Here is a 72,089-nt window from a genome sequence, read left to right on the forward strand (position 1 = left end):
GAGAGATAGAGAGAGAGAGAGAGAATGGGGTAGGTCTGGTCAGGGAACTCTGAATTGACAGACAGGTACATGTTGGAAGGAGTGAAGCAACATGACTGTGAGAGGCAATTAATTTGACTCTGGCAGATAGAGGGCAATTAGGCTCAGAGTCCTCTCGTTAATATTTCCTTCTGGGAGTGTGTGTGAGTGTGTTTGTGTGTGCGCGTGCATGTGTGTGCGTGCACATCCGGGTGTGTGTGCGTACACCAGTATTTGTGTGTCAGTGTGCGTGCATGTGCGTGCCCGGGGTTGTAAAGGTCAGACTGTATCTGGCAGGATACTCTGCTTACCTGTCCAACTCTATTCCAGTTTCCCTAGGGGGTTGCTTTACAAGGACACACCTGTCCTTACACCTGCCATTACTGAACCTCTAAAGTGATGTGACTTTATAGCCGTCGTTGTATTGTGTTTCAGATAGGACCATGACTGGGGAACTGAGGCCAAGTCGCCCAAAGGCAGGAACCAAGAGAGCCAGCAGTGAGGCCTTCGGGTGAGTCCAGATTCAGCCTCATTAAGGTCATGAACCACTCAACTACAAATATAGGATGTTAATTTGAGTCACTTTTCTACAGAAAGAAAACAATTATGCAGCAATAGTAAATGTGAATTGTATTATAATTAATGGACATTTGCAGTCTGACCTTTTACAACCCCGGGCACGCACATGCACGCACACTGACACTAAAACTGGTAGTGCATTTGAGGTTCCCCTTTTACATTTCTGACTTGATTATCCCTTACAAAAAATTTACAAACCCCTACAAAAATGTCTGTTAATTATAATCCACATAATAATTCACATTTTCTGTTGCTGCAGGATTGTTTTCCTGCTGTAGCAAACTGGCTGAAATTAAGATCCTACATCTGTAGCAGTTTGTTGTTAAAGCATTATAGTTACCACGGTGTTGTTGTTGTTGTTGTTGTAGTATTCACTGTTACTTCACTACGTGTTTGGCCTTGCTGAATGTGGCTCCATAATCTGTCTAAAAGCTCAGGGACTAGGAGCAGCTGCTGCAGAGGAATGCCTTTGTCAGACTGATTCAATACAAGGTATCCCAGCCTAGCCCACAGCTGTCCCAAACCTTAAGCCTGGTTTATACTAGGTCTAACAACATGTTTTAAAGTGACAATCCCAAAGTTTGAATGTAAACACAGCTAGCCAACTCCCCCATATCCTGCAGTTATGCTTCCCTAGACAGATTACAGAGGACTAGCTGACATCAGAGCTTCAGCACTGGTCTGATGGTCTTATTAATGGACAGACAACAGGGATGCCAGCCCACCAGCCCAATATCTCAGGGGTCCATCCAGTCAGTCTGAGCCCATAGACACATCCCAGTCCCATTTCTTTGTAGGGTTAACACTCAGTGGGTCACTGGGGTGGCCTCTATCCCTCTATCCCTCTATCCCTGAGACCTGCTGCTACTGTTGATGGTGCTGTGGCAGCTTGAAAAACCAACACACATCAAATGTATTGTCACTGCATGCAGACAGACAGGATTAGGGTGTTTTTGAAAATGTGATTAAACTTTGAAACTGTTATGGTGTGTGACCTATGCAGACCTAATTCCATCCCCATGATAGAAGCCTCTACTCTTTCAACGGAAATGTCATCCGTCACATCCTTTCGGGATGTTTTGTTGGTCTTTAAGGCCAATTTAAAACAGCCATGCTACTGTGTAACTGTATTTTTTGGTGCAATGTCTCCACATTTACATTCTTGGTTCTTGTAATGGGGCATACTTAGTTTTCATTAGAGAGAAGGAGAGACAACAGGCAGAGAAGAGTAGGTTGAGGGAGGCATGGACGCCCATACAGCTGCTGGGCGATGCAGTACAATACACCCACAGACACTCACAGCTTCTCATGAGCTGCAGTCCCTCAATACATATTGATTGCAAACAAGATTGTGACGGGAGACAGTTCTCATAGTCATGTCAGTGACCTGAATATTCCCCATAGCCCATTATTGTATATGGAGTTAGTGGACATCAAATCAAATCAAATCCAATCTTATTTGTCACATGCGCCTAATACAACAGGTTTAGACCTTACCGTGAAATGCTTACACGCCCTTAACCAACAATGCAGATAAAAAAGTATGATATAAACTAAAGTAAGAACAATAACAAGGCTATATACAGGGGGTACCGGTACCGAGTCAAAGTGCGGGGGTACAGGTTAGTCGAGGTAATTGAGGTAATATGTACATGTAGGTTGGGGTAAAGTGACTATTCATGGGTAATAGACAGCGAGTAGCAGCAGCGTAAAAATGGGGGTACATGCAAATAGTCCGGGTAGCCATTTGATTAACTGTTTAGCAGTCTTATGGCTTGGGGGTAGAAGCTGTTAAGGAGCCTTTTGGACCTAGACTTGGCGCTCCGGTACCGCTTGCCATGTAGTAGCAGAGAGAACAGTTTATGACAAGGGTGGCTGGAGTCTTTGACAATTTTTAGGGCCTTCCTCTGACACCGCCTGGTATAGAGGTTCTGGATGGCAGGAAGCTTGGCCCCAGTGATGTATTGGGCCGTACGCACTGTAGTGCCTTGCGGCCGGATGCCGAGAAGTTGCCATACCAAGCAGTGATGCAACCAGTCAAGATACTCTCGATGGTGCAGCTGTATAACTCTTTTGAGGATCTGAGGACCCATGCCAAATCTTTTCAGTCTCCTGAGGAGGAATAGGCATTGTCGTGGCCTCTTCAAGACTCTCTTGGTGTGTTTGGACCAATATAGTTTGTTAATGATTTGAACACCAAGGAACTTGAAGCTCTCGACCCACTCCACTACAGCCCCATCGATGTGAATGGGGGTGTGTTCGGCCATCCTTTTCCTGTAGTCCACGATCAGCTCTTTTGTCTTACGTTGAGGGAGAGGTTGTTGTCCTGGCACCACACTGCCATGTCTCTGACCTCCTCCCTATAGGCTATCTCTACGTTGTGTCGTCAGCAAACTTAATGATGGTGGTGGAGTCATGCGTGGCCATGCAGTCAGGGGTGAACAGGGATTACAGAAGGGGACTAAGCATGCACCCCTAAGGGGCCCACATGTTGAGGATCAGCGTGGCAGATGTGTTGTTGCCTACCCTTACCACCTGGGGGCAGCCCGTCAGGAAGTCCAGGATCCAGTTGCAGAGGGAGGTGTTTAGTCCCAGGGTCCTTAGCTTAGTGATGAGCTGTAGTCAACGAACAGCATTCTCACGTAGGTGTTCCTTTTGTCCAGGTGTGAAAGGGCAGTGTGGAGTGCAATAGAGATTACATCATCTGTGGATCTGGGTGGTATGCAAGTTGTAGTGGGTCTAGGGTTTCTGGGATGATGGTGTTGATGTGAGCCATGACCACTTCATGGCTACAGACGTGCATGCTACAGGTTACCTTGGCGTTCTTGGGCACAGGGACTATGGTGTTCTGCTTGAAACATGTTGGTATTACAGACTCTGTCAGGGAGTGGTTGAAAATGTCAGTGAAGACACTTGCCAGATGGTCAGCGCATGATCTGAGTACGCGTCCTGGTAATCCGTCTGGTCCTGCGGCCTTGTAAATGTTGACCTGTTTAAATGTCTTGCTCACATCGGCTACGGAGAGCATGATCACACAGTCGTCCGGAACAGCTGATGCTCTCATGCATGGTTCAGTGTTGCTTGCCTCGAAGCGAGCATAGAAGGCATTTAGCTTGTCTGGTAGGCTTGCGTCACTGGGCAGTCCTGTAGATTAGCATCTGCTTTGTACGCGTCTCTGTGAGTGGAGTAAAGGTGATCTAGAGTTTTTTTCCTCTGGTTGCACATGTGACATGCTGGTAAAATTTGGTGAAACGGATGTAAGTTTTCCTGCATTAACTATAATGTTTTAGGTAGAGTCAAATAAAGATTCAATTAAAGTCACATTTTTAAGTGCATCATCACAGTCTCAATACACTTTACATAGAGACTTTTAAACTCCATGATCTGTTCCATCCATCTCTCCATTCCTCTCTCCCTGTTTATCTGCACCTTGGCTCCCCTCTCCTCCTCCCCCCTCTCCCTTCCTCCTCCTCCTCCTCCTCCTCTCCCCTCCTCCTCCCCTCCTCCTACATACCTGCACTTCTACCACAGGCTGCCACGCTCAAAAAAGAGCACTTACCTCCGTGAGGACCTGACCAACCTGCAGATAAACAAACAAACACATAAACACACACACACACAAACACACACACATGCAAGTGCTTAAATAAACTCACTCTTTCCAGCGGCATTTACATTTTAGTGAAGTAGAACAAACATATTTAGCTATTTTAATTTAATTTTTTTACCATCTCAGGTTGTTATAATAGGGGCCTGTCATAACTGTTTTTTGCCCAGCAACAGTCTGGTCTCACACCTCATCTCTTCTGTTCCTAAGATAAACTCATCAGAGAGTAAACAGTCTGGTCTCACACCTCATCTCTTCTGTTCCTAAGATAAACTCATCAGAGAGTAAACAGTCTGGTCTCACACCTCATCTCTTCTGTTCCTAAGATAAACTCATCAGAGAGTAAACAGTCTGGTCTCACACCTCATCTCTTCTGTTCCTAAGATAAACTCATCAGAGAGTAAGCAGTCTGGTCTCACACCTCATCTCTTCTGTTCCTAAGATAAACTCATCAGAGAGTAAACAGTCTGGTCTCACACCTCATCTCTTCTGTTCCTAAGATAAACTCATCAGAGAGTAAACAGTCTGGTCTCACACCTCATCTCTTCTGTTCCTAAGATAAACTCATCAGAGAGTAAACAGTCTGGTCTCACACCTCATCTCTTCTGTTCCTAAGATAAACTCATCAGAGAGTAAAATTGCAACATCTGACTTCAAAGTATTTTTCTGTCTAGACAGACAGCAATTTCGGATACTCCATGATATATTCTGATCAACCGGCTTGTTCTTGTGTCAGGTAACTAAATACCACATTAATCAGATAATATACTGTACCTGTCCATTACAACAGATCAAAGATTGTTGACCAAGTTCGTAGTTACTGCGTTTTGCCTTTGTAGGGCAGAGTTGTTCTATGGACTTTCTGTCTACATTTTAAATTGCCTCTCACTGGACTATCTTTCATATTTTACATAAAGCCTTTTAAAAAAGACAGTTTGCATCCATATGCATTAGTTTGACACTTCAGTTCAGAAGCAAAGATGAGAAGACTTGGTCTCCCAAGTGGCTCTACTGTGAGGGTTGTTTTTTGCTGTGTGTGTGTGTGTGTGTGTTAGGTGTGTGTGTGTGTGTGTGTGTGTGTGTTAGGTGTGTGTGCGTGTGTGTTAGGTGTGTGTGCGTCAGTGTAAGATTGCACATAGCCCAAGGCTTTTTGGCTCAGTCATATTGTCTATATCATGTACTATATAATGCTAGTTGTGATACACACATATTCTCTTTTTCAATGACCTTGGCAAGCTCAGTTTCTACCTCTTTGCATCCAACAACCCCACTCTATGCAGGGCCGGACTACTGCATTTGGGGCCCCGGGGCACCGATCTCCGGGGGCCCGCCCCCCAAAACAATATATTAGTTCATCTCGTGCTTTTGTTCACATGAGGACGAGAGAAAATCTAGCAGTTTTAAAGCGAATTTCCAGCTATTTTACACATTTTGCTATCATATGCTATCTGGGGGCTCCAGGGGGACCTCAACCCCCCCTGGAGGTCGGGGGCCCTGGGGCACGTGCCCTGTGTGCCCGTTTGGTAATCCGGACCTGAGTCTATGCTACCAAATATTCCACTCAGTCTCTCCTCTAAGTGTATTATTCTTGGAACCAACCTCCCCAGACATCAGGTAACCAGATCATCAAATGTGAAGTGACAGCCATGAACCATGGCATGTTATCAGTGTAGGAGATAACACTCAGTACAGCAGAACACCCAGTAGGCTGAGTGTGTTATGCCTCTCAGTACGGCGTTGGTCTCCATGCCTCAGAGAACCTCCATCTTATCCCAGTTATAACATCCATAACACCCAACCACTCTCAGGAGGGTCACTAGACTAGAGCACAACAGCACTAACCCATTCCTCTTTATAGTCTCCCTCCCTGCATTCTAGTGAGTGCATTAAAAACATAATTCCAATTCCCCTCCTTTGCCTTGGCTCTCGTTTCCTCCATAATGCCCCTCCATTCACAATCACGTAGCGCCAGATTTCATCCCATCGTTTCCCCCATAAACACTGACTGCAAATCAAAAGGCAAGCATCCGGGAAACTGATACATATTTCATAGGAACTCCTCATGAGGCCGGAAGAATGGAGAGCAATAGGAGCAATCCACGTACAGAGTAGTTCTACAGATGTCGGATCTTAATTTGATCACCCTGTTAAAACATATAGTTTATTTGATGTTTAAAAAGGCTTCTGAGGTTTGTAATTTCCACTTAGAAAATATACCAATCCCTACAAAAATGTCCACATAATAATTCACATTTCCTGTTGCTGCAGGATTACTTTCCTGCTTTAGCAAACTGGCTCAAATTAATATCCTACATATGTATTGCTGCAAATGTTGAATACTGATCATTATATCTGTAATGACTTGTGAGTACTTTCTCTCTCTCAGGGTTTAGTGGATGGAGAAGAAAAGGCACTGACAGTTATCTGAGTTGTACACTATACAGCACTCTACCCAATAGTCATGTGTTGTGTTTGTCTGAGCTAGGGGGGAACAGTGCTGTATACTCCATAAGAGTGCTGATTTGGTACCAAGGAAGCTATCTGCTGTCTGTGGATTGTGCAGCTTCAGGGTTTGCCACAGAAATTAGGCCAATTTGCTCTCCTCCCCTGCTAAAATAACTCACTCTAGCTGGGCAATCTACTGTCTCCTCCTTCAGCTTGGCTTTGGGGCGTCTTGGAAGGTTGAATGATAGTACTGTAATGGATTCAATACACTTACTTCAGCAATTGCCATGCAGGGTGAAGTTGCTATTTTTATTTTATGATATGAGAGACATTGCTTTTTTTGTGGGGGTCCTGAGTGACGCGGTCAAAAGCACTGCATCGCAGTGCTGAGGCGCCACTACAGCCTGGTGTAGTGCAGCCTGTGTCACGGCCGGCCGTGACTGGGAGACCCATAGGAATGGTGCACAATTGGCACAGCTCCGTCCGGGGTAGGGGAGGATTTGGCCGGGGGAGCTTTCCTTGGCTCATCGCGCTCTAGTGACTCCTTGTGGCAGGGCCGGGCGCCTGCAAGCTAACTTCAGTCGTCAGTCGAACAGTGTTTCCTCTGACACATTGGTGTGGGAAGTAGCGAGGCCAGGCGGGCCATGTTTCGGAGGACGCATAACTCGACATTCGCCTCTCCCGAGCCCATTGGGGAGTTGCACCGATGAGCCAAGGTCGTAATTCGGGGAGAAAATGATACTGATAATAATAATCCAAGACCTCATCACCGTGGTTACCAAACTGAAAGACACAAAAAGAGGCAGTTGTCATTTGTCTGTATAACTTGTTTCCAATGAACAAAATGTCACACAATATCTCTTTGCTCTGCTCATATCCCCATCCATCACAGTTGAATCTCTTTTGGAAGTTTGTGTACTGTCCCATTCTGTCTCTGCCTCATCTGTCTATGTGATGCAGTGCTCTCCAAACCCCTTGTCTTACTCTGGAGCCATCTGACTAAAGAGCTGTTCCGATGGGGAGCCCAAACATGTCATATGTCATCTGCAATGGATCTCTTCCCCTCCATCCTCTGGAGTCACACACAATTAGTCTGTCATAATGCAATCACCCTAAAGGGCTTCTGCTTCCTACTTCCTGCTTCCTGCTTCCTGCCACTGTTAAATTAATCTGGCAGAGGAGCCATGTTAGCCTGGAGAACAAGTGCTTCTTCTTCGTCTTCTTTGTCTTCTTCATTGTGCCTGTACCTTCACAAAAAACACACACGCAAGTGCGTGCACGTAGACTTGCAGTAAACATGCCACACGCACACACACGCACACACACACACACACACACACACACACACACACACACACACACACACAGTAACCTTCTGTTAATCCATTGCCAGGTGTTTAGCCTGCCCGGCTCAGTCCCAGTGCAGAAGTAAGAGGCAGGCCACGACCTCGCACATAATTAGTCTGTGGTAGCATTGCAGTGGGATCATATATCAGCCTAGCAATGCCACTTAGAAAAAGACTAGACAACAGGTGTGAGTCATGGCTTTGTTTTACTACTAGACTGAAACAGGTTTCCCTCAAGAATTTCCCTGTATTTAGCGCCATCCATCATTCCTTCAATTCTGACCAGTTTCCCAGTCCCTGCTGATGAAAAACATCCCCACAGCATGACGCTGCCACCACCATGCTTCACTGTGGGGATGGTGTTCTCAGGGTGATGAGAGGTGTTGGGTTTGCGCCAGACATAGCGTTTTCCTTGATGGCCAAAAAGCTCAATTTTAGTCTCATCTGACCAGAGTACGTTCTTCCATATGTTTGGGGAGTCTCCCACATACCTTTTGGTGAACACCAAACGTGTTTGCTTATTTTTTTCTATAAGCAATGGCTTTTTTTCTGGTCACTCTTTCGTAAAGCCCAGCTCTGTGGAGTGTACGGCTTAAAGTGGTCCTATGGACAAATACTCCAATCTCTGCTGTGGAGCTTTGCAGCTCCTTCAGGGTTTCTTTGGTCTCTTTGTTGCCTCTCTGAATAATGCCCTTGCATGGTCCGTGAATTTTGGTGGGCGGCCCTCTCTTGGCAGGTTTGTTTTGGTGCCATATTCTTTCCGTTTTTTATAATGGATTTAATGGTGGTCTGTGGGATGTTCAAAGTTTCTGAATATTTTTTTATAACCCAACCCTGATCTGTACTTCTCCACAACTGTGTCCCTGACCTGTTTGGAGAGCTCCTTGGTCTTCATGGTGCCGCTTGCTTGGTGGTGCCCCTTGCTTAGTGGTGTTGCAGACTCTGGGGCCTTTCAGAACAGGTGTATATATACTGAGATCATGTGACAGATCATGTGACACTTAGATTGCACACAGGTGGACTTTATTTAACTAATTATGTGACTTCTGAAGGTAATTGGTTGCACCAGATCTTATTTAGGGGCTTCATAGCAAAGGGGGTGAATACATACAGTGGGGGAAAAAAGTATTTAGTCAGCCACCAATTGTGCAAGTTCTCCCACTTAAAAAGATGAGCGAGGCCTGTAATTTTCATCATAGGTACACGTCAACTATGACAGACAAAATGAGAGAAAAAAATCCAGAAAATCACATTGTAGGATTTTTTATGAATTTATTTGCAAATTATGGTGGAAAATAAGTATTTGGTCAATAACAAAAGTTTCTCAATACTTTGTTATATACCCTTTGTTGGCAATGACACAGGTCAAACGTTTTCTGTAAGTCTTCACAAGGTTTTAACACACTGTTGCTGGTATTTTGGCCCATTCCTCCATGCAGATCTCCTCTAGAGCAGTGATGTTTTGGGGCTGTCGCTGGACAACACAGACTTTCAACTCCCTCCAAAGATTTTCTATGGGGTTGAGATCTGGAGACTGGCTAGGCCACTCCAGGACCTTGAAATGCTTCTTACGAAGCCACTCCTTCGTTGCCCGGGCGGTGTGTTTGGGATCATTGTCATGCTGAAAGACCCAGCCACGTTTCATCTTCAATGCCCTTGCTGATGGAAGGAGGTTTTCACTCAAAATCTCACGATACATGGCCCCATTCATTCTTTCCTTTACACGGATCAGTCGTCCTGGTCCCTTTGCAGAAAAACAGCCCCAAAGCATGATGTTTTCACCCCCATGCTTCACAGTAGGTATGGTGTTCTTTGGATGCAACTCAGCATTCTTTGTCCTCCAAACACGACGAGTTGAGTTTTTACCAAAAAGTTCTATTTTGGTTTCATCTGACCATATGACATTTTCCCAATCCTCTTCTGGATGCACTCTAGCAAACTTCAGACGGGCCTGGACATGTACTGGCTTAAGCAGGGGACACGTCTAGCACTGCAGGATTTGAGTCCCTGGCGGCGTAATGTGTTACTGATGGTAGGCTTTATTACTTTGGTCCCAGCTCTCTGCAGGTCATTCACTAGGTCCCCCCGTGTGGTTCTGGGATTTTTGCTCACCGTTCTTGTGATCATTTTGACCCCACAGGGTGAGATCTTGCATGGAGCCCCAGATCGAGGGAGATTATCAGGGGTCTTGTATGTCTTCCATTTCCTAATAATTGCTCCCACAGTTGATTTCTTCAAACCAAGATGCTTACCTATTGCAGATTCAGTCTTCCCAGCCTGGTGCAGGTCTACAATTTTGTTTCTGGTGTCCTTTGACAGCTCTTTGGTCTTGGCCATAGTGGAGTTTGGAGTGTGACTGTTTGAGGTTGTGGACAGGTGTCTTTTATACTGATAACAAGTTCAAACAGGTGCCATTAATACAGGTAACGAGTGGAGGACAGAGGACCCTCTTAAAGAAGAAGTTACAGGTCTGTGAGAGCCAGAAATCTTGCTTCTTTGTAGGTGACCAAATACTTATTTTCCACCATAATTTGCAAATAAATTCATAAAAAATCCTACAATGTGATTTTCTGGATTTTTTTCCCTCAATTTGTCTGTCATAGTTGACGTGTACCTATGATGAAAATTACAGGCCTCTCTCATCTTTTTAAGTGGGAGAACTTGCACAATTGGTGGCTGACTAAATACTTTTTTTCCCCACTGTATGCACGCACCACTTTTCCGTAATATTTTTTTTTTTTTTTTAAACAAGTCATTTTTTTCATTTCACTTCACCAATTTGGACTATTTTGTGTATGTCCATTACATGAAATCCAAATAAAAATCAATTTAAATTACAGGTTGTAATGCAACAAAATAGGAAAAACGACAAGAAGGGGGATGAATACTTTTGCAAGGCGCTGTAGGTAATCACATAGTACTTTCAGGGATCAACTCGTGAAAATGTCAATGCTATTTTCTTTTGGTGGAGGGCATACAGTGGGGAAAAAAAGTATTTAGTCAGCCACCAATTGTGCAAGTTCTCCCACTTAAAAAGATGACAGAGGCCTGTAATTTTCATCATAGGTACACGTCAACTATGACAGACAAAATGAGGAAAAAAAATCCAGAAAATCACATTGTAGGATTTGTAATGAATTTATTTGCAAATTATGGTGGAAAATAAGTATTTGGTCAATAACAAAAGTTTCTCAATACTTTGTTATATACCCTTTGTTGGCAATGACACAGGTCAAACGTTTTCTGTAAGTCTTCACAAGGTTTTCACACACTGTTGCTGGTATTTTGGCCCATTCCTCCATGCAGATCTCCTCTAGAGCAGTGATGTTTTGGGGCTGTCGCTGGGCAACACAGACTTTCAACTCCCTCCAAAGATTTTCTATGGGGTTGAGATCTGGAGACTGGCTAGGCCACTCCAGGACCTTGAAATGCTTCTTACGAAGCCACTCCTTCGTTGCCCGGGCGGTGTGTTTGGGATTATTGTCATGCTGAAAGACCCAGCCACGTTTCATCTTCAATGCCCTTGCTGATGGAAGGAGGTTTTCACTCAAAATCTCACGATACATGGCCCCATTCATTCTTTCCTTTACACGGATCAGTCGTCCTGGTCCCTTTGCAGAAAAACAGCCCCAAAGCATGATGTTTCCACCCCCATGCTTCACAGTAGGTATGGTGTTCTTTGAATGCAACTCAGCATTCTTTGTCCTCCAAACACGACGAGTTGAGTTTTTACCAAAAAGTTATATTTTGGTTTCATCTGACCATATGACATTCTCCCAATCCTCTTCTGGATCATCCAAATGCACTCAAGCAAACTTCAGACGGGCCTGGACATGTACTGGCTTAAGCAGGGGGACACGTCTGGCACTGCAGGATTTGAGTCCCTGGCGGCGTAGTGTGTTACTGATGGTAGGCTTTGTTACTTTGGTCCCAGCTCTCTGCAGGTCATTCACTAGGTCCCCCCGTGTGGTTCTGGGATTTTTGCTCACCGTTCTTGTGATCATTTTGACCCCACGGGGTGAGATCTTGCGTGGAGCCCCAGATCGAGGGAGATTATCAGTGGTCTTGTATGTCTTCCATTTCCTAATAATTGCTCCCACAGTTGATTTCTTCAAACCAAGCTGCTTACCTATTGCAGATTCAGTCTTCCCAGCCTGGTGCAGGTCTACAATTTTGTTTCTGGTGTCCTTTGACAGCTCTTTGGTCTTGGCCATAGTGGAGTTTGGAGTGTGACTGTTTGAGGTTGTGGACAGGTGTCTTTTATACTGATAACAAGTTCAAACAGGTGCCATTTATACAGGTAACGAGTGGAGGACAGGGGAGCCTCTTAAAGAAGAAGTTACAGGTCTGTGAGAGCCAGAAATCTTGCTTGTTTGTAGGTGACCAAATACTTATTTTCCACCATAATTTGCAAATAAATTCATTAAAAATCCTACAATGTGATTTTCTGAAAAATCTTTTCTCAATTTGTCTCTCATAGTTGACGTGTACCTATGATGAAAATTACAGGCCCCTCTCATCTTTTTAAGTGGGAGAACTTGCACAATTGGTGGCTGACAAAATAATGTTTTTCCCCACTGTACTTGTATTATGAATCACACACAATTCAATTTCCTTAATCTCGTGGGAACAATTTGTCTTGTTGACTGTCATCAAAACATTAATATCCTTTGTAGTATCGCAAAGTCTTTGTCAAGATGCCAATTATTTGGAGAACAATACTGTATGTCTGGTTCCTTTTCTCTTTGAAAGAACATTGGGTGCAGAATTTGGGTGCGTTGATACGGAGAAGACAAACACCTAGGCTGTCACAATAGACCATCATTCCACATTGCATATTGCACAATTACAGTAATGGGAAAAAAAAGAAATGAGATTGCTCGCTACGCAGTCAGTGAGGACTGTGCTTGCCGCTGGCCATTCAAAGCTCTTGAGAGCTGCCCTTTCACTTTAAGAGAGTGCAACATCCATTTGATCTGAGTTACAGCCCAGCTCCCCAGCTCTATAAAAGCAAATAGAGCCAGGGTTTTAAAGATCAGCCCAGCAAGATGGAGAGATAATATGGAGCTCAGAGGCTTTACAGGCTGTTTTAGAGTAAAAGTCCCTCCACTGTTGTTTTGATCACACTGTGCCTTATATACCCATAAACTCCCCCCATATTTTACACCTTCTCCAATTGAGCAGCGGAGGGAGGCTAGTGTTTCTAAGTACTGAGTCCTGTTATCTGACTTTAATACTCAAAGGTCCATCTATATTGAGCACTTCATCTATAGTGATAAAAGATAATTATCTCTACGGGGCTTTATCCTGTTTCTTTACTTACTCTGCCCTTGCGCGGCACATGAGCCCCTGCATTAGAGTTAATAGTGCCAACTGCGACATCACAGAAAGGTACACTGTGTGTGATCGACAGATGACACCCTTGAGTGTGTCATTTGGGTTGTTTTTCAACAGGGGCACAGGTTTTGCCTCAGGTTTTGGCTGTGTTGAAAGTCTCCGACAGCATCATGGAATTCACAGCAGGCTGAAGGCCTCAGGGCATCTACAACCAAACTTATTTAAAGAGAGACTTTAATTGGCTCAACATTGGAAAAGTTCATATGATCAAAGCGTATGTTTGGGGGTTTCAGATTGAAACTGTGCCTTGATCTGTGTGGCTATGTTCACAGTAGGCTACATTGTGTTCTGCACATCTATGTTTCTTTAGTTCCTGTGTTCAATGTGATTGTAATCGGCCTGTAACACAGAGACAAAGCAAGAGCGGGAGGAAGGAAGGAAGGAAGGAAGGAAGGAAGGAAGGAAGGAAGGAAGGAAGGAAGGAAGGAAGGAAGGAAGGAAGGAAGGAGAGAGATGGCACAGTAATTATGCCTTTGTCCTTCATCTCCTGCTAAGAAGTGCATTTAATAGGAAAAGATGAATCAGCACTTCCTTTGAACAGAAAAATAACAGTTTAATAATTGTGCAATGTAAAACTCCAACCATTTAACCTCCCCGTCTCTCATAGAGACAGTACATTCAGTATGGTAAGCTGAGCTTTACCAGCAAAGAACAAATGAAAGATGGGAACAAATAACAAGGAAGCAAACCCAAGGTTATGACACATACAGGTGTTTTGCGTTTAAAGATCCCTTTGCTCCGTCAAAATAGGAACTATCAAAATAACATTCTGGACCAGTCAATGCTACAACGTTGATGAAATCAATAATACTGCCATACAACCTCAGTACCAGCAATTTACCTCACACCTTGTACGTTGGGGTTGCCAGATTCAGCCTTTGTATAAGGTTTGTTGTATAAGACACAGTGGCATCATCCTGCATTTGAGCCTCTGCCAGTCTACCTGCCTGCATGACCGCCTATTGCTGTATGTCGGTCGTAATTCAGCTTCAATCCGGGCCGCCCTTCGATTTGAGAGGAGCTGAAGTGGCAGGAAATCAGCTCCTCGGCCCATTAACCCTGGTCACGCTGCAGCCAAGCTGATTTATTACACAGCAGCACACTACTGAGGGCTCAACATTAAATCAGAAAATATCTATCTGTGGGGAGGGAAGAAGGAAGGGAGGAAGGCAATGTGACATGCCTGGATTTTAACCTTTATTTAAGGCTTTTTCATCAAACTGTCGCCTCCTTTTATGGCAGATGGTCCAGCACCATCCTCAGACAATAGCTTAAATTTTTGGTGCAATTCTCATTTCTGGATAAGGCTTAAAATACAGGATCAAACCTTGCTATGTCACATAATTGTGCAAAACACAGGGCCATACTCATCTCCGTCTTTCTGTGTTGTGGACACTAGCTACTAGCTTATTTACCTCTGAGTACTCCTTACCATGGCCAGGGTTGGGGAGTAACAGATTACATGTAATCAGATTTGTTTTTAAATGTACCTGTAATCAGTTACGTTACCAGCAAAAATATAGTAATCAGATTACAGATACTTACGAAAAACTAGATGATTACTTACCTCTAGGATTACTTTTAAATTCAGAAAGGATGTTTGCAAATAGAATACATTATGACACCTTTCTGTTTTCTCAATGACATTCAATTCAGCATTGAAAAAAAGTGTACGTTTAAGTTTGTTCCACCTGAACGAGTCTGACCACAAGTCAGAGACCACTATGATGACACCAAATGTTACGTTATTGATTACAATTTGGACAGGTAACTAGTAACTGTAACAGATTACATTTAGAAAATAACCTATCCAACCCTGACCATGGCTTTCCTCTACAGTATTTCTACCACTTCTGCTTACTTTGCTCTGCCTTAGCTTACTTCTGTACAACACAGTTTTACCTCAGTTTACCTCATCTTTATCATTGCTTTTTCAAAATTGGTTTACCTCTGCTCTATGTACTGAGCTTCAAACAGCTTACCTGCAGGAGGTATTTGTCTGGATGGAACACTAAAGATAAACAGGATTGTTGATCTCCACTGCAGCTGGTCAAACCAGAGAAAACAGATTAAAAGAAACAGATCGATTTGCCTCGCAGAGTACATTCCTCTATTAATACTAATAATGTTTCACTGTAAAGGCCTTTATCCCTGGTAGCCTATCATTTATAATATGCAGTGCTGTGTAACACAGTATTTTACACATGGAAACAACAAATCGCTGCCCTAACGAACCCATATTAGATGGTGGGAGTGTTACTCTTCACTGTTATTATACAGTACCAGTCAAAAGTTTGGACACACCTACTCATTCAAGGGTTTGTCTTTATTTTTACTATTTTTTACATTGTAGAATAATAGTGAAGACATCAAAACTATGAAATAACACATATGGAATCATGTAGTAACCAAATAAGTGTTAAACAAATCAAAATATATTTTATATTTCAGATTCTTCAAATAGCCACCCTTTGCCTTGATGACAGCTTTTCACACTCTTGGCATTCTCTCAACAAGGCTTCATGAGGTAGTCACCTGGAATGCATTTGAATTAAAAGGTGTGGGGGTATACGGGGGGGGGGGGGGGGGGGGGGGGGTGTATACGGGGGGAGTATATGGGGGGGGTATACGGAAGATAGCCCTAGTTGGTAAAAGACCAAGTCCATATTATGGCATGAACAGCTCAAATAAGCAAAGAGAAACGACAGTCCATCATTACTTTAAGACATAAAGGTCAGTCAATACGGATAATTTCAAGAACTTTGACAGTTTCTTCAAGTGCAATCGCAAAAACCATCAAGCGCTATGATGAAACAGGCTCTCATGAGGACCGCCACAGGAATGGAAGACCCAGAGTTACCTCTGCTGCATAAGTTCATTAGAGTTACCAGCTTCAGAAATTGCAGCCCAAATAAATGCTTCACAGAGTTCCAAGTCACAGACACATCTCAACATCAACTGTTCAGAGGGGACTGTGTGAATCAGGCCTTCATGGTCGAATTTCTGCAAAGAAACCACTACTAAATGACACCAATATTAAGAAGAGACCTGCTTGGGCCAAGAAACACAAGCAATGGACATTAGACCGGTGGAAATCTGTCCTTTGGTCTGATGAGTCCACATTTGAGATTTTTGGTTCCAACTGCCATGTCTTTGTGAGACGCGGTGTGGGTGAACGGATGATCTCCGCATGGGTGGTTCCCACCATGAAGCATGGAGGAGGAGGTGTGATGGTGTGGGTGTGCTTTTCTGGTGACACTGTCAGTGATTTATATAGAATTCAAGGCACACTTAACCAGCATGGCTACCACAGGATTCTGCAGCGATACGCCATCCCATCTGGTTTGCACTTAGTGGGACTATCATTTGTTTTTCAACAGGACAATGACCCAACACACCTCCAGGCTGTGTAAGGGCTATTTTACCAAGAAGGAGAGTGATGGAGTGCTGCATCAAATGACCTGGCCTCCACAATCCCCGACCTCAACCCAATTGAGATGGTTTGGGATGAGTTGGACCGCAGAGTGAAGGAAAAGTAGCCAACAAGTGCTCAGCATATGTGGGAACTCCTTCAAGACTGTTGGAAAAGCTTCCCGAATGGCAAGGAAGAGAAAGTCTGCACGATATTTACAACCGGTCATAAAACTGGCCCCCAGGAAAGGGGTTGTTCAAACCTTTGCCTACCTGGCATGTTTGATCCTCAAACCATGAGGGCAAGTCATGACAGCCAGGCGCAAGGGGAAAACCGCTAGTAGGCTTGCCAAAACAAAACAAACGGCAACAGACAAACAGAGAACACAGGTATAAATACACTGGGGATAATGGGAAAGATGGGCGACACCTGGAGTGGGGTGGAGACAATCACAAAGACAGGTGAAACAGATCAGGGTGTGACAATAATATATATTAACAAAGTCAGGAGGTACAGATGTAGGATCTTAATTTGATCACTCTTTTGTTGCTGACAATTTTGCTGCAAAGCGGGAAATGTAAACTTGTAGTGTAAGGCTTCTAAAGTTTGTAATTTCCACTTTGAAATTTCAGACTTGATTTACCCCAACGGAAAATGTATCAACCCCTATAAAATTGTCCATTAATTATAATCCACATAATAACTCACATGTCCTATTGCTGCAAGATTATTTTCCTGCGTAGCAAACTGGCTCAAATTAAGATCCTACATCTGTAGCATCTCTATATAATATATAACAGTGATCCACTCTGTTATGTTTAAGAGGGCCAGCTCGGTGAGCTTCGTTGTTGTCCTCAGATAGATTAATAGTAAAATGCTTGCTAATACACAACTCAATACTAAATGGCGAGGAGCTTGGCAGTGCCCAAAATCAATAATACAGTTAAATGCTGATTAATACCCATTAAAGCTGATGATGATGAATGGAGCAGAGTCATGCAGGACTTTTAATGAGCAGACAGCAGGACTAAAGCTTTCGCTTTAGCTTTCAACAGGACTGGAGCTATATATCGTTTTAGCTTACAAGGCCCTGTGTAATACCGACAAGCCTCTCTCTCTCTCTCTCTCTCTCTCTCTCTCTCTCTCTCTCTCTCTCTCTCTCTCTCTCTCTCTCTCTCTCTCTCTCTCTCTCTCTCTCTCTCTCTCTCTCTCTCTCTCTCTCTCTCTCTCTCTCTCTCTCTCTCTGGTTGAGGTGGTACGCAATGCGTTTTTTTATGGGGGTGTGGGGGGGCTCGGGGTGGGGGGATAATGTGTTTTTAGTATAATGTCTCATTAGTTAAACTAAGACAAAAATCATAGTCTCTAGATAGGTTTCCATCCAATTGGCAACAGATTTTCATGCAAATATTCTAAAATCTGCATTTTCCCACCAGTGGCGTTTCCACCAAATAGACTTGTTGTGGATAAAAATCAGTGTGTGATCACATAGTACTTTTTCACTTAAGTTTTCATGTACCAAATAAAAATCTAAAGTTAAATGTGTTTCAATTGCATTTTCAACTTTACTGATAATTTTGTCACAAAAACTGTTACGTTAAATACCAGATGTGCTTACTCTGGTCTTGGCCCATGTGCTCTAGCCAACAGCTGGCAGATGCAGTGCGGGTAGGCTGTGCAGGTAGGCTAGTCTACATGATGAGATTATTATGGATAAGAGCAAGATTTAAAAAAAAAATCAAACTGCAGTCAAGCATCGATCATCATGTCACCTGAATCAGACCCTCGATATTTATTTGAAGAGAGCATCAAGATTACCGTGCACTTTCACCACCCTGTGAAGTTCATCATACGTTATTTCATCTGTAGCCTAATTCCCAAGTCGTAGTGGGAGGACCAAACATCATATCATTGCGTGACTCCAAGTTTACTTTGATATGATGGTTATTATATAAATATTTGCGGATGAAGGTATTTCCACCACCATTTCTCACATAATTAATTTTACCGACACAAAAAGATCCCAGCATGTTGAACTAAGAAATTATCTGTCTGCATTTATAAAATTGTACCGTTTATATAACTTTTTACCACATCAAAAAGATTGCTAGCCAAAATTGTCTAGCCGATGTCATAGAGATGTATTATGTTTAGCCTAGTTGAAATGTAGCTACAGTGAGGGAAAAAGGTATTTGATCCCCTGCTGATTTTGTACGTTTGCCCACTGACAAAGAAATGATCAGTCTATAATTTTAATGGTAGGTTTATTTGAACAGTGAGAGACAGAATAACAACAAAAAAATCCAGAAAAACGCATGTCAAAAATGTTATAAATTGATTTGCATTTTAATGAGGGAAATAAGTATTTGACCCCCTCTCAATCAGAAAGATTTCTGGCTCCCAGGTGTCTTTTATACAGGTATCGAGCTGAGATTAGGAGCACACTCTTAAAGGGAGTGCTCCTAATCTCAGCTTGTTACCTGTATAAAAGACACCTGTCCACAGAAGCATTCAATCAATCAGATTCCAAACTCTCCACCATGGCCAAGACCAAAGAGTTCTCCGAGGATGTCAGGGACAAGATTGTAGACCTACACAAGGCTGGAATGGGCTACAAGACCATCGCCAAGCAGCTTGGTGAGAAGGTGACAACAGTTGGTGCGATTATGCGTAAATGGAAGAAACACAAAAGAACTGTCAATCTCCTTTGGCCTGGGGCTCCATGCAAGATCTCACCTCGTGGAGTTGCAATGATCATGAGAACGGTGAGGAATCAGCCCAGAACTACACGGGAGGATCTTGTCAATGATCTCAAGGCAGCTGGGACCATAGTCACCAAGAAAACAATTGGTAACACACTACGCCGTGAAGGACTGAAATCCTGCAGCGCCCGCAAGGTCCCCCTGCTCAAGAAAGCACATATACAGGCCCGTCTGAAGTTTGCCAATGAACATCTGAATGATTCAGAGGAGAACTGGGTGAAAGTGTTGTGGTCAGATGAGACCAAAATCGAGCTCTTTGGCATCAACCCAACATGCCGTGTTTGGAGGAGGAGGAATGCTGCCTATGACCCCAAGAACACCATCCACACCGTCAAACATGGAGGTGGAAACATGATGCTTTGGGGGTGTTTTTCTGCTAAGGGGACAGGACAACTTCACCGCATCAAAGGGACGATGGACGGGGCCATGTACCGTCAAATCTTGGGTGAGAACCTCCTTCCCTCAGCCAGGGCATTGAAAATGGGTCGTGGATGGGTATTCCAGCATGACAATGACCCAAAACACACAGCCAAGGCAACAAAGGAGTGGCTCAAGAAGAAGCACATTAAGGTCCTGGAGTGGCCTAGACAGTCTCCAGACCTTAATCCCATAGAAAATCTGTGGAGGGAACTGAAGGTTCGAGTTGCCAAACGTCAGCCTCGAAACCTTAATGACTTGGAGAAGATCTGCAAAGAGGAGTGGGCCAAAATCCCTCCTGAGATGTGTGCAAACCTGTTGGCCAACTACAAGAAAGGTCTGACCTCTGTGATTGCCAAAAAGGGTTTTGCCACCAAGTACTAAGTCATGTTTTGTAGAGGGGTCAAATACTTATTTCCATCATTAAAATGCAAATCAATTTATAACATTTTTGACATGCGTTTTTCTGGATTTTTTTGTTGTTATTCTGTCTCTCACTGCTCAAATAAACCTACCATTACAATTATAGACTGATCATGTCTTTGTCAGTGGGCAAACATATAAAATCAGCAGGGGATCAAATACCTTTTTCCCTCACTGTATGTAGCCTCTGTTTTCATCATGCTAGCTAATAGGTATGTGTGTTTGTATGCAAATGTAAAGTATGTTCATATTAGTATACTTACCCATTCTACTTACCACTTTTGACCTTTTGCCATGGTGGCCCTCGACATAATAAAGCCATTGTTGGTATACACATACACATGTGTATGTGTATGTATATATACAGTGAGGGAAAAAAGTATTTGATCCCCTGCTGATTTTGTATGTTTGCCAACTGACAAAGAAATGATCAGTCTATAATTTTAATGGTAGGTTTATTTGAACAGTGAGAGACAGAATAACAACAACAAAAATCCAGAAAAATGCATGTCAAAAATGTTATAAATTGATTTGCCTTTTAATGAGGGAAATAAGTATTTGACCCCTCTGCAAAACATGACTTAGTACTTGGTGGCAAAACCCTTGTTGGCAATCACAGAGGTCAGACGTTTCTTGTAGTTGGCCACCAGGTTTGCACACATCTCAGGAGGGATTTTGTCCCACTCCTCTTTGCAGATCTTCTCCAAGTCATTAAGGTTTTGAGCCTGACGTTTGGCAATCGAACATTCAGCTCCCTCCACAGATGTTCTATAGGATTAAGGTCTGGATACTGGCTAGGCCACTCCAGGACCTTAATGTGCTTCTTCTTGAGCCACTCCTTTGTTGCCTTGGCCGTGTGTTTTGGGTCATTGTCATGCTGGAATACCCATCCACGACCCATTTTCAATGCCCTGGCTGAGGGAAGGAGGTTCTCACCCATGATTTGACAGTACATGGCCCCGTCCATCGTCCCTTTGATGCGGTGAAGTTGTGCTGTCCCCTTAGCAGAAAAACACCCCCAAAGCATTACATTTAGACCAAAATCGAGCTCTTTGGCATCAACTCAACTCGCCGTGTTTGGAGGAGGAGGAATGCTGCCTATGACCCCAAGAACACCATCCCCACCGTCAAACATGGAGGTGGAAACATTATGCTTTGGGGGTGTTTTTCTGCTAAGGGGACAGGACGACTGCACCGTATTGAGGGGAGGATGGATGTGGCCATGTATTGCGAGATCTTGGCCAAAAACCTCCTTCCCTCAGTAAGAGCATTGAAGATGGTTCGTGCCTGGGTCTTCCAGCATGACAAGTGACGAGTGGCTCCGTAAGAAGCATCTCAAGGTCCTGGAGTGGCCTAGCCAGTCTCCAGACCTGAACCCAATAGAAAATCTTTGGAGGGAGCTGAAAGTCCGTATTGCCCAGCGACAGCCCCGAAACCTGAAGGATCTGGAGAAGGTCTGTATGGAGGAGTGGGCCAAAATCCCTGCTGCAGTGTGTGCAAACCTGGTCAAGACCTACAGGAAACTTATGATCTCTGTAATTGCAAACAAAGGTTTCTGTACCAAATATTAAGTTCTGCTTTTCTGATGTATCAAATACTTATGTCATGCAATAAAATGCAAATTAATTACTTAAAAATCATACAATGTGATTTTCTGGATTTTTGTTTTAGATTCCGTCTCTCACAGTTGAAGTGTACCTATAATAAAAATTACAGACCTCTACATGCTTTGTAAGTAGGAAAACCTGCAAAATCGGCAGTGTATCAAATACTTGTTCTCCCCACTGTATATATATATATAAAAACATGGGGGATTGGAAGTGATGCAGACAATTACATTGATGGAAGTTACAATCTATCTGCAATATTAAGCTGATCTACCCCCTTAAAAAAAAAAAAAAAAAAGATTACAATTGTTTATCAAATGTTTTTCTGTGTTGTCTTATGTGACCTCTGTTAGCAAATGATTGATAATGGCTTATATTTGGTTGTCGGTTGTGCTTGTCTTTATTTTCTAAAAGGTAATATTATTTATTGTTTGATGATATAACTACAGTTAGAATCTTGAGGAAATAATATGTGCACTAGTCTAGTAGTGACATAGTAGTGAAATAAGAGGTCAATGGTGAATTCTGAATAGGCAAACAGTGGTAAATGTGTCTGTTTTCAATAGTAGTTGTCCTCTGTAGCTCAGCTGGTAGACCACAGCGCTTATAACGCCAGGGTAGTGGGTTCGATCCCCGGGACCACCCATACACAAAAATGTATGCACGCATGACTGTAAGTCGCTTTAGATAAAAGCATCTGCTAAATGGCATATTATTATTTATTATTTAGTAATTCAAAAGGGTTTATGTATGGGTTAAAAGGATCAGAGGCAATTCAGTAGTGATCAGTAGTGACACTACACACACAGATGGCAGTAGTAATTCAATAGGGATTGAGTAGGCATACAGCAGTAATGTGTAGGCATTGTGTAGTAATTGAATAGAGAACATGTAGGAATGTGTAGGTTTTAAGTAGTAGATATCCAAAAGCTCAGTAGTTACACAATAGTCATTAAGGAAACAGTATGTAGTGATTTGAGTAGGGAATATGTAGTGTTCACAAGTAGTGAAACGTCCCAATTTATCACTCATTACTACTTAAATTACTACATAAATCACTACTGGTTTACTACACATCTCAATAGCAACAAAGTAGTAAAACCAGTAGGTTTGGTGTAGATCTTGTGTAGTAGTGATGAGTAGTAATTCAGTGGCAGTGGCAGTCGGTGCCGTTTAAGATTAGGGAAGACCATCAAAAAACATTATGAGCTTGGCCTTATTTCTGTTAAAGCATATTGGATGACTGTCATTCATATTCCATTTACCCAGCTCAATGTAATATTGATAGGTTTAGGCTACTACATGATACTCAAATTTTCCCTATACATCATGAGGTTGCTACAACCCAGCCTACGAATGAAAGTTTATAACAGGTCGAGAGACAAATTGGATTAATCAAGGTGACAAACAGTGACACATTCAGTGACCTTGCACACTCTTGCCTGCATCTAGCTGATCTAGGGTGTAATCATCAGTTACAAACGAGACATTCTATCAGACAAATTCAGGTAGATTTATCCCCATTTAATTCCGTTTGCTTCCGTTTAAGATTTTTTTTCAACAGAATTGGCGGAATGAATACACTCCTGATCACCCGCACACACAGTTCACTTTCATAGCAGCCACATACATCACTTTGCTTGTTGTATAATTCCTTCTTGCGTCTACGTGCTCACCTCCTCTTACCTTTTCCCTTCGCTTGGGGTCTTCAGTGCGCAACACAACCGCTGTCTGTGACCAGGAAAAAAAGCCTTTCCAAGCCAAACCTTCATACCATAACCGCTAACTGCTACACACAGACTACATCGTTGTCAATGTCACCATATTAGCTAATGTCATAGTAAACATAGCACCTAGAACTAAAGCATTAGTAAACCTGGGGGTAGAAGGATTACTGTTATACTATTCCAGGTATTCCTTAAAGAGGTAGGGTTTCAAGTGTCTCCGGAAGGTGATCAGTGACTCCGCTGTCCTGGCGTCGTGGGGCTTGTTCCACCATTGGGGTGCCAGAGCAGCGAATAGCTTTGACTGGGCTGAGCGGGAACTGTGCTTCCGTAGAGGTAGGGGGGCTAGCAGGCCAGAGGTGGATGAACGTAGTGCCCTCGTTTGGGTGTAGGGTCTGATCAGAGCCTGAAGGTAAGGAGGTGCCGTTCCCCTCACAGCTCCGTAGGTAAGCACCATGGTTTTGTAATAGATGCAAGCTTCAACTGGAAGCCAGTGGAGTGTGCGTAGGAGCGGTGTGACATGAGAGAACTTGGGAAGGTTGAACACCAGACGGGCTGCAGCGTTCTGGATAAGTTGTAAGGGTTTAATGGCACAGGCAGGGAGCCCAGCCAACAGCGAGTTGCAGTAATCCAGACAGGAGATGACAAGTGCCTGGATTAGGACCTGTGCCGCTTTCTGTGTAAGGTAGGGTCGTACTCTGCGAATGTTGTAGAGCATGAACCTGCAGGATCGGGTCACCGCTTTGATGTTAGCGGAGAACGACAGGGTGTTGTCCAGGGTCACGCCAAGGTTCTTTGCATTCTGGGAGGAGGACACAATGGAGTTGTCAACCGTAATGGCGAGATCATGGAGCGGGCAGTCCTTCCCCGGGAGGAAGAGCAGCTCCGTCTTGCTGAGGTTCAGCTTGAGGTGGTGATCCGACATCCACACTGATATGTCTGCCAGACATGCAGAGATGCGATTCGCCATCTGGTTATCAGAAGGGGGAAAGGAGAAAATGAATTGTGTTGTCTGCGTAGCAATGATAGGAGAGACCATGTGAGGATATGACAGAGCCAAGTGACTTGGTGTGTAGAGAGAATAGGAGAGGGCCTAGAACTGAGCCCTGGGGGACACCAGTGGTGAGAGCACGTGGTGCGGAGACAGATTCTCGCCACACCACCTGGTAGGAGCGACCTGTCAGGTAGGACGCAATCCAAGAGTGAACAGCGCTGGAGATGCCCAACTCGGAGAGGGTGGAGAGGAGGATCTGATGGTTCACAGTATCAAAGGTAGCAGATAGGTCTAGAAGGATAAGAGCAGAGGAGAGAGAGTTAGCTTTAGCAGTGCGGAGAGCCTCCGTGACACAGAGAAGAGCAGTCTTAGTTGAATGACCAGTCTTGAAACCTGACTGGTTTGGATCAAGAAGGTCATTCTGAGAGAGATAGCAGGAGAGTTGGCTAGAGAGTTTTATGCACTGCCGTGCTAGCTAGCTGTAGCTTATGCTTTCAGTTCTAGATTAGTTCTATATCGTGGAGCTCCGCCCTATAGGGGAGCTCTGCTCCTAGTGGTTTACCCTCTGCCCTAAGGCAGCAACAGCCTGAAACAAAATTATGCACACACCTGCAGCCAATGGGAGCACAGGTGTCCCTATAAGAGGGGATGCCTCCCCTCAATCAGCCTCCCATTATCTTCAGCGACTGGACGACTAGACTGAAGAAGCCAAGAAGAGACGAAGAGAAGACTCAGGAAGAAATCGCCGTCGATGAGCCAGCCATCGACGTCTTCTAATATGAGCACACCAGGAGATTTTCCACCCCCAAAAGCCCTTTTCAGGGCTCAGTGCCGATGTTCCTCCATGGCATCTGCGGACCCCCACGACCTCTGTTTCGTGTGTTTGGGGCCGCAGCATGCCAAGGAAGGGACCGGCAATCCCCCTAATTGCGCCTCCTGCGCCCTCCTTCCTATGAAGGTGAGGAAGCAGCGTTGGGCGTTTTTTAGGGAGGATATCCCCCTAGAGGATGTACTGTCTCTTCTCGCCTCTGCTTCAGAGGCGTCGTCGGACAGTGCTGACTCAGGGGATGACAAGGAGAGAGACGCAGAGATGGATGTTCCAATGGAACAATCCGACCCTCTGACGCCAACCTTCAAGACCCCCTTCCCTTTGGGGAGTGTGAGGTCTGAAGGCTCCTTGTGCGATGACGACACGGGCTCTGTTATGTCAGCAGCCCTGTCCTTCGCAGCGGCCTCTCTGCGTTCGGACTTCCCCGAACTCATTGAGAGAGCCGCGAATCGACTTGAGATAGAGCTGCCCCCTGCTCCCCCCCCTGTGGAGGTTGACATGATGGAGGGCGGCCCCTACTCTAGACCGAGAAAGGCAGCTGAGCCAATGGCTCCTGCTATGCCTTCTCTCTGAAAATATGTCGAGGGCTCGTGGGATACACCCCTGGCGGCGCGTTCGCCGGCCAGAGTGTACACCCCATTCACGAGAGTGGCTGGACGTGAGTGGGCTGCCAAGGGAATCCCTAGGCTCGAGAGCGCCATGGCGGCGTATCTAGTGCCGGGTTCGAGTCTCTGGGCGGCCTCCAAGAAAGCCACCTTGCCAGCACAAAAGGACAGACTCACAGCACAGCTGGCTGAGAAGTCCTTTACGCTGGGAGCCCAGGCTGTGTCAGCGGCTAACAACATTGCCCTCCTCGCGGCCTCCCTATCCCGTCTAACAACGGGTAGGTCTGAGTTGACCAGCGAGGAGATTGAAGAGGCGTCCAGGATTTCTGACGCTATTCTTCATCTGACACAGGCGTCAGCGATATGCGCAGGCCGGTCCATGGCCACCTCGGTGGTCATGGAACGTCACCTCTGGCTGTCAATGACGGCCATGAAGGAGACGGACAGAGCCTCGCTGCTAAACGCTCCCGTCTCTAGCGAGGGCCTCTTTGGGGTCGCCGTTAAGGAGGCGACGGAGCGTTTCGGCAAGCTAGACGAAGAGAGGAAGCACCTGGCTAAACACCTGCCGTTGGCAGGCAAGTTTAGCCGGGCTTCAACTAACCCGTCAACCTCTAACGCCCCCAGTAGAACTACAGGGAGGCGATGGGCCAGGCGACAGGCGCCTACCACCGACAGCAGGCGAGCGGGCTCGGCCCCCCCAGCGACGACAGTGGCGGCGACGATTCCGCCGGCGAGAGAGGTCGTCACAAAACCGTCCTGGCAACACCAGAAGGTCAGCCAGAAACGACGGCGTCAATGACGGGACGAGGGGGAGAGGACGGATGACGGCTCGGCGCTGGACGCGACAGAGCCCACTGTTCCCCCCCACCCTATTGTTCAGGGCATGGAGGGAAATGTTTATTGTTGTTATGTGAATAAAGAGTTGGCTCCCACTGACATTGTCACAAAAGAGCCCTATTTCCATGACACATTGCAGAGTACTTCACGTCCTATGAATTTCTCCCACCATCCTGAGTGTAGCTCAACCCACCGAGGGTGCGTAGTTGAACACACACAGGAGAGGAAGGAGAAAAGGGTAGCAAGGCGTAGCCTTAGCTCACCTAATAAAGATATTTTACTACAGACTCCTAGGAGCTCTGTAGTAAAGGTCTCACATAGCAGGCAGCTGTCTCAGTCTAAGTATGACATGAAGACGCAGCCGCTAGCTGGGAATGACGCCTTGCTTCAGGCTAACGCCTCAGCAAGCGCAGTTCAGACCCATGCGACGTTCACGGAGGGCTGAAATACAGTTACAGGTGTAACCAATGTATGGGCGCCCCCGGTTAATTCAGAACGTAACAATACCCACTGCTCTGAGTACAGCTCACCACACCTAGAGTGTGCAGTTGAGCAACCTCATGAGACCAGTGAAAAATAGGTATTGTGGCGCCACCTTGTGGTACCAGTTAGAGACCACACTTTCCAGACTCTGTTGAGTACTGCAGTGGACGGATCTCATGGCAAGCAGCAGTCTCAGTCAGACAATGACATGATGACGCAATTGCTATCCGGGGAGGGCGCGCTGTCTCAGGTTAATACCTCAGTCAGTGCAGCTCAAAACCGTGCTACGTTCACGGAGGGCCGGAATACTAGGGTTACAGACGTAACTGACGTATCAAGGCCTCCAATTCTCTCAGAACGTGCTGATGTTTCCTCTCCCTTTCGAGGGGGGCCCGCCTTGGGCTATTCCACCAACCCAGTGTTGGGGAATAGCGGCGGCGAGGGCCATAGAGGAATACAGGTCCTTCCTACTGGATGCACCACAGCTTCGTGCGCGCCCGCTTTCTCTGCATTGCTGGCAGTGGCAGCGAAGCTGTACCCTCTCACGCTGGCTAGAACAGACGTTGCAGAAGGGTTATGCCCTCCAATTCCATCGGACCCCACCCCCGTTCAGGGGAGTGGTGGAGACGGTGATGAAAACGCCAGACAAAGTGGCCGCTCTGATGTCAGAGATTACGGAACTTTTGGCGAAGGAGGCGGTCACAGTAGTTCCCCGGGAGCAAAGGAACAAAGGGCTATATTCGCCTTATTTCCTAGTGCCCAAAAAGACGGGGGGAGTGAGGCCGATTTTGGATTTACGCATTCTCAACGAGAGCATAACCAAACGGCCCTTCCGAATGCTGACGACAAAACGTCTACTGGAATGTGTCCAGAAAGGAGACTTTTGTATAAGCATAGACCTAAAGGACGCGTACTTCCATGTGCCAATACAATCGCGTCACAGGAAGTTTCTGCGGTTCGCCTTTCAAGGGGTGGCGTACGAGTTCACGAGGATGCCATTCGGGTACGCCCTGGCACCTCGAACGTTTTCCAAATGTGTGGAGGCGGCATTGGAACCGTTGCGTCGTCAAGGGATACGGCTATTAGCCTACCTAGACGACCTGCTGGTTCTCGCCCCGTCAGCAGAGCTGGCGTTCACTCACACAACACAGACGGTGATTCATCTCACACGTCTGGGGTTCGCTGTGAATTGGAAAAAGAGCGCGCCCTGGCCCAGTCATCAGATTGTCTACCTGGGGCTACAGCTAGACACTGTAATGATGAGGGCTCGAATTTCGGACCCTCGAAGGGTACCATTGTTGCTAGCCCTGAGGAAGTGTCGTCCGAATCGCACAGTGACGGCGCTGTCGATCATGTCACTTTTGGGTCTCATGTCGTCAGCCCACTCTGTGGTTCCGCTGGGACTTCTGCACATGCAAGACGGCACTGTTGCTCGCTTTGACTACCGCTAAGCGTGTCAGTGATTTGTGTGCTCTGTCGACGAGACCCGACTGCCTTGCCATTAATGGCGATCTGAGCAGAGCGGTGTTACGTCCTAACCCGGCGTTTGTGCCGAAGGTTATTAGCAGTGCATATAGATCACAGACCGTGGAGTTGTGGGCTTTTTCTCCCCCTCCTCATGGGGAGAGGAGTGAGGAAAAGCTTCATTGTCTGTGCCCAGTGCGCGCTTTGGCGTGTTACGTTGAGCGCACAGCAGCGATTAGGTCATCGCCTCAGCTGTTTGTGTGTCACGGTGCGGCTGCATTAGGTAGACCACTTTCAAAACAGCGATTGTCTCATTGGCTTTGTGAAGGCATTGAGACAGCTTACGAGGCAGCGGGGCGACAATTGCCTCAGGGTATCAGAGCTCACTCCACTCGTGGAGTAGCAGCTTCTACTGCCCTTTTCAGAGGAACAGGGGTAGAGGATATTTGTAGAGCAGCGTCATGGTCGACACCGTCTCCATTTATCCGTTTCTATCTCTTAGATATGTCTTCTAACTCTTTGGCTCGATCTGTACTCAGCGTGGCGGAAGGGAGATCTTGAGCAAGAAAGAGAGAAAAAGCAGGACTGTGGACGTAGGTGTCCATCAGGTTCGCTTTGGTTAGGAAGACGTATTTTTGATAGATATGTTTTCTAACTCTTTGGCTCGGTCTGTACTCAGCAAAGCTGAAAGGAGATTTTGAGCCAGGAAGAGAGGATAAAGCAGGATTGTGGACACAGGTTTCCATCAGGTCCGCTTTGGTTAGGAAAACATGTTTTTTGATAGATAAGCTTTCTATCTCTCTGGCTCGATTTGTACTCAGCATAGCTGAAGGGGAATCTTGAGCTAAAAAGAGAGAAAAAGCAGGACGATGGACACAGGTCTCTATCAGGTCCGCTTTGGATAGGAAAGCATATCTTGTGGCATGACTCCTGACTGACAGGTTCAGTACAGTAGAGGCATGTATTGACTTGCCAGAATGTGAGGTCATCTATCTGATTGTTCAGTTTAGTATGACCTATGTTTTGTTCCTGCCCACTAATCTCTGGGATTCCATTGAGTGAGTGAGGCGGTCTACCGTGTACATAATGTAGAGTGACACTTGGTGTCATTCCATTAGTGGTCGGTAGTGTTTTCACAGGATATTGAGGCACATCTATCTGCTAGTACAGATTAGTATAGCTTCTATTCTGGTGATCTGCCCACTAGTCAGTGGCATTGCCATTGAACTAGGTGGGGCAGGTCTTTAACCGATGACGCGGTATATTGTGACGCCTGTATGGGTTCTTGGTTGCAGTACTGCGGGAATTGGTTGCAGCCATTGCTAGGCTTGACCTTTTCATTTTTTAATGGGAAGTGTTAGGCTCGGCAGGGAGTACATTTTGGAGCGCTACGCTCCGCCTTAAACCACTAGGAGCAGAGCTCCCCTATGGGGCGGAGCTCCACGATATAGAACGATTAGTTACCGGAGTGTAACTCCAGTTCTATGAGTGGAGCGGAGCCCCATAGGACTTAAGGCCCTGCCGACCCTCTCTAGTCTCGCTGAAGATAATATCTCGGGAGGCTGATTGAGGGGAGGCATCCCCTCTTATAGGGACACCTGTGCTCCCATTGGCTGCAGGTGTGTGCATAATTTTGTTTCAGGCTGTTGCTGCCTTAGGGCAGAGGGTAAACCACTAGGAGCAGAGCTCCTCTATGGGGCTCCGCTCCACTCATAGAACTGGAGTTACACTCCGGTAACTAATCGTTCTCTGATCCTTTGATTGGTTGGACAACATGTCAGTTCATGCTGCAAGAGCTCTGATAGGTTGGAGGATGTCCTCCAGAAGTCGTCATAATGACTTTGTAAGTATTTGGAAGGGGGTGAGAACCATGAGCCTCCTAGGTTTTGTATTGAAGTCAATATACCCAGAGGAGGATGGAAAATAGCTCTCCTCCGGCTACACCATAGACTTTCATTGCAAAATAGTGTATTTTAATCAGTTAGTTGGTGACGTGAATATACGTGTTTCATGAGCTATAAGGTATATTTTGATTTGTTTAACACTTTTTTGGGTTGCTGCATAATTCCATATGTGTTATTTCATAGTTTTGATGTATGCACTCACTAACTCTAAGTCGCTCTGGATAAGAGCGTCTGCTAAATGACTAAAATGTAAATGTAAATGTAATGAGCTGAAATAAAAGATCCCAGAAATTGACCATATGCACCAAAAGCTTATTTCTCTCAAATGTTGTGCACTAATTTGTTTACATCCCTGTTGCTGTGTATTTCTCCTTTGCCAAGATAATGCATCCCCTTGACAGGTGTGGCATATCAAGAAGCTGATTAAACAGCATGATCATTACACAGGTGCACCTTGTACTTGGGACAATAAAAGGCCACTCTGAAATGTGCAGTTTTGTCAAACAACACAATGCCACATGTGTTACGTTTTGAGGGAGCCTGCAGTCGGCATGCTGACTGCAGGAATGTCCACCAGAGCTGTTGCCAGAGAATTGAATGTTAATTTCTCTACCATTAGCCGCCTCCAATGTCATTTTCGAAAATCTGGCAGTACGTCCAACCGGCCTTGCAACCGCAGACCATGTGTATGGTGTCGTGTGGGCGAGCGGTTTGCAGATGTCAAAGTTGTGAACAGAGTGCCCCATGGTGGCAGTGGGGTTATGGCATGGCCTTGGATGGAATGGAATTTTGATAACTAGAAGACAGATTGGAGTCTTTTGCAGCATCTCTTTGTAGCAATAGCCATTTTTAAATATTGCGATATACCTAGCTGGGTCTCTCTGCTTTTCACTGACAGTCGCAACTCAACAATCATCTATTTCAGTGGTCACCAACCTTTTCTGAGTCAACATCACTTTCGCAGTCAAAAAGCAAGCAAAGATCTACCGCTCAAATTGTTTTATTTAAACATGACATAAACATTTTTACATTAACCTAATAAAAACTGTTCTGTAGGAATGAGGTTTGTGCAGTAAGCCTTATACATTATCACAGCATATTGGCTATATGCTTGGCCTTCCAATATTGTCCTTTTTCAGACCATATTATATTTCAAAACTCAATATTTCTAACAAAATAGATCAGTTGGTGTAGCGCTTGTGAGGCACAGCTGAGCATAAATTGAAATAATTTGCTTTTTTATTTTACTGGACTGATGGTACCTGCATCTGATGGTGATGGTGCTTTCAAGACAACTGAGAACTCAGAAAAAACAAGGTCAAATAATGACATCAGTGAACTTCAGGTCGGGAAGTCGGAGCTCTAAAAAGAGTTTCCGAGTTGGATGACCGTTCAAAAAGATTTTCGCCAGTCGGATCTAATTTTTTTCAGAGTTCACAGTTGTCTTGAACGCACTGAAGTCGGAGGTCAGACATTTCCGAGTTCCCAGTTGTTCCCATTAGTCTTAGTGGAGGGAGGGAGAGAGCAGTCCCTTTCCTTCATTTCCTCCGCTGAGACTGACCAGAGAGAGGGGACACAGTCTTCCACAGTCCTACACTTTGCCTACCCCAGGGTTCGTACAGACAGTGGCAAGTCAAATTGAAGGACTTTCAAGTACTTTTTTAAGCACTAATATTTATTTTCTAGGACCATCAATCTGTAATAGGTCCTATTATGCAATGTTTTCTAGTCGCCAATAGATGGCAGTATATCGCTACAACCTCATGAAAAAAAAAATATGTACTATTCATCACTACCTTACAAGTTCTACTCAATAGTACGCGTTTCACTATTTGTTTACTACATACAAATTCAAGTACTTGAAGCACCTCAAGCACTTGTGCAGGGCTTCTGAATCAAGTGCACCTACCGCCAACAGCGCAACACAAAAAAAAAAGGAGCGCAAGCCTTTATCGTTGGCTTTTCTACAAAAAAGTTTGATCGACTAGGAATGCCTTGAAGATTGACTAGTCGATCGCGATTGACCGGTTGGTGACCACTGATCTATTTGGTATTTGCAGCGCACGCTGCCCAAATTGCGGGCCCTTTCGACTGTAGGCTATGCGATTTAAAACAATCCACAGCTTTTTTTTAAAGAAGCTAATGATCCTCTGTAGCCAAATCATGCTTTCTGGTGCAGTAGCCTATTTTGAACTATTTTATTTATTTATGTATATACAGGAGTCAGCTAATTAGGCTACATAATTTTGGCAATTTAAATCAATTTACTTTAGGGAAAGCTTCCCCTAGCCTTATAGACACACCATCATACCTTTTAATGTGGCAGAAATAAATCAAATCAAATCAAATTGTATTTGTCCCATGCGCCGAATACGACATGTGTAGACCTTACAGTGAAATGCTTACTTACAAGCCCTTAACCAACAATGCAGTTCAAGAAAGAGTTAAGAAAATATTTACTAAATAAACTAAAGTAAAAAATAAAAAGTAACACAATGAAATTACAATAACGAGGCTATATACAGGGGGTACCGGTACCGAGTCAATGTGTGGGGGACAGGTTAGTCGAGGTAGTTGATTCCCACGGGGGGCCAGTATGAAAAATGTATGCACTCACTAACTGTAAGTCACTCTGGATAAGAGCGTCTGCTAAATGACTAAAATGTAAAATGTAAATGTAGTTTGTACATGTAGGTTGGGGTAAAGTGACTATGCATAGATAATAAACAGCGAGTAGCAGCAGTGTAAAAACAAAGAGTGTATTGTGCACCCGCAATTTGATGAATGGAAAGAGACATCAGTTACACAACACCTATGTGTATTGTAATGACATTCTGCGATTGTCATTAGGCCTACACTTCTAGCCTGAATTGATGCATCCACTGTTGTCCACGCGTGCCTCGGTCTCGGCCACTCATCTCCGCCTTGTCTGGGAGCGTCTCGGCCACTCATCTCCACTCATCTCCGCCTTGACAAAATGTAAGTGTTCTCCTCAAACCACAACGCAATTTGCAGCATATGCTACCCGGTTTCCAGTCAATTCGCTAATTTTTTATGCGGCTGACATGCGGTAATGTTCAATAATGGTGTAATTGCCTATAGTTTTTTGGGCATGTTGTATTAATTGTGATAGTCTCACGTTTTAACGCTATGATGTACCCCCACTATTTATTTTGCCGGGACGCCGTACCGGACCGTACCGCCTTTCACCCTTGGGTATGGGCAGGTTTAAGCTACGGACAATTGCATTTTATCGATGGCAATTTGAATGCACAGAGATACAGTGACGAGATCCCATTGTCGTGCCATTCATCCGCCTTCATCACCTCATGTTTCAGCATGATAGTGCATGGCTCCATATCACAAGGAACTGTACACAATTCCTGGAAACTGAAAATGTCCCAGTTCTTACATGGCCTGCATACTCACCAGACATGTCACCCATTGAGCATGGGATGCTCTGTATCGACGTGTATGACAACATGTTCCAGGTCCCGCCAATATCCAGCAACTTCGCACAGCCATTGAAGAGGAGTGGGACAACATTCCACAGGCCACAATCAACAGCCTGATCAACTCTATGCGAAGGAGATATGTCACGCTGCATGAGGCAAATGGCGGTCACACCAGATACTGACTGGTTTTCTGATCCACACCCCTACTTTATTTTATCTGTGACCAACATTTCCATATCTGTATTCCCAGTCATGTGAAATCCATAGATTAGGGCCTAATGAATTGAGTTCAATTGACTGATTTCCTTATATGAACTGTAACTCGATAAATCTTTGAAATTGTCGCGTGTTGCGTTTATATTTTTGTTCTGTATATTTAGTATAGTTTTATCAAACATTTACAACTTTTTTCATGTTTCACTATAAAAAAAATAATGAAATTCACAGAGTAGGATGGTTGTCCCCTTCCTCTACTGTTCAGTAGTACTTTCATGAGGGCAGTGTGTATTGTTCACTTCACAGAGAGAGTCAAAGGCTGAGTCAAGGCTGGAGTTGATAGTTGCGGGTTTACAGTCTATCCCATATCTGTGATACAGGGGGAGTCCTGAAACCATTAAATGTATCAATAGTCCACTTCTCCCAGTGTAATAAAAAATTTGCTGGAATTGTAGCCCTATTATTTTATTTAATATCTGAAATGTGGTCTCGCCTGATATAGAAGAATGGCCCCTGACAGCAAAACTGCAAAGCATGACCATTTCCACTCCCTCTCTGGTTGACTTCCCTGGTTGAACACAGAACCTGTTATTTGACCAGTCAGCTACAGCCCCTTGTAATTTTGAAAACCATTCAACCAAAACTGTGATAATGGACAGGAAAGGTCCAAGAGGGGAGCACACTTCACTTTCCTGATGAGTGTGAAGGAGAAAGAGAGGCTTTGTCCCCAGAGTAACAGGGATTCCACAGGTCAAGACAAGATTATGAGGATGTTAAAACATATCACATCAGCCGTAAATGTCTGTATCAATCTGTCTTCTCCATGGACAAAGCCACCTATCCATCTTCATTGACCCGTGTTCTATCCTTCCCCTTCTAACACCCATCATATCCCTCTCTCCCTCCATTTGACAACTATCCTATTCCTCTTTCCCTCTCTCTTCTCAGATCTGACTATGACCTGGAGTATGACAGCTATCCAGATGACCTCTACAACAGGTAGACAGCTATACTGTGCCTGCTCTCCCCTACAGATCTTTATTGTAAGAGATTATTGTTCTTTACTTATGGCCAAGTAATGGACAAGCTCTGTTATGATCAAGTGTTCTTGTTTAGAACTCATACTCAGCTTTTATATGTAAATACCCACTGGGCAAAAACTGGTTGAATCAATGTTGTTTCCACGTCATTTCAACCCCCAAAATCAATGTGATGACGTTGAATCAACTTGGAAAACTGATTAGATTTGCAAAAGTTATCAAAGTAATGGCATTTAATCTTTTTTTTTTTACCTAAATCCAATGACATAGTGACATTGTTTGTTGATTTCAAGTTGAATTCACATTAGTTGACAATTCAACCAAATGTAAATCAAAACTAGAAGTTGAATTGACGTCTGTGCCCAGTGGGTATGTTCTCTTGTGCTGCAAAGCCCCTTCTGAAAGTGAATGCAATTCTCTAGTCTTCCCTCTCTTCCTCTTTGATTGCATGTGTCTCATGGACAGGCTTATCTCTGACTCCTGATTCGTCTAAGAGGAGGAGCTGCTTGTGAAAGTCACGCCTCTTGGATATGATACCAGAGAATATACTAGTGTTAACTCCTCTTAAATCCCCTAGCCTGGTACAACCCAAACAGCTACACAGCACAAAAGACACTTGCTTTGCTTCAGTAACTCTGTCTGTTTATATTATTCCACAAGTGATAATAGTGTGACTATGGTGAAGCGCCTTAGGGAGGGAAATGCTGTAGTGTTCTGAGGGGAGTCTCAACGTGAGCCCCTTCTTAGCATTGAGGCTCCACTTGAATAGCATAATTAGCCAGGCTTTGATTGGCTGCAAGGAGTGGGCCCTCTGTGGCTGGTGCTGATGAAGGGAGCTGCAGAGAGGAGAGATAAGAGAAGGGGGAGGGGGGCGTTCGAGCAGGGAACTGGGGACACTGAGAAAGCGTCTATCTATATCAAAGAGCTGCAGATGCTTTGTTTGGAGGGACAGCATAGATAGGGGTTTATGAAATAAGATATCATGTCCACAAATACAGTGCCTTGCAAAAGTATTCATCTCCCTTGGCGTTTTTCCTATTTGGTTGCATTACAACCTGTAATCCTTGCTGAGCGGCCATTCAGGTTATGTCCATATAGGACTCGTTTTACTGTGGATATAGATACTTTTGTACCTGTTTCCTCAAGCATCTTCACAAGGTCCTTTGCTGTTGTTCTGGGATTGATTTGCACTTTTCGCACCAAAGTACGCGTCTCCTTCCTGAGCAGTATGACGGCTGAGTGGTCCCATGGTGCTTATACATGCACAAAGTAGATGTCCTAACCGACTTGCCAAAACTATAGTTTGTTAAAAAGACATTTGTGGAGTGGTTGAAAAACAAGTTTTAATGACTCCAACCTAAGTGTATGTAAACTTCCGACTTTAACTGTATACACCTGTTCTGAAAGGCCCCAGAGTCTGCAACACCACTAAGCAAGGGGCACCACCAAGCAAGCGGCACCATGAAGACCAAGGAGCTCTCCAAACAGGTCAGGGACAAAGTTGTGGAGAAGTACAGATCAGGGTTGGGTTATAAAGAAATATCCCAAACTTTGAACATCCTACGGAGCACCATTAAATCCATTATAAAAAATTGGGAAGAATATGGCAGCACAACAAACCTGCCAAGAGAGGGCCGCCCACCAAAACTCACAGACCAGGCAAAGAGGGCATTAATCAGAGAGGCAACAAAGAGACCAAAGATAACCCTGAAGGAGCTGCAAAGCTCCACAGCGAAGATTGGAGTATCTGTCCATAGGACCACTTTAAAGCCGTACACTCCACAGAGCTGGGCTTTACGGAAGACTAGTCAGAAAAAAGCCATTGCTTAAATAAAAAAATAAGCAACCACGTTTGATGTTCACCAAAAGGGATGTGGGAGACTCCCCAAACATATGGAAGAAGGTACTCTGGTTAGATTGAAATTAGATAGAAATTTAGCTTTTTGGCCATCAAGGAAAATGCTATGTCTGGCGCAAACCCAACACCTCTCATCACCCTGAGAACACCATCCCCACAGTGAAGCATGGTGGTGGCAGCATCATGCTGTGGGGATGTTTTTCATTGGCAGGGACTGGGAAACTGGTCAGAATTTAAGGAATGACAGATGGCGCTAAATACAGGGAAATTCTTGAGGGAAACCTGTTTCAGTCTTCCAGAGATTTGAGACTGGGACGGAGGTTCACCTTCCAGCAGGACAATGACCCTAAGCATACTGCTAAAGCAACACTTGAGTGGTTGAAGGGGAAACATTTAAATGTCTTGGAATGGCCTAGTCAAAGCCCAGACCTCAATCCAATTGAGAATCTGTGGTATGACTTAAATAGTTATGCATGCTCAAGTTCTATTCTTTTGTCTTATTTCTTGTTTGTTTCACAATAAAAAATATTGTGCATCTTCAAAGTGGTAGGCATGTCATGTAAATCAAATGATACAAACCCCCCAAAAATCAATTTTAATTCCAGGTTGTAAGGCAACAAAATAGGAAAAATGCCAAGGGGTGTGAATACTTTCGCAAGCCACTGTATCTGTGTATGTAGGTGAATTGGATAGGTACCTGACCGGTGAGACAATGGCCCTGAAGGATTTAACAAAGATAAACCATTTTTTTTTATTTCTAGCTCAGACCTCAAAATGGCTAGACATTGATACCCGAAAAAGACTCTGGCAAGTGCGCTAATCCGGTGTCACTTTGATTATGCTTGCACATCATGGTTCACGAATAACACATATGGAAAAACCACATGAATTTCACGTGTGCCAACCGTCAGTGCACATGTGAAACATGCATTTTTGGAACACATCACATGTGACATTTTACATGTAAAAACGTGTGTTTTTTAAAAACAATTCACGTGATCACGTTTTCAAATGTGCAATTCCATGTGTTATTACTGTTCAGCTAAAGTATGACCCCACCTGGCATTTGAACTCGACTGGAGGTACAGTGGGGAAAAAAAGTATTTAGTCAGCCACCAAATGTGTAAGTTCTCCCACTTAAAAAGATGAGAGAGGCCTGTAATTTTCATCATAGGTACACGTCAACTATGATAGACAAATTGAGAAGAAAAAAATCCAGAAAATCACATTGTAGGATTTATAATGAATTTATTTGCAAATGATGGTGGAAAATAAGTATTTGGTCACCTACAAACTAGCAAGATTTCTGGCTCTCACAGACCTGTAACTTCCTCTTTAAGAGGCTCCTCTGTCCTCCACTCGTTACCTGTATTAATGGCACCTGTTTGAACTTGTTATCAGTATAAAAGACACCTGTCCACAACCTCAAACAGTCACACTCCAAACTCCACTATGGCCAAGACCAAAGAGCTGTCAAAGGACACCAGAAACAAAATTGTAAAAAATAGACCTGCACCAGGCTGGGAAGACTGAATCTGCAATAGGTAAGCAGCTTGGTTTGAAGAAATCAACTGTGGGAGCAATTATTAGGAAATGGAAGACATACAAGACCACTGATAATCTCCCTCGATCTGGGGCTCCACGCAAGATCTCACCCCATGGGGTCAAAATGATCACAAGAACGGTGAGCAAAAATCCCAGAAGCACACGGGGGGATCTAGTGAATGACCTGCAGAGAGCTGGGACCAAAGTAACAAAGCCTACCATCAGTAACACACTATGCCGCCAGGGACTCAAATCCTGCAGTGCCAGACGTGTCCCCCTGCTTAAGCCAGTACATGTCCAGGCCCGTCTGAAGTTTGCTAGAGTGCATTTGGATGATCCAGAAGAGGATTGGGAGAATGTCATATGGTCAGATGAAACCAAAATAGAACTTTTTGGTAAAAACTCAACTCGTCGTGTTTGGAGGACAAGGAATGCTGAGTTGCATCCAAAGAACACCATACCTACTGTGAAGCATGGGGGTGGAAACATCATGCTTTGGGGCTGTTTTTCTGCAAAGGGACCAGGACGACTGATCCGTGTAAAGGAAAGAATGAATGGGGCCATGTATCGTGAGATTTTGAGTGAAAACCTCCTTCCATCAGCAAGGGCATTGAAGATGAAACGTGGCTGGGTCTTTCAGCATGTCAATGATCCCAAACACACCGCCCGGGCAACATAGGAGTGGCTTCGTAAGAATCATTTCAAGGTCCTGGAGTGGCCTAGCCAGTCTCCAGATCTCAATCCCATAGAAAATCTTTGGAGGGAGTTGAAAGTCCGTGTTGCCCAGCGACAGCCCCAAAACATCACTGCTCTAGAGGAGATCTGCATGGAGGAATGGGCAAATATACCAGCAACAGTGTGTGAAAACCTTGTGAAGACTTACAGAAAACGTTTGACCTGTGTCATTGCCAACAAAGGGTATATAACAAAGTATTGAGAAACTTTTGTTATTGACCAAATACTTATTTTCCACCATTATTTGCAAATAAATTCATTAAAAATCCTACAATGTGATTTTCTGGATTTTTTTTCTCATTTTGTCTGTCATAGTTGACGTGTACCTATGATGAAAATTACAGGCCTCTCTCATCTATTTAAGTGGGAGAACTTGCACAATTGGTGGCTGACTAAATACTTTTTTTCCCCACTGTATGCTGATCTCTGAGGAGGGTGGGGGGGGAGATGGGAGCTGGCAGACCTTGGAGCTGGCAGACCTTCCCTGGGAGGAAAAGCAGCTCTGTCTTGTCGATGTTGAGATTGAGGTGGTGGGCCGACATCCAAGCTGAGATATCTGCCAGGCACGCATAGATGCGTGTCACCACCTGGGTGTCAGAAGGAGGGAAAGACAAAAGTAGTTGCGTGTCATCCGCATAACAATGACAGGCGAGACCATGTGAGGATATGACAGAGCCGAGTGACTTGTTTTATAGAGAGAAGAGGAGAGGGCCTAGAACCGAGCCCTGGGGGACACCAGTAGTGAGAGTACGTGGTGCAGACACAGATCCTCTCCACGTCACCTGGTTGGAGTGGCCTGCCAGGTAGGATGCAATCCAAGAGTGTGCAGAGATGCCCAGCCCTGAGAGGGTGGAGAGGAAGAGCTGATGGTTCATGGTGTCAAAAGCAGCGGCTAGATCTAGGAGGATGAGAACAGGAGAGAGAGTCAGCTTTAGCAGTGAGGAGAGCCTCCGTGACACAGAGGAGGAGAGTAGTCTTGGTTGAGTGACCTGTCTTGAAGCCTGTCTGGTTAGGGTCAAGAAGATTGCTCTGAGTGAGATAGCAAGAGAGTTGGTCAGAGACAGCACGATTAAGTGTTTTGGAAAGAAAAGAAAGAAGGGATACAGTGGGGGAAAAAAGTATTTAGTCAGCCACCAATTGTGCAAGTTCTCCCACTTAAAAAGATGAGAGAGGCCTGTAATTTTCACCAAAGGTACACGTCAACTATGACAGACAAAATGAGAAAAACATTTCTAGAAAATCACATTGTAGGAATTTTAATGAATTTATTTGCAAATTATGGTGGAAAATAAGTATTTGGTCAATAACAAAAGTTTCTCAATACTTTGTTATATACCCTTTGTTGGCAATGACACAGGTCAAATGTTTTCTGTAAGTCTTCACAAGGTTTTCACACACTGTTGCTGGTATTTTGGCACATTCCTCCATGCAGATCTCCTCTAGAGCAGTGATGTTTTGGGGCTGTCGCTGGGCAACACGGACTTTCAACTCCCTCCAAAGATTTTCTATGGGGTTGAGATCTGGAGACTGGCTAGGCCACTCCAGGACCTTGAAATGCTTCTTATGAAGCCACTCCTTCGTTGCCCGGGCGATGTGTTTGGGATCATTGTCATGCTGAAAGACCCAGCCACGTTTCATCTTCAATGCCCTTGCTGATGGAAGGAGGTTTTCACTCAAAATCTCACGATACATGGCCCCATTAATTCTTTCCTTTACACGGATCAGTCGTCCTGGTCCCTTTGCAGAAAAACAGCCCCAAAGCATGATGTTTCCACCCCCATGCTTCACAGTAGGTATGGTGTTCTTTGGATGCAACTCAGCATTCTTTGTCCTCCAAACATGACGAGTTGAGTTTTTACCAAAAAGTTATATTTTGGTTTCATCTGACCATATGGCATTCTCCCAATCCTCTTCTGGATCATCCAAATGCACTCTAGCAAACTTCAGACGGGCCTGGACATGTACTGGCTTAAGCAGGGGGACACGTCTGGCACTGCAGGATTTGAGTCCCTGGCGGCGTAGTGTGTTACTGATGGTAGGCTTTGTTACTTTGGTCCCAGCTCTCTGCAGGTCATTCACTAGGTCCCCCCGTGTGGTTCTGGGATTTTTCTTCTTGTGATCATTTTGACCCCACGGGGTGAGATCTTGCGTGGAGCCCCAGATCGAGGGAGATTATCAGTGGTCTTGTATGTCTTCCATTTCCTAATAATTGCTCCCACAGTTGATTTCTTCAAACCAAGCTGCTTACCTATTGCAGATTCAGTCTTCCCAGCCTGGTGCAGGTCTACAATTTTGTTTATGGTGTCCTTTGACAGCTCTTTGTTCTTGGCCATAGTGGAGTTTGGAGTGTGACTGTTTGAGGTTGTGGACAGGTGTCTTTTATACTGATAACAAGTTCAAACAGGTGCCATTAATACAGGTAACGAGTGGAGGACAGAGGAGCCTCTTAAAGAAGAAGTTACAGGTCTGTGAGAGCCAGAAATCTTGCTTGTTTGTAGGTGACCAAATACTTATTTTCCACCATAATTTGCAAATAAATTCATTAAAAATCCTACAATGTGATTTTCTGGATTTTCTTTTCTCATTTTGTCTGTCATAGTTGACGTGTACCTATGATGAATATTACAGGCCTCTCTCATCTTTTTAAGTGGGAGAACTTGCACAATTGGTGGCTGACTAAATACTTTTTCCCCCCACTGTACCGGTCTGTAGTGTTTATGACAGAGAGGTCGAGTGTTGGTTTCTTGAGGAGGGGAGCGACTCTGGCCTAGGGCTGTTGTGGTGACGTATTACCGCCACACCTGCAGTCATGAGTCATGACTGCAGTAAAAGTCCACGTGACCATTGAGTCATGGTAATCTCCTTTTATGCACTCTGGACATGCTTTGGTAGTTCCCAACTTGCTAACAACCATCAGGTCCTAATGACCTGGTACTCAGGATTCTATTGTCCCTCTAACCACTGACATCAATGCAAATTGATTTGCCTTTTAATGAGGGAAATAAGTATTTGACCCCTCTGCAAAACATGACTTAGTACTTGGTGGCAAAACCCTTGTTGGCAATCACAGAGGTCAGACGTTTCTTGTAGTTGGCCACCAGGTTTGCACACATCTCAGGAGGAATTTTGTCCCACTCCTCTTTGCAGATCTTCTCCAAGTCATTAAGGTTTCGAGGCTGACGTTTGGCAACTCGAACCTTCAGCTCCCTCCACAGATTTTCTATGGGATTTAGTTCTGGAGACTGGCTAGCCCACTCTAGGACCTTAATGTGTTTCTTCTTGAGCCACTACTTTGTTGCCTTGGCCGTGTGTTTTGGGTCATTGTCATGCTGGAATACCCATCCACGACCAATTTTCAATGCCCTGGCAGAGGGAAGGAGGTTCTCACCCAAGATTTGACGGTACATGGCCCCGTCCATCGTCCCTTTGATGCGGTGAAGTTATCCTGTCCCCTTAGCAGAAAAACACCCCCAAAGCATAATGTTTCCACCTCCATGTTTGACGGTGGGGATGGTGTTCTTGGGGTCATAGGCAGCATTCCTCCTCCTCCAAACACGGCGAGTTGAGTTGATGCCAAACAGCTCAATTTTGGTCTCATCTGACCACAACACTTTCACCCAGTTCTCCTCTGAATCATTCAGATGTTCATTGGCAAACTTCAGACGGGCCTGTATATGTGCTTTCTTGAGCAGGGGGACCTTGCGGGCGCTGCAGGATTTCAGTCCTTCACGGCGTAGTGTGTTACCAATTGTTTTCTTGGTGACTATGGTCCCAGCTGCCTTGAGATCATTGACAAGATCCTCCCGTGTAGTTCTGGGCTGATTCCTCACCATTCTCATGATCATTGCAACTCCACGAGGTGAGATCTTGCATGGAGCCCCAGGCCGAGGGAGATTTACAGTTATTTTGTGTTTCTTCCATTTGCAAATAATCGCACCAACTGTTGTCACCTTCTCACCAAGCTGCTTGGCGATGGTCTTGTAGCCCACTCCAGCCTTATATAGGTCTACAATCTTGTCCCTGACATCCTTGGAGAGCTCTTTGGTCTTGGCCATGGTGGAGAGTTTGGAATCTGATTGATTGATTGCTTCTGTGGACAGGTGTCTTTTATACAGGTAACAAGCTGAGATTAGGAGCACTCCCTTTAAGAGTGTGCTCCAAATCTCAGCTCGTTACCTGTATAAAAGACACCTGGGAGCCAGAAATCTTTCTGATTGAGAGGGGGTCAAATACTTATTTCCCTCATTAAAATGCAAATCTATTCATAAAATTTTTGACATGTGTTTTTCTGGATTTTTTGTTGTTGTTATTCTGTCTCTCACTGTTCAAATAAACCTACCATTAAAATTATAGACTGATAATTTCTTTGTCAGTGTGCAAACGTAAAAAATCAGCAGGGGATCAAATACTTTTTTCCTTCACTGTACATTTTAAGAAGTCTAATAAATCAATGTAATATACACCATCACATTAAATCCATTATTTATTTTAGTCAGGTCTAAAGAAACATTATGATATGAAGAAAATGTTCTTCAGAAGAACAGAATATGAGTTGGCCTACTGTATGTTATCTGGCTATGCGCCATGCCATAGGCTGTAGGCTTGCTCATTTAGCTGACAAGATATGCTTATAAATCCTGTGACATTATTTTATTTATTCTACGCCGTGAAGGACTGAAATCCTGCAGCGCCCGCAAGGTCCTCCTGCTCAAGAAAGCACATATACAGGCCCGTCTGAAGTTTGCCAATGAACATCTGAATGATTCAGAGGAGAACTGGGTGAAAGTGTTGTGGTCAGATGAGACCAAAATCGAGCTCTTTGGCATCAACTCAACTCTCTGTGTTTGGAGGAGGAGGAATGCTGCCTATGACCCCAAGAACACCATCCCCACCGTCAAACATGGAGGTGGAAACATTATGCTTTGGGGGTGTTTTTCTGCTAAGGGGACAAGACAACTTCACCGCATCAAAGGGACGATGGACGGGGCCATGTACCGTCAAATCTTGGGGAGAACCGCCTTCCCTCAGCCAGGGCATTGAAAATGGGTCGTGAATGGTTATTCCAGCATGACAATGACCCAAAACACACGGCCAAGTCAACAAAGGAGTGGCTCAAGAAGAAGCACATTAAGGTCCTGGAGTGGCCTAGCCAGTCTCCAGACCTCAATCCCATAGAAAATCTGTGGAGGGAGCTGAAGGTTCGAGTTGCCAAACGTCAGCCTCGAAACCTTAATGACCTCTGTGATTGCCAATAAGGGTTTTGCCACCAGGGGTCAAATACTTATTTCCCTCATTAAAATGCAAATCAATTTATAACATTTTTGACATGCGTTTTTCTGGATTTTGTTGTTATTATTCTGTCTCTCACTGTTCAAATAAACCTACCATTAAAATTATAGACTGATCATGTCTTTGTCAGTGGGCAAACGTATACTGTAGATGTTCCAAAAGCGCGCATCCGTGGCTTGTATGTGTGGAGGCCTGGACATACTAAACGTGTTTATGTTAATTTAACGTACATTACCATGAGACCGGCAGTCTTTTGCATGACAATAACCGGCTGACAACGTTTCATATCCACCACAGCCCTACTCTGGCCATTTTTAAGTCACAGAGGTCGCAGCCAGTGGTCAGGAATGAGTAGATGAGGGAAGTGAGGAATGGGAGAAGATTTCCAGAAAGGAGCAGATGGGGTCGAGCGGGCAAGTTATAAGTTAACCTACTGTAACAGATATGGTGGCTTAGCAGGAATATCGGAATGCCGTGAACCAGGTTGTGAGTTCAAATCGCAGATAAGGACATGATGAACAATAATTACTGTATAAATAAACATACACAATGTAGTCATGCATGTCAAAGTGTGTCAAATATGTAATTTGAAAACACTGTATTTCAGTGAACAGTGAGAAGTGAACCCAGGTCTACGGTGTGAAAGGCTATCACCCTATGCATCGCACCAATATGGTTAATCCGGTTCGTGGGAATTGTAATTTACAGTACATTAAAAGCACTGTGTGTATCACAATGACTGATATTTGTTTGCGGGGCATCACCTGTGAAATCTCACGTGAAAATTATAATCCACATGTGAAATATCATCACATGTGAAGTGTTCCAAAAACACATGGTTTCACATGATTTCACATGTGCAAAACGTGGAAATATCACATGTGAAATCATGGTTTTTCAGTAAGGGAATCTACAGACCAGCCAAACCAAGCTTTCAAGAATTGTAATTATCAGGGGGTCGAGAATTTTAAGCAGCTAGGCTATCTGTGGATAAAAGAGTAGTATTACTTCAACTTGGAACAAACTACCACAGCAACTCAAAGCCATTACGACCATAACGTCTTAAAAATAATGTCAAAAGCTGGCTAATGAGGGAACAGTAGAACCATTTGTAATTGCTGTATCTCTGTAATGTGTCTGTATCTATTTAACTGTATATGCATCTATGTCAAAAATAGGAACCACAATGGAAATAAGTCTCCGACTTTATAGTGCAATTCTAGTCACATTTAAACCAAATCTATGTAGGCTACTGTGTATATACAGTGGGTCCAAAATTATTGACACCCTTGATAAAGATGACAAACAATGGCTGTATAAAATAAATAATTAAAATACTGAGCTATATTGACTGCTCCAATTTCTTTGAAATTATATTGTTTTATGCTGAAACAATTGCTCAGAGAAAGATACTTTGTTTAACAAGTAATACTTTTCTCAAAAAGTTAGGGGTCAAAATTATTGACACCCCTGTTTTCAGTACATTTCAATACCTCACCTTCAGAGGATAATGGCACTGATGAGCCTTTAAAAAATATATGTTTTATGAGATTGGAGAACACATTGGGAGGGATCTTAGACCATTACTCCATACAGAATCCTTCCAGATCCTTGATATTCTTAATCTGTGCTTATTCTTAGTCTGTGCTTACGTCATAATGAGAATGTGTTCTCCAACTCATAAAACATTTTAGAAAACGGCTCAGTGCCGTTGTCCTTGCATGGTGAGGTTTTTGAAGGTATTGAAAACAGGGGTGTCAATCATTTTGACCCCTACCTTTTTGAGAAAAAAATAATTACTTGTTCAACAAAATCTCTTTCTCTGAGCAATTCTCTTAGCATAAAATAATATAATTTCCCAATTTCTCTGAGCAATTGTAGTCGGATAACATAATAAAATGAACCCCCCCCCCCCCCCCCCCCCTTTTTTTTGCAGACAATATAGCTCAGTATTTGAAATATTTATTTCAAACAGTAATTTTTGCTCATCAATATAAAGGGTGTCAATCATTTCAGAGCCCACTGAAACGAACAAATAAAATCAATAAAGAACAGCAACTGCCTAGTACCAAGGGTACACAATTTAAACCTGTCAGAGTTGGGGGACCTTGGGGCTATTTTTTTCTCATTACTCCATTTTACCGTTTAAATGGCCCTTGATGTGTCCTTGCTTATTCACAGCTACAGTAGCAAGACTCATTGACAGGGTTTTTTCTGTGGATTACTGAAGGTGACACAGCTCTTACTTCTGTACACTGAAAACTCAGCAATTTCACAGATAGAGAACATGACCTGGCTGATATAATGGTATCCCTAGAAGTATTGAAATAAGGGACCATGTTTCTATGGGTATTTCCATCAATGAGGTGTGTGTGTGTGTAGAAAACTTATCGGCCTCCAATTCTTACCCCCTGAACCTAAAACACACCCATTTATTCTTGTTTTGTTCCCCCATCAGTGCAGTATATAGGAGCTGCCTCTCCTCTTACCCAGCACATCGGGCTCAGGTAACAGATCATATGATGATGCAGTGCTTCCCTGAGGGCTGCGGGTAGCAGGGCAGCAAAGTTTCTGCAGTGAAACTATCTATTGACCCATACTGTATCCACATGACCTGACATTCCCCCTGGTTGTCCGCCGCTGGTGGTGATTTCACAGATGGGTGAACACAGTCTCCCTGCATAGCTGACTGGACGCCTGGCCACCCGCCCCGCTGGTCCGGAGAAAAAACACAGCTCAGGCCGGCGGTGGAGCACTGCGAAGCAAGGGGGAAACACCACAGCTATGGAGGGAAAAGGGCTGAGGGAGAGGGGGATGACAGCATGAAAAACGAGGACCTTGCCAGCCAGCTCATGCATTGCTGATAAGCGATCCGTTCAGTCCCTTCTCCCCTCTCTCTTCTGTCTCTCTCTCATCCCTTTATCTTCCTTTACTGCCCCTCACACGGCCATCGCAACACAAGGCGAGTTAAGAAGTGTCCTTACTTCATCCTACACTGGCATAGGATTAGAGTGATTATACACTGAGTGTACAAAACATGAATGCTCTTTCCATGACAGACTTACCAGGTGAATCCAGGTGAAAGCTATGATCGCTTATTGATGTCACTTGTTAAATCCAATTCAATCAGTGTAGATGAAGATTTTTAAGCCTTGAGACAATTGAGACATGGAGTGTGTATGTGTACCATTCAGAGGGTGAATTGGCAAGACAAAATATTTAAGTGCCTTTGAACGGGGTATGGTAGTAAAAAATAAAATAATAATAATTAGTCATTTAGCAGACGCTCTTATCCAGAGCGACTTACAGGAGCAATTAGGGTTAATCGCCTTGCTCAAGAGCACATCGACAGATTTTTCACCTAGTCGGCTCTGGGATTAGAACCAGTGACCTTTCGGTTACTGGCACAATGCTCTTAACCACTAAGCTACCTGCCGCCCCTAGTAGGTGCCAGGTGCACCGGTTTGTGTAAAGAACTGCACCGCTGCTGGGTTTTTCATGCTCAACAGTTTCACATGTGTATCAAGAATGGTCCACCACCCAAAGGACATCCAGCCAACTTAACACAACTGTGGGAAGCATTGGAGTCAACATGGGCCAGCATCCCTGTGGAATGCTTTCGACATCATGCCCTGACGAATTGAGGCTGTTCTGAGGGCAAAAGGGGGTGTAACTCAATATTAGGAAGACGTTTCTAATGTTTTGTACACTCAGTATATGTCCTTTTACAAACAACCAACATCTGATTTAAAGTGCATCCAATAAGAGATTGGGTAATTTCTTCAAATCATTACCCAGGCATCATCTTATAGGATTGTCTTTGTATGTCTTAGTAGTAAAAAAAGAAACTGGCTTCCTCCTAAACTCACTTTGTACTGTAGCCTACATACTGTATGAAATGCTCTCCCTGAGGCATTCTCCTTGAGCTGAGCATATCAACAGTGTGTGAAAATATTTATTGGCAGTTATCTGCTCTGCTGCGGATTAAAAGCTTACAACGGTACAGTACTCTAAAAGTAACACTTTCTCGCTCTCCTTCATGGACTTTCCTTTGTTGCCAGAGTACATCTACAGTACAGTAGGTAATCAAATTCAGAAGTTCTCAGTAAAGTCAACTATAATAATAACTACCTTCAGTTATTTTTCTCTTCCCTTTAGTACAGTATGACTCATACCCAATTGTGTATAATGTAGTTCCAGGATGTTCTTTTTAATTTATAAACAGTTCATATAGAACGGCAGATATTTCCTTTTCAAGTCAGATAGGAGGTTAGTGTGGTCCTCGGTAAGGAAAAGGCAACAGTAACCCATCACATGTAGGCCTACCTGTTCACTTCCTTGTGATCGCTCATCTCTGAGGAGAGCTTTTTATCCCCCTGATTGACAGCAGCAATATGGTAGAGGTTTTGGGGGGGGGGGGGGGCGAGGAGGGTATGGGCAAAAACCACAGACGGGGTAGCATCTCTGTCAAACTACACAGTCTATCTCAGAGATTACCTGAAACAGCAAGACACCCTCTATCTTCTCTCACACACACACAGCTGCAGTGATCGCACTGGTATCAGAAGAGATGCCTGCACTTAGAGAGATGAATGGGCTGGTTAACCTCAAAGGCTGAGCGAGAGAGAGAGAGCGAGAGAGAGAGAGAGAGAGAGAGAGAGAGAGAGAGAGAGAGAGACTTAAAAGAGTGAGAGAGAGAAAAAGAGAAAAAGAGAAAAAGAGACTGAGACACTGAAAGAGCGTAAGAGAGAGAGAGAGAAGAGGAGAGAGATAGAGAGGGGACATGCTACCTCTGAGCCCAGCCCAGTGCAAATCAAAGCACCCCAGAGCTCTTTGGCCCAGAGCTATTTGGTGCACCAGGCTATGAGATTACATCAATATATCACTGTGATTATCGAATACAAATACTCAATATGTAATGGCACCAAATGGCTTATGTATATTATAAACAAGTCCACTATTTCATGTGATTGGCATGAATAACCTTTAACTGAAAAATTGTCTGGAGGCAGGTGTTTTCAGTGCTGCCAGCCTGCCAGGGAGATTGCGTCTCCTCCTGCAGTGGACAGTATATGGAAAGCCTATGGCCAACACTCTTTTGGGAATTTAGGAAAGGTTGCTCTGACACATCAGCATATGATTGTTTTAAAGCGCATGCGTTTATGAGACTTATAACCTATAGCTGTCATTGCTTGGTCCTATCATGTGGTCAGTAAATGCTCAGGACCCTAGGACCACAAGTAAGGTTTTGTTTACTTACAAATATTATAACGTACTTACTGTATAATTACTTATTAAGTCATGTTGTTTCCCCACAGGGTGTTTGACTACCAGCGTGTCCCAGCCTCCATGATGCCAGTCCCAGTGGAGCCCAGCCCTATAAAACGTTCCCGTGGCCCCTCTTCCTCCTCCGGCCTGCACCGCTCCAGAGACAGACCTCAGGGCAAGAGGAGCGCCCCGCGCACCGGCTCTTCCAGCACCAGGGCTAAGTGTAAGGGACCCCACACACTGTAACCCGCACACACACTCACTCACAACACACTCTTTACAATGTTAACACACGCACACATGCACTCACAGACACACTCACCACACACAGACACACCCATAAAAACAGCTCATTACAGGGTGAATGTAATCTGTGCATGTGCACTTAACGTTTTATCTTCAGTGTATGTGTATCTGCTTCTTTTCACTGACTATGTGTGTTTGTATGTGTGTGCCTATGAAACCACTTGGGAGTCTGTGTATATTGGATGCCTGAGTGTTCCTCCTAGTGTAATGCCATGTCTGCATGGGGAACGGCAGCGCTGGGAGCCCCAGGGCACAGTCAGAAGCACCAGATGGTCTCTTCATTAAAAGCCTTTCGACTGCAGGGCCCCTCTCCTCTCCTTCCACTACCCAGCCTATCAACATGCTGCAATTATACCAAGTTAATAGTGCATAACAAATAAGAATTGTTTATACTAGTTTATTACAAGCCTTAATAGTTTTTACTGCCAGCCCATCATAGGGAAATTAGATTGCCTTTGTAGCTGCAGAGGTCGAACAGCTTTTAATAGTAAAGCGTTTCAGGGTTGTTTTCTCAGAGCTGGGGTTGTGATTTGAATTTCCCATTAAAGACCATAGGCTAGTGGAGAGGAGATGTTAAGGCCCTGGGAGTGAGGGTGCTTCCAGTACACTAAGTGATGGTGGCATGCATGGGAAGACAAAGTGAGTTTGTGAGTACAGGCTTCAACACTATGCACTATTACAGCCCTCTCTAGGCCAAATCCTATTTTAAGACCTGCACTCATAACTTGGACTTTCGTGCAAATCATACATCAATGTTAATGGGAGATTTATATGAAAAGAATTCTCAAAAGAGGATTATTTCTCAAATCTAGATTTCTCTCCCTCCTTTCTCCCTCCATCTCTCTCTCCCTCGCTCTCCCTCTTTCTCTCCCTCTCTCTCTCTACAGTGAAGATGGCAGAGCTGTTGGCCATAAAGAGGGAGTTGACTCTGATCAAGGTGCAGATTGATGGACTGCTGGACAGTGTGGAAAAGATGGACAGACAGATAAAGGACCACTCAGGTAGAAGGCTTAGAGCCTGGACTGGAGAGTTTCTTTTATACTATCTCATCATTGGGAGCTTAACTTACAGAATTTCCCCTGCTAACATTACATTGTTTTGTAATCCTCTTACGAGTCTATGATGATGAGAGATAACAAGTGGAGGGGGAAATTACTATTCATTGATTAAAGTAAAGAACATCTACACAACATGGCCAAAAGTATGGAATATAGTCCATAGACACCTGCTTGTCGAACATCTCATTCCAAAATCATGGGTATTATTATGGAGTTGGTCCCCCCTCTGCTGCTATAACAGCCTCCACTCTTCTGGGAAGGCTTTCCACTAGATGTTGGAACATTGCTGCGGGGACTTGCTTCCATTCAGCCACAAGAGCATTAGTGCGGTCGGGCACTGATGTTGGCCGATTAGGACTGGCTCGCAGTCGGCATTCCAATTCATCCCAAAGGTGTTCGATGGGGTTGAGGTCAGGGCTCTGTGCAGGCCAGTCAAGTTCTTCCACACCATTTCTGTATGGATTTGTCATGCTGAAATAGGAATGGGCCTTCCCTAAACTTTTGCCACAAAGTTGGAAGCACAGAATCGTCTAGAATGTCATTGTTTGCTGTACCATTACGATTTCCCTTTACTGGAACTAAGGGGCCTAGCCTGAACAATGAAAAACAGCCCCAGACCATTATTCCTCCTCCACCACTTTACAGTTGGCACTATGCATTTGGGGTGGTAGCGTTCTCCTGGTATCCACCAAACCCAGATTCGTCCGTCGGACTGCCAGATGATGAAGCGTGATTCATCACTCCAGACAACACGTTTCCACTGCTCCAGAGTCCAATGGCGGCGAGCTTTACACCATTCGAGCCGACACTTCGCATTGCGCATGGTGATCGTAGGCTTATGTGCGGCTGCTCGGCCATGGAAATCCATTTCATGAAGCTCCCGACAAAAAGTTATTGTGCTGATGTTGCTTCCAGAGGCAGTTTGGAACTCGGTAGTGAGTGTTGCAACCAAGGACAGACGCACTTCTGCACTCGGCGGTCCCGTTCTGTGAGCTTGTGTGGCCTACCACTTCATGGCTGAGCCGTCCGTTGTTGCTCCTAGTCGTTTCCACTTCACAATAACAGCACTTACAGTTGCCCGGGGCAACTCTAGCAGGGCAGACATTTGACGAACTGACTTTTTGGAAAGGTGGCATCCTTTGACGGCGTCACTGAGCTCTTCAGTACGGGCCATTCTACTGCCAATGTGTGTCTATGGAGATTGCATGGCTGTGTCCTCGATTTTATACACCTGTCAGCAACTGGTGTGGCTGAAATAGCTGAATCCACTAATTTGAAGGGGTGTCCACATATTTATGGCCATGTAGTGTATTTGTCATTAGATTATTATTGGCCCATTATGACTATTTTCTATTATAATTTGGGGCATCTTGCATCAGTGAGCACTGCATCAACAGAAAATAAAAAAAATGGGCAATGCCTTAGTGTAAAGTAACTATCGGCAGGCTTTGTTGTGCACATAACTGGGACATTGGCTACCATTTACAAAGAAAGAAGTTCTAAAACACAGTTAAAGCCATATTCTATGGACTATATTCAATGGAGAGGTACACTGACAACAGAACATGCTCAACAATTGTGAAAATAACTGTGTGCGTGTGTCTGGTCCAGATTCACCTCCGACCGGGGAGGGCAGTGTTTCGGACTCAGTGAGCAGTCTGGACGACTCCCCTGTTAGCCTTCACCACAGACAGAGAGAGAGCCCAGAGCCAGGAGAGGCCAGCGATGATGACCACCTCCAACACAATACCAGCACCACCACAGGGTAAACACAAAACTCTTCTTCCCCCTACTGGTGATTGCGCACTCCTGCACCTCAGTAATGTTATAGTACCGTTTGGGTAGTGCTTGAATGTTTTACATTATCATAGATTTTCATTATTTGTTCTGAAAGTGCATATCTTCAACATGTTGTGGAATATAGCACTGGCTGTCACAGTTGCAATAGTTCTGGAAAAGTGTGTTTGTGTTTGTGTGTGTGTCAGAGAACAAAGAGAGTAAGATATTGGGAGATGATAGTTGATTAACTATTATTCTTCAGATTTTGGGACTCGTACATACATTACATTCTGTGTGCCCACCTCTTCAAATGAAGAGTAATTATCTACAATTACAACCAAGTGTCTCCCTACCTGGCTGACACAATAAGTGTTCTGCCTCTGTACCACTGTTCATTATCTATACCAGGCTGTGTGGGCTGAGCTTGTTCACCAGGCAGGGGAGCCATTGTTTCTCTGACAGTTGAGAGGGGAAGTGGGAGGAAGATGGAAGGAATGAATAGAGAAGAGTGTTTACCAGTCAACCACAACACAGCATCCCAAATCTGTCCTAATGCAAGGGGTAATACCACTTCCTAGGATTACCAAGGAGTGTCACTCATCCTTCCTAAACTTGGTTTAACAGATGCACAGATGGAGAACTACAGTCACAGTGAAATCTGGATATTTCATCGACCAACAAAATCAACTTAATCAAATGCCCAGTGGTGGCAATTTTGGAGATAACCGTTTTCGTGATCTGTGAATGTGATGTTTTCTAAATGACGATGAGCAAATGTAGCACAGTGTGTTTCATGTCAGCATATAAAGTCTCTCTCTCTATTGTGATTTCTCAGATAAATAACCATCACTCTGATCTGGAAGATAACATGTGAAGAGATCAGGTATGTATGGCTAATAAAGGTGATTTGTCAGGATTATAGCACAAAACATTATTGTTTGCATGGGGATGCTATGTAATTACAGTATGTAATTACATGTTAATAAGAGTGTAAGTAAGTATTGGTTAATTCTCAACTATCATTAGCACTTTTACTCTCTCTAGACTCAATGAACCCAATGACAGCAGCACAGCGAGATGGAGAGGGATTCAAGTGAAAGGAGGAGTGATCATCTCTGATCACAGTCAACATGGACAGAATCCTCAAATATACTGTACCTTAAAAAAATTGGATCTTAAGTGAATCTTTTCGTTTGATGAATAGGAAATATTTCCCTGGTTACCCTCAGTTCCTTTCTCACAGTCAGCTTCTGTCCACCTTCGTGTCTCCAGCTCTCCTTTGCAACAGGTTCCTACTGACTTATGGACTCAACAAAACATGGCAGCTTTTAAAAAAAAAATGGTAGTCTCTTGAAGAAGGGGACTGACAACATATGTGCTTCACGCAGACAGACAGACAGACCCACATTTACACAACTACATTCGTATTGTAATACTGCCACTTAATGTATCCAGATCACCACAGAATAGGAATATGTAATTAATCAATTGATATAAAAAGCCATTCGAGATTGACCAGGCATAGGACTACAGTATTAGGCATCTACACTCCCTGTGTGTTCTCCTCTACTTTGCATATTTTTCTCAAGCAACTTCCCATAGCTTCCACATTAGTACTGTCAGTAGCTAGGTTTCCATCCAAATGGAACGAGATTTTTATGCGAATATTCTAAAATCTGCATAAAGAGAATCTGCACATTTTCCAGTGTGATGTGTTTTCATTCCACCAAACGGACTTGTGGATAAAAAATAGTGAGTGATGACAGTGCACATTAAAAAGCTTTTGTTGTTAAATTCCCATGTACCAAATAAAAAATACAAGTTAAATGGGTTTCCTTCACATTTTCAACTCTACTGATGGTTTGGTCACTAAATACAGTATGTTGCGTTATAGCGAATGTGCCCACTCTGGTCTTGGCACGTGCGCTCTAGCCAACAGCTCGCAGATACAGTGCGGGTATACTACACGATGAGATTATTATAGACTAAAGCGCGAGATTATTTTAATTTGTCAAATGGCAGCCAAGCATAGATCATCATGGCAGCCAAGCATAGATCATCATGTCACCAGGATAAGACTCTCCAATATTTATTGGAAAGGAGCATCATGTGTTGTTATCAGTAGCTAGGTTTCTATCCAATTGGCAACAGATTTTCATGCCAATATTCTAAAATCTGCATAAAAACAATGTGCGCCTTTTCCCAACACAGATGTGTTTCCATCAAATTGACTTGTTGCAGATAGAATACTGTGGGTGATGAAGTAGTGCACATCAAAATTACTTCTGCGGTTAAATTTCCATGTACCGAATAAAAATACAAATGTACCGAATAAAAAATACACATTAAATGGGTTTCCTTCGCATTTTCAACTGCACTGATGGTTTTCCCACAAACTATTTTGCGTCATATAGCGATATTGGCATGTGGGTTCTAGCCAATGTATAATTTACATGATGAGATTATTATGGATTATAGAGCGAGGTTATTTTTATTTTACAAACGGCAGCCAAGCATCGATGATCATGTCACCAGAATAAGAACCTCGATATTTATTGGAAAGGAGCATCAAGCTCATCACCTTGCACCTTCACAACCCTGTTAAAATCCTCATCATTTATTTAATCTGTAGCTAATAAACTGCATGCTTTCCTGACGAGTCGTAGTGGGAGGACCACACAACATGTCATCGTGTGACTCCAAGTTCACTTCGATGTGATGGATATTATACAGTGAGGGAAAAATGTATTTGATCCCCTGCTGATTTTGTACGTTTGCCCACTGACAAAGAAATGATCAGTCTATAATTTTAATGGTAGGTTTATTTGAACAGTGAGAGACAGAATAACAACAAAAAAATCCAGAAAAACGCATGTCAAAAATGTTATAAATTGATTTGCATTTTATTGAGGGAAATAAGTATTTGACCCCCTCTCAATCAGAAAGATTTCTGGCTCCCAGGTGTCTTTTATACAGGTAACGAGCTGAGATTAGGAGCACACTCTTAAAGGGAGTGCTCCTAATCTCAGTTTGTTACATGTATAAAAGACACCTGTCCACAGAAGCAATCAATCAATCAGATTCCAAACTCTCCACCATGGCCAAGACCAAAGAGCTCTCCAAGGATGTCAGGGACAAGATTATAGACCTACACAAGGCTGGAATGGGCTACAAGACCATCGCCAAGCAGCTTGGTGAGAAGGTGACAACAGTTGGTGCGATTATTCGCAAATGGAAGAAACACAAAATAACTGTCAATCTCCCTCGGCCTGGGGCTCCATGCAAGATCTCACCTTGTGGAGTTGCAATTATCATGAGAACGGTGAGGAATCAGCCCAGAACTACACGGGAGGATCTTGTCAATGATCTCAAGGCAGCTGGGACCATAGTCACCAAGAAAACAATTGGTAACACACTACGCCGTGAAGGACAGAAATCCTGCAGTGCCCACAAGGTCCCCCTGCTCAAGAAAGCACATATACAGGCCCGTCTGAAGTTTGCCAATGAACATCTGAATGATTCAGAGGAGAACTGGGTGAAAGTGTTGTGGTCAGATGAGACCAAAATCGAGCTCTTTGGCATCAACTCAACTCGCTGTGTTTGGAGGAGGAGGAATGCTGCCTATGACCCCAAGAACACCATCCCCACTGTCAAACATGGAGGTGGAAACATTATGCTTTGGGGGTGTTTTTCTGCTAAGGGGACAGGACAACTTCACCACATCAAAGGGACGATGGACGGGGCCATGTATCGTCAAATCTTGGATGAGAACCTCCTTCCCTCAGCCAGGGCATTGAAAATAGGTCGTGGATGGGTATTCCAGCATGACAATGACCCAAAACACACAGCCAAGGCAACAAAGGAGTGGCTCAAGAAGAAGCACATTAAGGTCCTGGAGTGGCCTAGCCAGTCTCCAGACCTTAATCCCATAGAAAATCTGTGGAGGGAGCTGAAGGTTCGAGTTGCCAAACGTCAGCCTCGAAACCTTAATGACTTGGAGAAGATCTGCAAAGAGGAGTGGGACAAAATCCCTCCTGAGATGTGTGCAAACCTGGTGGCCAACTACAAGAAACGTCTGACCTCTGTGATTGCCAACAAGGGTTTTGTCACCAAGTACTAAGTTATGTTTTGCAGAGGGGTCAAATACTTATTTCCCTCATTAAAATGCAAATCAATTGATAACATTTTTGACATTCGTTTTTCTGGATTTTTTTGTTGTTATTCTGTCTCTCACTGTTCAAATAAACCTACTGTCACGATCGTTATACGGAGTAGACCAATGCGCATTTATTTAATGAATGCACGAACAAAACAATAAACGATAAACGATGACGTGACGTCCTCGGTATAACACAACCGACACGGCAACAAACCAAAACGGAACAAGATCCCACAAACACAAAGGGAAAACAGACAGTTTAAATATGGCTCCCAATCAGAGACAACCAGCAACAGCTGACACTCGTTGCCTCTGATTGGGAGCCACTCTGGCCAACATAGAAATAGCACCCATAGAATACACCATAGAACAAAAACACATAGAACTTACACACCCTGGCTCAACATATAGGGTCCCCAGAGCCAGGGTGTGACAGTACCCCCCCCCAAAGGCGCGGACTGCGACCGCGCCTGAACATCAACAAACCAGGGGAGGGCTGGGTGGGCATTCCTCCTCGGAGGCGGTTCCGGCTCCGGGCTAGACCACCACCCTCTAATAATCCCCCCGTAGCGCCCCTGGTCCGGTCTGGCCCCGCTGGCTGGAGCTGAACTGGACATCGTAGGAGCGGATAGCTTCAGCTCCGGTGTGGAGCAGCTGACCGGTACCTGACCAGGCACCGGTGACCCATGCACGGGTTGTGCCGGACTGACGACGCACACCCCTGGCTTGGTGCGTGGAGCAGGAACGGGCCGGACCGGGCTGACGATGAGCACCCCTGGCTTGGTGCGTGGAGCAGCTACGGGCCGGACCGGGCTGACGATGCGCACCCCTGGCTTGGTGCGTGGAGCAGCAACGGGCCGGACCGGGCTGACGATGCGCACCCCTGGCTTGGTGCGTGGAGCAGCAACGGGCCGGACCGGGCTGACGATGCGCACCCCTGGCTTGGTGCGTGGAGCCGGAACGGGCCTTACCGGGCTGACGACTCGCACCCCTGGCTTGGTGCGTGGAGCAGCAACGGGTCGGACCGGGCTGACAATGCGCACCCCTGGCTTGGTGCGTGGAGCCGGAACGGGCCTTACCAGGCTGACGTCTCGCACCCCTGGCTTGGTGCGAGTAGCAGGAACAGGCCGGGCCGGGCTGGCGACGCGCACCGTAGGCTTGGTGCGAGTGGCAGGAACAGGCCGGGCCGGCGACGCGCACCGTAGGTTTGGTGCGAGTGGCAGGAACAGGCCGGGCCGGGCTGGCGACGCGCACCGTAGGCTTGGTGCGAGTAGCAGGAACAGGCCGGGCCGGGCTGGCGACGCGCACCGTAGGCTTGGTGCGAGTGGCAGGAACAGGCCGGGCCGGGCTGGCGACGCGCACCGTAGGCTTGGTGCGAGTGGCAGGAACAGGCCGGGCCGGGCTGGCGACGCGCACCGTAGGCTTGGTGCGAGTGGCAGGAACAGGCCGGGCCGGGCTGGCGACGCGCACCGTAGGCTTGGTGCGAGTGGCAGGAACAGGCCGGGCCGGGCTGGCGACGCGCACCGTAGGCTTGGTGCGAATGGCAGGAACAGGCCGGGCTGGGCTGGCGACGCGCACCGTACACTTGGTGCGAGGGGCAGGAACAGGCCGGGCCGGGCTGGTGACGCGCACCATACACTTGGTGCGAGGGGCAGGAACAGGCCGGGCCGGGCTGGCGACGCGCACCGTACACTTGGTGCGAGAAGCAGGAACAGGCCGGGCCGGGCTGGCGACGCGCACCGTACACTTGGTGCGAGAAGCAGGAACAGGCCGGGCCGGGCTGGCGACGCGCACCGTACACTTGGTGCGAGGGGCAGGAACAGGCCGGACCGTACTGGGAACACACACCACTGGCCTTAAACGGGGATCAGGAACGGGCCGGACCGGACTGGCAATACACCTCAGTACCTCTCGCCGCGCCTCTACATCTTCCTTCCCTCTTCTCACCAATGGCTCCCGTAACCTGGTGGCCTTCTGAATTTGCCCCTTGTCTGCCTCCGTCAGCCCCGTCGTCCATGCCCTGTGCCCCCCCCTAAACATTTTTTGGGGTTGCCTCTCGTCCGTCCGACGACGACACTGATTACGCCGTTGCTCCTCTCTCCGTCGCGCCTCTACCGTCTCCCTCCATGGCCGGCGATCCATCCCGGCCTGGATTTCCTCCCAGGTCCAGGACCCCTGCCCGTCCAAGATCTGCTCCCACGTCCAGGCTGCCTGCTCCTGGACACGCTGCTTGGTCCTGGTATGGTGGGATCTTCTGTCACGATCGTTCAAGGGAGTAGACCAATGCGCAGCGTTAGTTGCAAACATACTTTAATTTATTTAATGAATGCACGAACAAAACAATAAACGATAAACGATGACGTGACGTCCTCGGTATAACACAACCGACACGGCAACAAACCAAAACGGAACAAGATCCCACAAACACAAAGGGAAAACAGACAGTTTAAATATGGCTCCCAATCAGAGACAACCAGCAACAGCTGACACTCGTTGCCTCTGATTGGGAGCCACTCTGGCCAACATAGAAATAGCACCCATAGAATACACCATAGAACAAAAACACATAGAACTTACACACCCTGGCTCAACATATAGAGTCCCCAGAGCCATGGTGTGACACCTACCATTAAAATTATACTGATCATGTCTTTGTCAGTGGGCAAATGTACAAAATCAGCAGGGGATCAAATACTTTTTTCCCTCACTGTATCAATACTTGCGCATAAATGCGTTTCCACCGACATTTCTTGCATAATTAATTTTACCGACACAAAAAAGATCCCACCTTGTCTAGCGTAGTTCATTTTGTAGACATTTGGAAAGTTTACCAAATATTGTTCTGTTTTCACTAGGTCTGTCATGCCATTTTTTATCAGACGTACTTTACTTGCATGAAAAGGTTGGATGGAAACCTTATTGACTTGAGGAGGAATTTGTTGATTGCGTTATTTTGGGGACAATTTCGGCTGGTATCAAACTATTTTCTTTACCCCAGGAAAATGATTATTCATTGTAAATAGTCATAAGAATTGTCATTGAAAAATGCTACTGGGTTGTTCCACGAAATGAGTGCCTTTTGCATACTTTGATATTTTAAGTAGAAATTGTGCACAAATATTGCATTTTAAAAGCCTGTTAGATGAAGTGCCATTTAATATAGACCACATGGGAAATTCAATACATTAGATTTTTAATATGAATAAAGACTTGCTAAAGTGCCAAAATTCAGCATTTTGACATGTCCCTCTGTGCATCCTCTGTGACCTCTAGGAAGATGTTAAGCCTCTTCTTAACCCCAAGATTTCTCCAGGTTTTCACCATCATTGTAAAGCCCTAGTTATTTTGTTGCTTTGACAAAGTCATCTCTGAAGATTATTTATTTATTTAATGTTATTAGTGATACATTTTAAGGTAAAGAAAAACCTTGACATTCATTTCAAGGTCAACCCTGTTATGTAAACTCAACTCTCTTTTAATATGTTGAAATTGTTCCTTTAAAAAAAAAAAAAAATTCAAAAGAGACATTGAACATCGAATAGTCAAATCATATTGTAAAAGCAGGTGAGCTGGTTCTACTATTTTTTTCTCCATTTTCTGGTGTTTTGTGGTGGAAAACTGAGTGGGTCAAGCATAACATGATACCCATAGACAGGCTAGAAATATTTTAACAATTTCAATGTTTTTAGTGAAGCTTGCATTCAATTGCCTCTCATTGTTGCACACAACAAGCTTCCATTCCCCCTGTCACAAGGGGATTCATGGCTGATTTAAGTCCTCAACACTGTTACTTTATTTGGAACTTAATAGGCATGTACTTACTATAGTCATTTTTTTTTTATTTAACCTCTTGAGATGGGAACATTTAGTTTTTTAGTAAGTTGAACATGTGCTCATTGTGACCGAATGTTAAAATTAGGTGAAATAAAACGTTTTTTTCCCCCACCAAGATACACTACTCAAAAGGCACCTAATTGGTGGAACGACCTTACTGTATAACGTTGTACTATATTTTAAACCATGGCTATTTGAAAACAACTGTTAAAGTATATTTCACTTTCTGTATGACCAGCAAGAAAATGAATCCAGACTATTTAAGTTCAAGATGTGATGGTTTTTCTTAAATTCCCAGTATATGATTATATGAAGCATTTGCTTTTACTTCGCATTATTATATATGTTTAATGAAGTCTCGTGTTTTTTTGTGTTTATAAAATACTGAATATAAACTATACATTGTGACAGTAGTAAAGGTATGACTATTTTCGTATAAATGAGTAGCCCTATTTATTTGACGATACATTTGAGTTGCCTAGGCTTAGAAATGTGGTGGCTTATTGATAGGCAGTTTTCTCTGTACTCAGCTCAATAATTTACCTGACTTGTTAACAATTAGCCCTGTAGTTAGAATATTATTTTCTTATTTTTATCTGTAGACTGTTCCTATTTGATTGTCTATTGCATATTGTCTTGTTGTGGGCAATTAAGTCGGCCAGGCAACCACAACAAACATTGAGCTCCTGAGTGGCGCAGTGGTCTAAGGCACTGCATCGCAGTGCTAACTGTGCCACTAGAGATCCTGGTTCGAATCCAGGCTCTGTCGCAGCCGGCCGCGACCGGGAGACTCATGGGCGGCGCACAATTGGCCCAGCGTCGTCTAGGGTAGGGGAGGGAATGGCCGGCAGGGATGTAGCTCAGTTGATAGAGCATGGCGTTTGCAACGCCAGGGTTGTGGGTTCGTTTCCCACGGGGGGCCAGTATAAAAAAAAAATATCTAATCACTAACTGTAAGTCGCTCTGGATAAGAGCGTCTGCTAAATGACTAAAATGTAAATGTAAAAATTGTATCAACCATGTTGCCAAACTTTGTCAATGTTGACAAGATAGGCATAGATCAAGGGCTCTAGTCAATCCGTATCGTTTAGGACATTTAAAGTAATTTCCTATTGAGCCGACATCTGCAGCGTTTACGGTGAATGCAGTCTCCGCTAACGAGGGGACATTGCCTTTATTACATTTCAATCACGCTGTAACGATGAATTTCCACGATACAGATTGAATAGAGCCCCTAGTTTATTTTCGAAATAGGTCTGGTCAACCTTTGGCACCTGACATTTGTTTGCGCACAGTGGTGTAAAGTAGGCAACTTAAGTAAAAATAATTTTAAGTAGCCTACTACTTAAGTAGTTTTTTGAGGTATCTGTGCTTTACTTTACTATTTATATTTTTGAGAACGTTTACTTTTACTCCACTACATTCCTAAAGAAAATAATGTACTTTTTACCCCATACATTTTGAATGCTTAGCAGAACAGGAAAATGGTCAAATTCACGCACCTTATCAAGAGAACATCCCTAGTCATCCCTACTGCCTCTGATCTGATGGACTCACTAAACACAAATTCTTCATTTGTAAATTATGTCTGCGTTGGAGTGTGCCCCTTGCTATCTGTAAATAAAATAAAAAATAAAAAAGAATTCCTTCCATCTGGTTTGCTTAATATAAGGAATTTGAAATGCTTTATACTTTTACTTTTACTTTTGATACTTAAGTAGGCTGTATTTTAGCAATTGCATTTACTTTTGATACTTAAGTATATTTAAAACCAAATACTTTTAGACTTTTACTCAAGTAGTATTTTACTGGTTGACTTTCACTTTTACTTGAGTCATTTTCTATTAAGGTATCTTTACTTTTACTCAAGTACGATAATTGGGTACTTTTTCCACCACTGTTTGCGCATAGTGAAACCAAAGTGGGTTGCCCTTGCAAATAACTTATTGGAAACAACTGCACGATCGGGTAAGTGCTGAGAACCAAATAAACTTTAGTTTCATATGCTGACGTAAAACAACAAGTTATCGACATCGAGGACATAAAGCGTCTTCTCACGCTGTTGTGACCGCCAAGGTGCGCTAAATCAACCCGCATTGTAACCAGGTAATTACTCACAATAACCCATTTATTAACCTACAACCATTAGGCTTTTTACGAAGCAACTATAGGCCTACTATTAAAGTAATGTGTTTTAGCCAATTTATTGTGTGCAAGCAAGATCTTATTATGTGACCATTGAGTATGCCTATAATTCAACTAAATTAGGTGTCAATTGGCAGTCTAAATTGTCATAGGCCTATATGTATTGATGATTGGGTTAAATCATAATTATATTTTATCATGTAAAGTGTCTTTGGGTGTTTGGAAAAGCTGTTATAAATAAGTAAAATATAGGCCTATTTTTTATTATCATCTGCAACTAACACTGAAATATGAGTGTAGGACCATCACCACACCATGTTCATTTTGTCTCTTTCCCCACAGTCTTCGAAGATATCTTTGAAGATGTCTTCCAAACCTCAGGAGAGCCCCCTGACCACCCATGTGTTGAACACAGGTGGGGGAGTCCCAGGGGACAGAATGGCATGCAATCTGCACCATCCAGACTCAAACCTGGTAATCTGGAACCTAGTTACTGTGGGGTAGAGTAAAGAGATGCCTGATATAGGCCTACCACTGTCTCACTCTCTTCTCCCTCTATATGTTTCAAAGGCTTGCATATTGTCACGATCGTCGGTAAGAGAGGAGGACCAAGGCGCAGCGTTGCAGGCAAACATACTCTTTATTTAGCGATATACGACAAAATAAACAAAACGATAACGTGACAGTTCACAGTCTAACACAAACCAACTCGAAACAAGATCCCACAACCACTGTGGGCAAACAGCTTGTTTAAATGTGGTTCCCAATCAGAGACAACCAGCCACAGCTGACACTCGTTGCCTCTGATTGAGAACCCCACTGGCCAACATAGAAATGGAACACATAGAATACAAATGAAACTCACACCCTGGCTCAACATACAAGTGTCCCCAGAGCCAGGGCGTGACAGTACCCCCCCCTAAAGGCGCGGACTCCGACCGCGCCAACTAAATACCACAGGGGAGGGACCGGGTGGGCACTCCGCCTTGGCGGCGGATCCGGCTCCAGGCCTGATCCCCACTCCCTCTCCAACCCCCCAAAGTACCCCTGGTCCGGTCTGGCCCCGCTGGCCGGAGCTGGACTGCACACTGATGGAGCGGATTGCTCTAGCTCCGGCGTAACGCATCTGACCGGTGCCGGACCAGGCACCAGTGGAACAGGCACGGGCCGTGCCGGACTGACGACGCCCACCACTGGCTTGGTGTGGAGAACAGGCACGGGCCGTGCTGGACTGGCGACGCACACCACTGGCTTGGTGTGAGGAGCAGGAGCGGGCCGAACCGGGCTGGCGACGCGCACCATTGGCTTGGTGCGGGAAGCAGGAGCGGGCCGGACCGGGCTGACGATGCGCACCCCTGGCTTGGTGCGTGGAGCAGGAACGGACCGGACCGGGCTGACGATGCGCACCCCTGGCTTAGTGCGTGGAGCAGCAACGGGCCGGGCCGGGCCGGGCTGACGATACGCACCCCTGGCTTGGTGCGTGGAGCAGGAACGGGCTGGACCGGGCTGACGACTCGCACCCCTGGCTTGGTGCGAGTGGCAGGAACAGACCGGACCGGGCTGGCGACGCGCACCATAGGCTTGGTGCGGGGAGCAGGAACAGGCCGGGCCGGGCTGGCGAAGCGCACCATAGGCTTGGTGCGGGGAGCAGAAACAGGCCGGGCCGAGCTGGCGACGCGCACCGTAGGCTTGGTGCGAGTGGCAGGAACAGGCCGGGCTGGGCTGGCGACGCGCACCATAGGCTTGGTGCGGGGAGCAGGAACAGGCCGGGCTGGGCTGGTGACGCGCACCGTAGGCTTGGTGCGAGGGGCAGGAACAGACCGGACCGTACTGGGGACACACACCACTGGCCCTACACCGGGATCTGGAACGGGCCGGACCGGACTGGTAACACACCCCAGTACCTCTCGCCGTGCCTCTACACCTTCCTTCCCTTCTTTGACCAGTGGCCCCCGTAACCTGGCGGCCTCCTCTGCCAACCCGCTGGACCGCTCTATCGCGGCCTCCTGCTGCCCCGACGTCCACGTCGTGAGCCCCCCCCTAAAAAAATTCTGGGGGTCTCTCTTCCCCGTGGGCCAGGCCTCTATAGTTCTCGCCCAACTCTCGCTCTTCTGCTTCCAACTCCAGCCCTTCTGCTCCTCATTTGGCTTGACCCAGTCGAGACTCTTCCTCCACTGTTCCCAAGTCCACCCTCTCTGCTCTTCATTAGGCTTGACCCAGTCGAGGTTGCCACGGAGATCTGCTAGCGACTCCCCTGGCGATGGCTCCTGGACACGCTGCTTGGTCCAGTTTTGGTGGGATCTTCTGTCACGATCGTCGGTAAGAGAGGAGGACCAAGGCGCAGCGTTGCAGGCAAACATACTCTTTATTTAGCGATATACGACAAAATAAACAAAACGATAACGTGACAGTTCACGGTCTAACACAAACCAACTCGAAACAAGATCCCACAACCACTGTGGGCAAACAGCTTGTTTAAATGTGGTTCCCAATCAGAGACAACCAGCCACAGCTGACACTCGTTGCCTCTGATTGAGAACCCCACTGGCCAACATAGAAATGGAACACATAGAATACAAATGCAACTCACACCCTGGCTCAACATACAAGTGTCCCCAGAGCCAGGGCGTGACACATATACCTTTGGGATCCAGCTAACCTAGGTTTAGGCCTTTTGGGAAATGTACATTGCTATTACTAGCTCTTTCCTGCAGTCAATTACTAAAACCGCCCTCTTTGCCCTCATTGGTGGAATGTTTTTAATATTTTTCATAATTAATAAAGATTATTTAAAATAAAAAGCTGAAAATACGGTGTTTCTATGTCAAACGTAAAAATAAAAATAAATCAGTCTTCTGTGATGTACTGTACCAGTCAAAAGTTTGGACACACCTACTCATTCCAGGGTTTTTCTTTATTTTGACTATTTTCATCAAGGCAAAGGGTGGCTACTTTGAAGAATCTCAAATATAAAATATATTTTGATTTGTTTATGACGTTTTTGGTTACTACATGATTCCATATGTGTTCATAGTTTTGATGTCTTCACTATTATTCTACAATATAGAAAATTGTAAATATAAAGAAAAACTCTTGAATGAGTAGGTGTCCAAACCAGGGGCGGTGTGTTCATTAGGGTGATATGGGCGACGCACTGCCAAACGGGAAAAGGAAGGGATTTTTTTTCTAATCAATTATATCACGGCAACAGTAGTTATCAGTGTTCTAATCTAGACGTCTGATCTGCCACTAAATGTCCAATCAGGCTAAAGTCGTGCTTCAAATGGCCCCGCCCCTTTTGGGGCGATTTCAGTCAGGTTGAAAATCGCCCCAGAAGTCTCTCATAGCCTGTCATGTAAAATCTTTTTTTTTCAAATATCAGAGCTTTCAATACAATCTCTATGGGTTTCTGAGGGCTTGCACTTACGCGCTTTCGTCATACGTAACATAACCATGAACGTAACTAAGAAAAGAGCGGGTAGCAGCGTCAATCAATTCACGTACTATTATCAAGATGGCTAGCGTTCAGTGCAACTCGATTGTCTCTTTGAAAGAAGTTCACATCAAAGACCATTCAAAACGAGCTACTGGAGTGTATGCTAGCGGTCATGAGGGAACATATTGTGGAGGAGGTGAAGTCGGCGAACTTCGTAGCTATCCAAGCTGACGAGACCACGGACGTTTCTACACAGACACAGCTGGTGCTTGTGCTGAGGTACATAGATAGCAACCACAAAGTGCAGGAGCGCTTTTTTGAGTTCCTTCCCATCTCGGAATCAACCTCAGTCTCAATCGCCAGTGTGCTTTTGGAGAGACTGCTTTTCGACAAGAAAGTCAAACTGTGGTAAACTGGCACTGTACCAGGTTCTCATGAGCTACAACCTCCAGGAGACGTTCTCTGAGACTGTGACTCTGTTGAACATCCTCATAACTACTCCCATGACAACAGCTGAAGCTGAGAGATGTTTCTCAACTTTGACACGAGTTAAGACATTCCTGCGAAATTCAATGGGCCAGGAACGTCTGAATGCACTGGCCATGCTTTCCATGGAGAGGGAACTAGTCCTCAGCATGCCTGATTTCAATGAGAAAGTCATTGACCGCTTTGCTGCATTGAAAGAGAGAAGAGAACAGTTTCAGTACAAGTAATGTAGCCTCTCTCTCTCTTTGTCCCTCCCTGTCTGTCTCTTTAACACACACACACCCAAATCAGTTCACAGTTGATGTTGTTTAAAATAGTTATTTTTCATTTAAAAAAAAAAAAAAAAAAAATCTGTTCATGTTCATTTTTACAAATCTATACAATTGGCCAGAATATGGTTGTTCATATTTACAAATCTATACAATTGGCCAGAATATGGTTGTTCATTTTTACAAAGCCATACAGATAGCTGTGTTTACCTTTTCTATAAATTATTTTCAAATTCTGTTTTCAGGCAAAATGTCTATCACTGTTCATTTTCACAAATCTATACAAGAGGGCAGAATATGGAAGTCTATAAAAATTTCTTATTACCAATAACTTGCATCAATGTTTTCAGTAGCCTCTATCAAAAGCTCCTGCTTGCTTGTTGTGAATTATGCTCAGGTGCACATATTTCCAATTCAACCATGAGGCAAAAAATGTGGTAAAAGCTCTTGTTGATCCTGCAATCTGAACAAATACCAAGATGCTGTATTTTCAGCTGATATTTCATTTGTTTATGGAAATGCATATTGTTTATGCAGTGTTGAGGAATGTGAAAGAACACCCTTGATTATTTTTACTGTGATAACTTATTTTGCTTTTGTAAGCCAACACTTTTGAGATCAGTCAATAAATGCTTCTGGCATTGACTTATATGCTGCCCCTGTCTTCATGTTGTTGCTGGACATATCTTTTTTTAAATGTGTGTAGGTCACCTAAATCATCAGAAAAATTGCCCCCCCTGAGAATTTTTTCAGGAGCCGCCACTGGTCCAAACTTTTGGCTGGTACTGTATATAAAGTGTAATATTGGTGTGTCGCATGAGTGTATATGTGTGTGGTTGTGTGCATGAGTGATTGCATGTGGGCTAAGGTGCAGAGAATCAGAGCAGGTGGTCAGTCCAGCTCAAGTGTTCAGCAGTCTGATGGTTTATAGATAGAAACTGTCTCTGAGCCTGTTGGTATCAGACCTAACAGCTAAGAGCTAGTCGCGAGGCTGCCATCTCCGCCGACCTCATGCTCCAATACCATCTGCCCGACGATAAGGGAGAGAACAGCTCGTGGCTGGGGTGTGTGGGGTCTTGATGATGCTGCATTCCTTCTTCAGGCACCGTTTTGAATAGATGTCCTGGATGGGTGGGAGCACGGTTCCAGTGATATACTGGGCCGTCTTCACCACTCACTGAAGGGCCTTGCAGTCGTGGATGTAACAATTCTCGTACCAGGCCGTGATGCAACCGATCAGGATGCTCTCGATGGTGCAGCGGTAGTATTTGGAGATGACTCGGGGTGGCATGCCGAATTACTTCAGCCGACTTAGGAAGTAGAAACGCTAATGCGCACTCTTGACAAGAGTGGTGGTGTTTTTGGTCCATGACAAGTCCTTGGTGATGCGGACCCCGAGGAACTTAACATTGGACATTTTTTTTTTGATTTTAGTCATTTAGCAGACACTCTTATCCAGAGCGACTAACAGTAATGAGTACATACATTTTCATATTTGTTCGTACTGGTCCCCCGTGGGAATCGAACCCACAACACTGGTGTTGCAAGTGCCATGCTCTACCAACTGAGCCTAACGGGACCAACTCTACTGCAGTTCTGTTGATGTGGATCGGGGCATGTTCCCTCCTCTGCTTCCGGAAGTCAACCATCTCATTTGTTTTGCTGACGTTGAAGGAGAGGCTGTTGTCATAACACCACAATGCCAGGTCACTTACCTCTTCCCTATAGGCTTACTCGTTGTTGATGGTTATCAGGCCTACAACCGTGGTGTCGTCAGTAAACTTGATTATGGAGTTGATGTTGTGTAAAGCCACGCAATCGTGGGTGAACAGGGAGTGCAGCAGAGGACTGAAGACACACCCCTGGGGGGCCCCTGTGTTAGGAGTCAGTGAGGAGGAGGTGTTGTTGCCAATCCTCACAGCCTGTGGTCTGCCCGTCAGTAAGTCCGGGATCCAGTTGCAGAGGGTGGTGTCCAGACCCAGTGCTCTGAGCTTGGTGTCGAGCTTGGAGGGAACAATAGTGTTGAATGCTGAACTGTAGTCAATGAACAGCATTCTCACATAGGTATTGCCATAATTCCTCTTGAATCACTAAGATTAGGATCTGTTTAAATCTATTCCATAATTATTGTTATGTTTATTGATCAGATATTATGCATTTTACCACAATTTCCACAACTACCAGTGGAAAAAAAAGTTATAAACAAATCAATTCCTAATATTTTTTTAAACATTGCCCACCTAATGAAAAGGCCTGAGTTAAACATAACACTGAAAACCAATATATTTCAAATTAAATTATTTAAATTTATTTTGTAATTTATCTCATTACCGCAACGCTTAACCTTTGCTGAATCTTGTTTTTTGCCATAATTACATGTTATTTTTATGTACACATATTTGAATAAAGGACAAATAGCACACTATCAGAGTAAGCCAAACTTACTGAAGTTTAAGTTGTATTTTTCCTAATATTTCCTAAAAATTGGTGTTTGAAAAAGTCTTGATGATGATGATAAACTGAAGTCATATGGTGGCAAAACAAAATGATATCACGGACATTTAAGTTACTGAAAACTGCTGCTACCTGTGTGTTTATTACTTGCTGGATATTTAATATTTTTGTCTGTTGTATGATCTACCTGTCAAATTGCTTGTCCATGATGAAAGTTCGTGTGTGTTTATCAGCCAATCACAGAACAAGATCGAGCTCTGCAGAAGGACCCAAAGTCGTCGTATTCACGCATACATTAAATACATTTAATTAAACCTGTACACTTGTAACTATTGAACACTTCGTATCCTTTTTGCATTGTATTTTGAATATGCTTACATTTTAAATACAATTGTCGACCATACCCTAACAATAATGTCCTTTCCAACATAAATTGTCTCAGGCATAGTTATGGTTAGCTAATTGGGGTCCTCAATGGTCATACACTCTGGTTGACATTCTTGCAGTATGTAACTAAGCACTATGGCTGTTATCTAATACTGTAACACTGATGAAGTGTAAGAGGACAGAATATCAAGAAAATCAGATATTATTTCTCAGAGTGGACGGCAAGTGGCAGCCGGAGAATGGCTCAAATGTTGGGGCTTCTCTCGACGGCTGCTTTTCCTTTACAGATTGCAGTAAGAGCTTGTGTACGCAGTTCAGTGGTGGCAGCAAGGAATGTATCTGTGCTGCCCGTCTTCCGTGGCTCTTCTGTCAGGGTAAGGTTGTTTTGTTATGTGATTATTCAGCCAACTGAAATTAGGTGTACGCTAATTAGCCATTCTAGCTAGCTAGTTCTATAACGTCACAATATACAATCTGTGGCTAGATATGTTATATGACTGTCAGGACTATGTCTATTAACTAGCTAGCCTAGCTACTACTAGGCAGTAGGTCAACAGACTAGCCAAATTAGCTAGCTAAATTAGCAATGATAACTCCAAATCTTTCCCATAATCCTGATGTCATGCTTTCCTCTTCAGATTCTTGCTCAAAATAAATTATTGTCATCTCATGGATTTTATTCATCTAATGGACGACTATACTCCACTGAGCCGCCAAAAGGTAAGAGTCGTGTCTAAGAAATGTCCTGTGTTAGCTACATGAAATCATGAACTGCAGAACTATGCAGTCTAATGCAAAGTTGATCTGAATTAACATATTTTGATGTGAGTAAGATCTTACTCATAAAGATTGGTCTAAGCATCAAGCTAGGTTACCCAGGTTGCCCTGACTCGATCTGCCAACCTAGATGGGCTCTATTAACCAACACTGGATGGATCATCATAATGCTATCATTCACTTTTGATTGGCAGATGGTAAAGGGAAGGAATCAGATGGCAGTGGAGGCCGTGGAGGTGGCGGGAAAAGAGGAGCAGGAAAAGATTGGTGGAGCCGCATGCAGAAGGTATGTGATGTGAATGGTCTCTCTTACAATATTACTCCCTATTCCAGTGGTTCCTAACCAGAGGTACTTGAGAAGACTCATGAGACCATAGGCTTACTGGTAAAATGCACTTGAGGGTATACTCAGGGCAGAGCAAAAGTCAGTTGGTGGTACAGTAACCGAAAAATGTTGAGAACCACTGCCCTATTCTGAGGGATGTTTACATATGTGTGTGACTTTCTGTGGCACTGAATGCAGATACCGCAACATGATGCAAATTATTTTATTTTTCTCCCATGTTGACCCTTTCCTCTGCCTTACTAGGGAGACATCCCATGGGATGAGAAGGAGTTCCGCGCCCTGGCAGTGTTGGTAGCTGGGATATCCTCTGCCACACTCTACTATCAGTTCAGGGACACAGGCAAGGAGATCACCTGGAAGGACTTTGTCCATCGCTACCTTGGCAGAGGAATGGTGA

The 72,089-nt window shown here is 44.6% G+C and overlaps 2 protein-coding genes across 2 annotated transcripts in view; both read left to right on the top strand.

The window, feature by feature from the left end:
• Positions 1-461: 461 nt before the first annotated feature.
• Positions 462-54,238, top strand: LOC311134624 (RNA-binding Raly-like protein; the record flags this gene model as incomplete). The annotated part of the gene is made up of 6 exons (XM_084168360.1): positions 462-529; positions 35,470-35,520; positions 50,307-50,479; positions 51,450-51,563; positions 53,232-53,385; positions 54,235-54,238. The coding sequence occupies 6 exons, from the start codon at positions 462-464 to the stop codon at positions 54,236-54,238; spliced, it is 564 nt and encodes a 187-aa protein (XP_084024486.1).
• A 16,400-nt stretch (positions 54,239-70,638) lies between these two features.
• The window catches only part of LOC311135226 (mitochondrial inner membrane m-AAA protease component AFG3L1-like), an 18,253-nt gene continuing 16,802 nt past the window's right edge, over positions 70,639-72,089 (top strand). Inside the window, exons 1-4 of the mRNA XM_084169165.1 lie at positions 70,639-70,943; positions 71,208-71,289; positions 71,541-71,632; positions 71,936-72,085. Coding sequence (XP_084025291.1) covers positions 70,809-70,943; positions 71,208-71,289; positions 71,541-71,632; positions 71,936-72,085 — 459 coding nt within the window. The 5' untranslated portion in view covers positions 70,639-70,808. The remainder of the gene's footprint in view (positions 70,944-71,207; positions 71,290-71,540; positions 71,633-71,935; positions 72,086-72,089) is intronic.

This window comes from Coregonus lavaretus, assembly GCF_964263955.1.
Source record: "Coregonus lavaretus genome assembly, chromosome: 9".
Taxonomy (NCBI): Eukaryota; Metazoa; Chordata; class Actinopteri; order Salmoniformes; family Salmonidae; genus Coregonus; species Coregonus lavaretus.